Source organism: Pezoporus wallicus, unplaced genomic scaffold, assembly GCF_028554395.1.
Source record: "Pezoporus wallicus isolate ANWC-B61680 ecotype Strahan unplaced genomic scaffold, APGP_CSIRO_Pwel_v1 contig_4589, whole genome shotgun sequence".
Classification (NCBI taxonomy): domain Eukaryota; kingdom Metazoa; phylum Chordata; class Aves; order Psittaciformes; family Psittacidae; genus Pezoporus; species Pezoporus wallicus.
This window is the reverse complement of record NW_026641249.1, coordinates 1-70,281: the sequence shown is the minus strand read 5'-3', so window position 1 is coordinate 70,281 and position 70,281 is coordinate 1. Positions and strand designations below refer to the sequence as shown.

General features: G+C 52.3%; 2 protein-coding genes across 2 annotated transcripts; one reads left to right on the top strand and one right to left on the bottom strand.

Moving 5' to 3' along the window:
• Positions 1-50,111: 50,111 nt before the first annotated feature.
• Positions 50,112-52,887, bottom strand: LOC130606423 (acrosin-like). Its single transcript, XM_057422740.1, has 5 exons — positions 52,858-52,887; positions 52,542-52,762; positions 51,779-52,044; positions 51,242-51,387; positions 50,112-50,471 (listed from the first exon to the last, which is right to left on the bottom strand). The coding sequence occupies exons 1-5, from the start codon at positions 52,885-52,887 to the stop codon at positions 50,112-50,114; spliced, it is 1,023 nt and encodes a 340-aa protein (XP_057278723.1).
• A 3,456-nt stretch (positions 52,888-56,343) lies between these two features.
• On the top strand, positions 56,344-64,617 carry LOC130606422 (heat shock factor protein 5-like). Its single transcript, XM_057422739.1, is given in 9 exon segments — positions 56,344-56,437; positions 57,273-57,461; positions 57,544-57,624; positions 58,009-58,451; positions 58,453-58,813; positions 59,762-60,133; positions 61,366-61,463; positions 63,140-63,652; positions 63,955-64,617. Coding segments are annotated over 9 exon segments (2,814 nt in total).
• Positions 64,618-70,281: the final 5,664 nt, after the last annotated feature.

Genomic DNA, 70,281 nt, shown 5'->3' with positions numbered 1-70,281 from the left:
AGCAGAGAGCAGGCTCTGGACTGATTCCATTCAAATGCTTTTCCTGTATGAAAGTGAGCAGTGAAAGCAACGATGGAGGCACCAATGTAAAGGTGATTGTGTGCTGAACAGGTCCAGCACCAGCTTTCAATCCTGGCTCTTCTGCTGTGGGAGCAGAGGCCAAACGTTCGTGCTGTACTCACTGTGCTGCTGGGCAGCTGAGAGAGACCACCTGAGAATTTGGATTCAAATGGACTTTTAGGTATGAAACCGAGGAGAGACTGCAATGATGGTGACACCGTTGCAAAGCTGCTTGTGTGCTGAAGAGGCCCAGCACTAGCTTTCCTGCTGGTCCTTCTGCCGTGTGAGCAGATGCCACTGTTCATTCTGTGCTGACTGTGTTGCTGCGCAGCAGAGAGCAGGCTCTGGACTGATTCCATTCAAATGCTTTTCCTGTATGAAAGTGAGCAGTGAAAGCAACGATGGAGGCACCAATGTAAAGGTGATTGTGTGCTGAACAGGTCCAGCACCAGCTTTCAATCCTGGCTCTTCTGCTGTGGGAGCAGAGGCCAAACGTTCGTGCTGTACTCACTGTGCTGCTGGGCAGCTGAGAGACACCACCTGAGAATTTGGATTCAAATGGACTTTTAGGTATGAAACCGAGGAGAGACTGCAATGATGGTGACACCGTTGCAAAGCTGCTTGTGTGCTGAAGAGGCCCAGCACTAGCTTTCCCTGCTGGTCCTTCTGCCGTGTGAGCAGATGCCACTGTTCATTCTGTGCTGACTGTGTTGCTGCGCAGCAGAGAGCAGGCTCTGGACTGATTCCATTCAAATGCTTTTCCTGTATGAAAGTGAGCAGTGAAAGCAACGATGGAGGCACCAATGTAAAGGTGATTGTGTGCTGAACAGGTCCAGCACCAGCTTTCAATCCTGGCTCTTCTGCTGTGGGAGCAGAGGCCAAACGTTCGTGCTGTACTCACTGTGCTGCTGGGCAGCTGAGAGAGACCACCTGAGAATTTGGATTCAAATGGACTTTTAGGTATGAAACCGAGGAGAGACTGCAATGATGGTGACAGCGTTGCAAAGCTGCTTGTGTGCTGAAGAGCCCAGCACTAGCTTTCCCTGCTGGTCCTTCTGCTGTGTGAGCAGATGCCACTGTTCATTCTGTGCTGACTGTGTTGCTGCGCAGCAGAGAGCAGGCTCTGGACTGATTCCATTCAAATGCTTTTCCTGTATGAAAGTGAGCAGTGAAAGCAACGATGGAGGCACCAATGTAAAGGTGATTGTGTGCTGAACAGGTCCAGCACCAGCTTTCAATCCTGGCTCTTCTGCTGTGGGAGCAGAGGCCAAACGTTCGTGCTGTACTCACTGTGCTGCTGGGCAGCTGAGAGACACCACCTGAGAATTTGGATTCAAATGGACTTTTAGGTATGAAACCGAGGAGAGACTGCAATGATGGTGACCCCGTTGCAAAGCTGCTTGTGTGCTGAAGAGACAGAGCACTAGCTTTCCCTGCTGGTCCTTCTGCCGTGTGAGCAGATGCCACTGTTCATTCTGTGCTGACTGTGTTGCTGCGCAGCAGAGAGCAGGCTCTGGACTGATTCCATTCAAATGCTTTTCCTGTATGAAAGTGAGCAGTGAAAGCAACGATGGAGGCACCAATGTAAAGGTGATTGTGTGCTGAACAGGTCCAGCACCAGCTTTCAATCCTGGCTCTTCTGCTGTGGGAGCAGAGGCCAAACGTTCGTGCTGTACTCACTGTGCTGCTGGGCAGCTGAGAGAGACCACCTGAGAATTTGGATTCAAATGGACTTTTAGGTATGAAACCGAGGAGAGACTGCAATGATGGTGACCCCGTTGCAAAGCTGCTTGTGTGCTGAAGAGGCAGAGCACTAGCTTTCCCTGCTGGTCCTTCTGCCGTGTGAGCAGATGCCACTGTTCATTCTGTGCTGACTGTGTTGCTGCGCAGCAGAGAGCAGGCTCTGGACTGATTCCATTCAAATGCTTTTCCTGTATGAAAGTGAGCAGTGAAAGCAACGATGGAGGCACCAATGTAAAGGTGATTGTGTGCTGAACAGGTCCAGCACCAGCTTTCAATCCTGGCTCTTCTGCTGTGGGAGCAGAGGCCAAACGTTCGTGCTGTACTCACTGTGCTGCTGGGCAGCTGAGAGACACCACCTGAGAATTTGGATTCAAATGGACTTTTAGGTATGAAACCGAGGAGAGACTGCAATGATGGTGACACCGTTGCAAAGCTGACTGTGTGCTGAAGAGGCCCAGCACTAGCTTTCCCTGCTGGTCCTTCTGCCGTGGGAGCAGATGCCACTGTTCATTCTGTGCTGACTGTGTTGCTGCGCAGCAGAGAGCAGGCTCTGGACTGATTCCATTCAAATGCTTTTCCTGTATGAAAGTGAGCAGTGAAAGCAACGATGGAGGCACCAATGTAAAGGTGATTGTGTGCTGAACAGGTCCAGCACCAGCTTTCAATCCTGGCTCTTCTGCTGTGGGAGCAGAGGCCAAACGTTCGTGCTGTACTCACTGTGCTGCTGGGCAGCTGAGAGACACCACCTGAGAATTTGGATTCAAATGGACTTTTAGGTATGAAACCGAGGAGAGACTGCAATGATGGTGACCCCGTTGCAAAGCTGCTTGTGTGCTGAAGAGGCCCAGCACTAGCTTTCCCTGCTGGTCCTTCTGCCGTGTGAGCAGATGCCACTGTTCATTCTGTGCTGACTGTGTTGCTGCGCAGCAGAGAGCAGGCTCTGGACTGATTCCATTCAAATGCTTTTCCTGTATGAAAGTGAGCAGTGAAAGCAACGATGGAGGCACCAATGTAAAGGTGATTGTGTGCTGAACAGGTCCAGCACCAGCTTTCAATCCTGGCTCTTCTGCTGTGGGAGCAGAGGCCAAACGTTCGTGCTGTACTCACTGTGCTGCTGGGCAGCTGAGAGACACCACCTGAGAATTTGGATTCAAATGGACTTTTAGGTATGAAACCGAGGAGAGACTGCAATGATGGTGACCCCGTTGCAAAGCTGCTTGTGTGCTGAATGACACAGCTCAAGCTTTCCCTGCTGGTCCTTCTGCCGTGTGAGCAGATGCCACTGTTCATTCTGTGCTGACTGTGTTGCTGCGCAGCAGAGAGCAGGCTCTGGACTGATTCCATTCAAATGCTTTTCCTGTATGAAAGTGAGCAGTGAAAGCAACGATGGAGGCACCAATGTAAAGGTGATTGTGTGCTGAACAGGTCCAGCACCAGCTTTCAATCCTGGCTCTTCTGCTGTGGGAGCAGAGGCCAAACGTTCGTGCTGTACTCACTGTGCTGCTGGGCAGCTGAGAGACACCACCTGAGAATTTGGATTCAAATGGACTTTTAGGTATGAAACCGAGGAGAGACTGCAATGATGGTGACCCCGTTGCAAAGCTGCTTGTGTGCTGAAGAGGCAGAGCACTAGCTTTCCCTGCTGGTCCTTCTGCCGTGTGAGCAGATGCCACTGTTCATTCTGTGCTGACTGTGTTGCTGCGCAGCAGAGAGCAGGCTCTGGACTGATTCCATTCAAATGCTTTTCCTGTATGAAAGTGAGCAGTGAAAGCAACGATGGAGGCACCAATGTAAAGGTGATTGTGTGCTGAACAGGTCCAGCACCAGCTTTCAATCCTGGCTCTTCTGCTGTGGGAGCAGAGGCCAAACGTTCGTGCTGTACTCACTGTGCTGCTGGGCAGCTGAGAGACACCACCTGAGAATTTGGATTCAAATGGACTTTTAGGTATGAAACCGAGGAGAGACTGCAATGATGGTGACCCCGTTGCAAAGCTGCTGTGTGCTGAAGAAGCAGAGCACTAGCTTTCCCTGCTGGTCCTTCTGCCGTGTGAGCAGATGCCACTGTTCATTCTGTGCTGACTGTGTTGCTGCGCAGCAGAGAGCAGGCTCTGGACTGATTCCATTCAAATGCTTTTCCTGTATGAAAGTGAGCAGTGAAAGCAACGATGGAGGCACCAATGTAAAGGTGATTGTGTGCTGAACAGGTCCAGCACCAGCTTTCAATCCTGGCTCTTCTGCTGTGGGAGCAGAGGCCAAACGTTCGTGCTGTACTCACTGTGCTGCTGGGCAGCTGAGAGACACCACCTGAGAATTTGGATTCAAATGGACTTTTAGGTATGAAACCGAGGAGAGACTGCAATGATGGTGACCCCGTTGCAAAGCTGCTTGTGTGCTGAAGAGGCCCAGCACTAGCTTTCCCTGCTGGTCCTTCTGCCGTGTGAGCAGATGCCACTGTTCATTCTGTGCTGACTGTGTTGCTGCGCAGCAGAGAGCAGGCTCTGGACTGATTCCATTCAAATGCTTTTCCTGTATGAAAGTGAGCAGTGAAAGCAACGATGGAGGCACCAATGTAAAGGTGATTGTGTGCTGAACAGGTCCAGCACCAGCTTTCAATCCTGGCTCTTCTGCTGTGGGAGCAGAGGCCAAACGTTCGTGCTGTACTCACTGTGCTGCTGGGCAGCTGAGAGACACCACCTGAGAATTTGGATTCAAATGGACTTTTAGGTATGAAACCGAGGAGAGACTGCAATGATGGTGACCCCGTTGCAAAGCTGCTTGTGTGCTGAAGAGGCAGAGCACTAGCTTTCCCTGCTGGTCCTTCTGCCGTGTGAGCAGATGCCACTGTTCATTCTGTGCTGACTGTGTTGCTGCGCAGCAGAGAGCAGGCTCTGGACTGATTCCATTCAAATGCTTTTCCTGTATGAAAGTGAGCAGTGAAAGCAACGATGGAGGCACCAATGTAAAGGTGATTGTGTGCTGAACAGGTCCAGCACCAGCTTTCAATCCTGGCTCTTCTGCTGTGGGAGCAGAGGCCAAACGTTCGTGCTGTACTCACTGTGCTGCTGGGCAGCTGAGAGACACCACCTGAGAATTTGGATTCAAATGGACTTTTAGGTATGAAACCGAGGAGAGACTGCAATGATGGTGACCCCGTTGCAAAGCTGCTTGTGTGCTGAAGAGGCCCAGCACTAGCTTTCCCTGCTGGTCCTTCTGCCGTGGGAGCAGATGCCACTGTTCATTCTGTGCTGACTGTGTTGCTGCGCAGCAGACAGCAGGCTCTGGACTGATTCCATTCAAATGCTTTTCCTGTATGAAAGTGAGCAGTGAAAGCAACGATGGAGGCACCAATGTAAAGGTGATTGTGTGCTGAACAGGCCCAGCACCAGCTTTCAAGCCTTGCTCTTCTGCTGTGGGAGCAGAGGCCAAACGTTCGTGCTGTACTCACTGTGCTGCTGGGCAGCTGAGTGACACCACCTGAGATTTTGGATTCAAATGGACTTTTAGGTATGAAACCGAGGAGAGACTGCAATGATGGTGACAGCGTTGCAAAGCTGACTGCGTGCTGAAGAGGCCCAGCACTAGCTTTCCCTGCTGGTCCTTCTGCTGTGCGAGCAGATGCCACTGTTCATTCTGTGCTGACTGTGTTGCTGCGCAGCAGAGAGCAGGCTCTGGACTGATTCCATTCAAATGCTTTTCCTGTATGAAAGTGAGCAGTGAAAGCAACGATGGAGGCACCAATGTAAAGGTGATTGTGTGCTGAACAGGTCCAGCACCAGCTTTCAATCCTGGCTCTTCTGCTGTGGGAGCAGAGGCCAAACGTTCGTTCTGTAGCTGCTGGGCAGCTGAGAGACACCACCTGAGAATTTGGATTCAAATGGACTTTTAGGCATGAAACCGAGGAGAGACTGCAATGATGGTGACACCGTTGCAAAGCTGCTTGTGTGCTGAAGAGGCCCAGCACTAGCTTTCCCTGCTGGTCCTTCTGCTGTGGGAGCAGATGCCACTGTTCATTCTGTGCTGTGTTGCTGCGCAGCAGAGAGCAGGCTCTGGACTGATTCCATTCAAATGCTTTTCCTGTATGAAAGTGAGCAGTGAAAGCAACGATGGAGGCACCAATGTAAAGGTGATTGTGTGCTGAACAGGTCCAGCACCAGCTTTCAATCCTGGCTCTTCTGCTGTGGGAGCAGAGGCCAAACGTTCGTGCTGTACTCACTGTGCTGCTGGGCAGCTGAGAGAGACCACCTGAGAATTTGGATTCAAATGGACTTTTAGGTATGAAACCGAGGAGAGACTGCAATGATGGTGACACCGTTGCAAAGCTGCTTGTGTGCTGAAGAGGCCCAGCACTAGCTTTCCCTGCTGGTCCTTCTGCCGTGTGAGCAGATGCCACTGTTCATTCTGTGCTGTGTTGCTGCGCAGCAGAGAGCAGGCTCTGGACTGATTCCATTCAAATGCTTTTCCTGTATGAAAGTGAGCAGTGAAAGCAACGATGGAGGCACCAATGTAAAGGTGATTGTGTGCTGAACAGGTCCAGCACCAGCTTTCAATCCTGGCTCTTCTGCTGTGGGAGCAGAGGCCAAACATTCGTGCTGTACTCACTGTGCTGCTGGGCAGCTGAGAGACACCACCTGAGAATTTGGATTCAAATGGACTTTTAGGCATGAAACCGAGGAGAGACTGCAATGATGGTGACACCGTTGCAAAGCTGCTTGTGTGCTGAAGAGGCCCAGCACTAGCTTTCCCTGCTGGTCCTTCTGCTGTGGAGCAGATGCCACTGTTCATTCTGTGCTGACTGTGTTGCTGCGCAGCAGAGAGCAGGCTCTGGACTGATTCCATTCAAATGCTTTTCCTGTATGAAAGTGAGCAGTGAAAGCAACGATGGAGGCACCAATGTAAGGTGATTGTGTGCTGAACAGGTCCAGCACCAGCTTTCAAACCTGGCTCTTCTGAGGTGGGAGCAGAGGCCAAACAGTCCGTGCTGTACTATCACTGTAAAACTGCTGGGCAGCTGAGAGACACCACCTGAGAATTTGGATTCAAATGGACTTTTAGGTATGAAACCGAGGAGAGACTGCAATGATGGTGACCCTTGCAAAGCTGCTTGTGTGCTGAAGAGCAGAGCACTAGCTTTCCCTGCTGCTCCTTCTGCCTGGCAGAGCATGAGCCTCACAGAGTCCTTGGTCAGGAGTGAGCAGATGCCACTGTTCATTCTGTGCTGACTGTGTTGCTGCGCTGCCAGCAGAGAGCAGGCTCTGGACTGATTCCATTCAAATGCTTTTCCTGTATGAAAGTGAGCAGTGAAAGCAACGATGGAGGCACCAATGTAAAGGTGATTGTGTGCTGAACAGGTCCAGCACCAGCTTTCAATCCTGGCTCTTCTGCTGTGGGAGCAGAGGCCAAACGTTCGTGCTGTACTCACTGTGCTGCTGGGCAGCTGAGAGACACCACCTGAGAATTTGGATTCAAATGGACTTTTAGGTATGAAACCGAGGAGAGACTGCAATGATGGTGACCCCATTGCAAAGCTGCTTGTGTGCTGAAGAGGCAGAGCACTAGCTTTCCCTGCTGGTCCTTCTGCCGTGTGAGCAGATGCCACTGTTCATTCTGTGCTGACTGTGTTGCTGCGCAGCAGAGAGCAGGCTCTGGACTGATTCCATTCAAATGCTTTTCCTGTATGAAAGTGAGCAGTGAAAGCAACGATGGAGGCACCAATGTAAAGGTGATTGTGTGCTGAACAGGTCCAGCACCAGCTTTCAATCCTGGCTCTTCTGCTGTGGGAGCAGAGGCCAAACGTTCGTGCTGTACTCACTGTGCTGCTGGGCAGCTGAGAGACACCACCTGAGAATTTGGATTCAAATGGACTTTTAGGTATGAAACCGAGGAGAGACTGCAATGATGGTGACACCGTTGCAAAGCTGCTTGTGTGCTGAAGAGGCCCAGCACTAGCTTTCCCTGCTGGTCCTTCTGCCGTGTGAGCAGATGCCACTGTTCATTCTGTGCTGACTGTGTTGCTGCGCAGCAGAGAGCAGGCTCTGGACTGATTCCATTCAAATGCTTTTCCTGTATGAAAGTGAGCAGTGAAAGCAACGATGGAGGCACCAATGTAAAGGTGATTGTGTGCTGAACAGGTCCAGCACCAGCTTTCAATCCTGGCTCTTCTGCTGTGGGAGCAGAGGCCAAACGTTCGTGCTGTACTCACTGTGCTGCTGGGCAGCTGAGAGAGACCACCTGAGAATTTGGATTCAAATGGACTTTTAGGTATGAAACCGAGGAGAGACTGCAATGATGGTGACCCCGTTGCAAAGCTGCTTGTGTGCTGAAGAAGCAGAGCACCAGCTTTCCCTGCTGGTCCTTCTGCCGTGTGAGCAGATGCCACTGTTCATTCTGTGCTGACTGTGTTGCTGCGCAGCAGAGAGCAGGCTCTGGACTGATTCCATTCAAATGCTTTTCCTGTATGAAAGTGAGCAGTGAAAGCAACGATGGAGGCACCAATGTAAAGGTGATTGTGTGCTGAACAGGTCCAGCACCAGCTTTCAATCCTGGCTCTTCTGCTGTGGGAGCAGAGGCCAAACGTTCGTGCTGTACTCACTGTGCTGCTGGGCAGCTGAGAGACACCACCTGAGAATTTGGATTCAAATGGACTTTTAGGTATGAAACCGAGGAGAGACTGCAATGATGGTGACCCCGTTGCAAAGCTGCTTGTGTGCTGAAGAGACACAGCCCTAGCTTTCCCTGCTGGTCCTTCTGCCGTGTGAGCAGATGCCACTGTTCATTCTGTGCTGACTGTGTTGCTGCGCAGCAGAGAGCAGGCTCTGGACTGATTCCATTCAAATGCTTTTCCTGTATGAAAGTGAGCAGTGAAAGCAACGATGGAGGCACCAATGTAAAGGTGATTGTGTGCTGAACAGGTCCAGCACCAGCTTTCAATCCTGGCTCTTCTGCTGTGGGAGCAGAGGCCAAACGTTCGTGCTGTACTCACTGTGCTGCTGGGCAGCTGAGAGACACCACCTGAGAATTTGGATTCAAATGGACTTTTAGGTATGAAACCGAGGAGAGACTGCAATGATGGTGACCCCGTTGCAAAGCTGCTTGTGTGCTGAAGAGGCAGAGCACTAGCTTTCCCTGCTGGTCCTTCTGCCGTGTGAGCAGATGCCACTGTTCATTCTGTGCTGACTGTGTTGCTGCGCAGCAGAGAGCAGGCTCTGGACTGATTCCATTCAAATGCTTTTCCTGTATGAAAGTGAGCAGTGAAAGCAACGATGGAGGCACCAATGTAAAGGTGATTGTGTGCTGAACAGGTCCAGCACCAGCTTTCAATCCTGGCTCTTCTGCTGTGGGAGCAGAGGCCAAACGTTCGTGCTGTACTCACTGTGCTGCTGGGCAGCTGAGAGACACCACCTGAGAATTTGGATTCAAATGGACTTTTAGGTATGAAACCGAGGAGAGACTGCAATGATGGTGACCCCGTTGCAAAGCTGCTTGTGTGCTGAAGAAGCAGAGCACTAGCTTTCCCTGCTGGTCCTTCTGCCGTGTGAGCAGATGCCACTGTTCATTCTGTGCTGACTGTGTTGCTGCGCAGCAGAGAGCAGGCTCTGGACTGATTCCATTCAAATGCTTTTCCTGTATGAAAGTGAGCAGTGAAAGCAACGATGGAGGCACCAATGTAAAGGTGATTGTGTGCTGAACAGGTCCAGCACCAGCTTTCAATCCTGGCTCTTCTGCTGTGGGAGCAGAGGCCAAACGTTCGTGCTGTACTCACTGTGCTGCTGGGCAGCTGAGAGACACCACCTGAGAATTTGGATTCAAATGGACTTTTAGGTATGAAACCGAGGAGAGACTGCAATGATGGTGACCCCGTTGCAAAGCTGCTTGTGTGCTGAAGAGGCAGAGCACTAGCTTTCCCTGCTGGTCCTTCTGCCGTGTGAGCAGATGCCACTGTTCATTCTGTGCTGACTGTGTTGCTGCGCAGCAGAGAGCAGGCTCTGGACTGATTCCATTCAAATGCTTTTCCTGTATGAAAGTGAGCAGTGAAAGCAACGATGGAGGCACCAATGTAAAGGTGATTGTGTGCTGAACAGGTCCAGCACCAGCTTTCAATCCTGGCTCTTCTGCTGTGGGAGCAGAGGCCAAACGTTCGTGCTGTACTCACTGTGCTGCTGGGCAGCTGAGAGACACCACCTGAGAATTTGGATTCAAATGGACTTTTAGGTATGAAACCGAGGAGAGACTGCAATGATGGTGACCCCGTTGCAAAGCTGCTTGTGTGCTGAAGAGGCAGAGCACTAGCTTTCCCTGCTGGTCCTTCTGCCGTGTGAGCAGATGCCACTGTTCATTCTGTGCTGACTGTGTTGCTGCGCAGCAGAGAGCAGGCTCTGGACTGATTCCATTCAAATGCTTTTCCTGTATGAAAGTGAGCAGTGAAAGCAACGATGGAGGCACCAATGTAAAGGTGATTGTGTGCTGAACAGGTCCAGCACCAGCTTTCAATCCTGGCTCTTCTGCTGTGGGAGCAGAGGCCAAACGTTCGTGCTGTACTCACTGTGCTGCTGGGCAGCTGAGAGACACCACCTGAGAATTTGGATTCAAATGGACTTTTAGGTATGAAACCGAGGAGAGACTGCAATGATGGTGACCCCGTTGCAAAGCTGCTTGTGTGCTGAAGAAGCAGAGCACTAGCTTTCCCTGCTGGTCCTTCTGCCGTGTGAGCAGATGCCACTGTTCATTCTGTGCTGACTGTGTTGCTGCGCAGCAGAGAGCAGGCTCTGGACTGATTCCATTCAAATGCTTTTCCTGTATGAAAGTGAGCAGTGAAAGCAACGATGGAGGCACCAATGTAAAGGTGATTGTGTGCTGAACAGGTCCAGCACCAGCTTTCAATCCTGGCTCTTCTGCTGTGGGAGCAGAGGCCAAACGTTCGTGCTGTACTCACTGTGCTGCTGGGCAGCTGAGAGACACCACCTGAGAATTTGGATTCAAATGGACTTTTAGGTATGAAACCGAGGAGAGACTGCAATGATGGTGACCCCGTTGCAAAGCTGCTTGTGTGCTGAAGAAGCAGAGCACTAGCTTTCCCTGCTGGTCCTTCTGCCGTGTGAGCAGATGCCACTGTTCATTCTGTGCTGACTGTGTTGCTGCGCAGCAGAGAGCAGGCTCTGGACTGATTCCATTCAAATGCTTTTCCTGTATGAAAGTGAGCAGTGAAAGCAACGATGGAGGCACCAATGTAAAGGTGATTGTGTGCTGAACAGGTCCAGCACCAGCTTTCAATCCTGGCTCTTCTGCTGTGGGAGCAGAGGCCAAACGTTCGTGCTGTACTCACTGTGCTGCTGGGCAGCTGAGAGAGACCACCTGAGAATTTGGATTCAAATGGACTTTTAGGTATGAAACCGAGGAGAGACTGCAATGATGGTGACCCCGTTGCAAAGCTGCTTGTGTGCTGAAGAGGCAGAGCACTAGCTTTCCCTGCTGGTCCTTCTGCCGTGTGAGCAGATGCCACTGTTCATTCTGTGCTGACTGTGTTGCTGCGCAGCAGAGAGCAGGCTCTGGACTGATTCCATTCAAATGCTTTTCCTGTATGAAAGTGAGCAGTGAAAGCAACGATGGAGGCACCAATGTAAAGGTGATTGTGTGCTGAACAGGTCCAGCACCAGCTTTCAATCCTGGCTCTTCTGCTGTGGGAGCAGAGGCCAAACGTTCGTGCTGTACTCACTGTGCTGCTGGGCAGCTGAGAGACACCACCTGAGAATTTGGATTCAAATGGACTTTTAGGTATGAAACCGAGGAGAGACTGCAATGATGGTGACCCCGTTGCAAAGCTGCTTGTGTGCTGAAGAGACACAGCACTAGCTTTCCCTGCTGGTCCTTCTGCCGTGTGAGCAGATGCCACTGTTCATTCTGTGCTGACTGTGTTGCTGCGCAGCAGAGAGCAGGCTCTGGACTGATTCCATTCAAATGCTTTTTCCTGTATGAAAGTGAGCAGTGAAAGCAACGATGGAGGCACCAATGTAAAGGGGATTGTGTGCTGAACAGGTCCAGCACCAGCTTTCAATCCTGGCTCTTCTGCTGTGGGAGCAGAGGCCAAACGTTCGTGCTGTACTCACTGTGCTGCTGGGCAGCTGAGAGACACCACCTGAGAATTTGGATTCAAATGGACTTTTAGGTATGAAACCGAGGAGAGACTGCAATGATGGTGACCCCGTTGCAAAGCTGCTTGTGTGCTGAAGCGCAGCACTAGCTTTCCCTGCTGGTCCTTCTGCCGTGTGAGCAGATGCCACTGTTCATTCTGTGCTGACTGTGTTGCTGCGCAGCAGAGAGCAGGCTCTGGACTGATTCCATTCAAATGCTTTTCCTGTATGAAAGTGAGCAGTGAAAGCAACGATGGAGGCACCAATGTAAAGGTGATTGTGTGCTGAACAGGTCCAGCACCAGCTTTCAATCCTGGCTCTTCTGCTGTGGGAGCAGAGGCCAAACGTTCGTGCTGTACTCACTGTGCTGCTGGGCAGCTGAGAGACACCACCTGAGAATTTGGATTCAAATGGACTTTTAGGTATGAAACCGAGGAGAGACTGCAATGATGGTGACACCGTTGCAAAGCTGCTTGTGTGCTGAAGAGGCCCAGCACTAGCTTTCCCTGCTGGTCCTTCTGCCGTGTGAGCAGATGCCACTGTTCATTCTGTGCTGACTGTGTTGCTGCGCAGCAGAGAGCAGGCTCTGGACTGATTCCATTCAAATGCTTTTCCTGTATGAAAGTGAGCAGTGAAAGCAACGATGGAGGCACCAATGTAAAGGTGATTGTGTGCTGAACAGGTCCAGCACCAGCTTTCAATCCTGGCTCTTCTGCTGTGGGAGCAGAGGCCAAACGTTCGTGCTGTACTCACTGTGCTGCTGGGCAGCTGAGAGACACCACCTGAGAATTTGGATTCAAATGGACTTTTAGGTATGAAACCGAGGAGAGACTGCAATGATGGTGACACCGTTGCAAAGCTGCTTGTGTGCTGAAGAGGCCCAGCACTAGCTTTCCCTGCTGGTCCTTCTGCTGTGGGAGCAGATGCCACTGTTCATTCTGTGCTGACTGTGTTGCTGTGCAGCAGAGAGCAGGCTCTGGACTGATTCCATTCAAATGCTTTTCCTGTATGAAAGTGAGCAGTGAAAGCAACGATGGAGGCACCAATGTAAAGGTGATTGTGTGCTGAACAGGTCCAGCACCAGCTTTCAATCCTGGCTCTTCTGCTGTGGGAGCAGAGGCCAAACGTTCGTGCTGTACTCACTGTGCTGCTGGGCAGCTGAGAGAGACCACCTGAGAATTTGGATTCAAATGGACTTTTAGGTATGAAACCGAGGAGAGACTGCAATGATGGTGACACCGTTGCAAAGCTGCTTGTGTGCTGAAGAGGCCCAGCACTAGCTTTCCCTGCTGGTCCTTCTGCTGTGGGAGCAGATGCCACTGTTCATTCTGTGCTGACTGTGTTGCTGCGCAGCAGAGAGCAGGCTCTGGACTGATTCCATTCAAATGCTTTTCCTGTATGAAAGTGAGCAGTGAAAGCAACGATGGAGGCACCAATGTAAAGGTGATTGTGTGCTGAACAGGTCCAGCACCAGCTTTCAATCCTGGCTCTTCTGCTGTGGGAGCAGAGGCCAAACGTTCGTGCTGTACTCACTGTGCTGCTGGGCAGCTGAGAGAGACCACCTGAGAATTTGGATTCAAATGGACTTTTAGGTATGAAACCGGGGAGAGACTGCAATGATGGTGTCACCGTTGCAAAGCTGACTGTGTGCTGAAGAGGCCCAGCACCAGCTTTCCCTGCTGGCCCTTCTGCTGTGGGAGCAGATGCCACTGTTCATTCTGTGCTGTGTTGCTGCGCAGCAGAGAGCAGATTCTGGACTGATTCCATTCAAATGCTTTTCCTGTATGAAAGTGAGCAGTGAAAGCAATGATGGAGGCACCGATGCAAAGGTGATTGTGTGCTGAACAGGCCCAGCACCAGCTTTCAATCCTGGCTCTTCTGCTGTGGGAGCTGAGGCCAAACGTTCGTCAGGAACGGCACGGCGACCAACCCCAGGCTGCTCGGGCCATCAGCTCACAGACACCAGTTTGGTGGACGGCAAATGGCGTTTATTACTTAGCAACACAGCATTATGTACTCTGGGTTTACAGCGTCACATCCATCTGCTTACCTCACAAGCTACATGCTATTGGCTATTAAACAGGGGGGGCTCTATCTTTCCGTACAACGCGGTATCTTCCGGCGGCCAGGCCCTAACTACCTACATTTCCCCTCTCCCTATGCTTAATTAAGCTAACTGGGTGTAACAACAGTATATGGTTGATGCTTTCACCCAACATTGAGAACAGTTTCTGCAAACGGAATGTATGCTTGAAATAGGGATGCAGAGCTCATCGGGCAAGGCACGTGAAACAGGTGATAGCAGAGAATGACAAGGTATAATTGGGGATAGACCAAAAATTCTGAACAAGAACATTCCTAAAGCAACTGTTGGCATTCTATGAGCATGATGTTAACCTTTCCCAAACAACTTTTGACGAATGACATCAGCTTATTCAATATACAAGGGTCCAAAAATCAATGCAATCAGGATTGTTGTAACCAGCCCTAGCAGGGTAGATATCACAGGGGTAAGCCACGGTGAATTGGTGAACCAGGATGTGAACCAATTCTGTTCCGCCTCCTGTTCCCTTTTTCGTTTTTCTAGTCTCTCCCGTAGTTTGGCCATAGTATCTCTCACTATGCCAGTGTGATCGGCGTACAGACAACATTCTTCCTTCAGAGCTGCACATACTCCCCCTTGTCGTAGGAACACTAGGTCTAACCCTCTTCGATTCTGTAGCACGATCTCAGATAACGATCTAAGCGAACTCTCGAATGCACTGATAGATTGTTCTAGTCTAGCTAGGTCTTCATCCACTGCCATGCTTAGGGTGGTAAATTCTTTGTGTTGGCGCACTAGGGATGCCACCCCTGTGCCTACTCCCGCACCCACCATGATCAGGAGAGCGGCTATTGTCAATGCTGTAAAGGGTTCCCGTTTTGACTGGTGGTGTTCTGGAGTGGTTTGTGACTCATAGAAACATTGTTCGGAATGGTAGAAGATCTTTGGAACTATAGTTACTTGGACACAATATTCTGAGGATTCATCAAATTTGTCTAACGACAGACAGGGTGTAACTCCCATAATGGAGCAAACCCATTTGGCATTATTGGCCGGTACTAGCCACTGTGCAGGGGTTTTGGACTGTGTCACATTAGCACATAGTTGTTTTTTGTGTTTAGGGACTGTACCTATATATATACCACTTCTTGTCACATGTGCTAATGTAATCCCTTGTTTTTCTGTGTCCCAAGCGCACTGGGCCGGATTCGTACCATTTACTCGTAAGGGTGCGTCGTCTATTCCTATAGCCTCATAGTAGGGTGGTGTTATGCTGTAGCATAGCCAACAATGCTCCGTAAGATTTGGGTTATTCTTGTTCAGCAGTTGGTAGCTAGCTTGCATCATTTTCAAAAGGGGATTAATTTCAGGGGTTTCGTTAGGGGTTGGGTTATTCCGAAGGGTTTCATCAGGAGTTTGGGTGACTCGAGTAGTCTTCATTTCAGGAGTTATCGCTATATTGTCTATTTTAGTAATTCTTGTTGTACTATCCATTGTTCCTTTAGCCAAATCATCAGCTAGTATCTGGTTAGGGCCTACTGGCAGCGGATCATTTGGGACCACTTCCTTTTTTATGAGAATTAAACCACCCTTATCTGTCCCTGGTTCCGTATACCTCACTCCCCACACTCTTCCAATTATCCATCCTACGTCTTCAGGGCTGGTGACATTTAAGAAGAGGTATTTGCATTTTCCACGTCCTCCCCACCCTTGTGGTGGTTTGCACCCATATGGACCCCATTGCACCTTTAGGTACCTGTCTATACCACTACCCGGTATCCAACCAGGGGCTATAGTTTCACAACCCCAATAGCTGCAGTAATATTGATTAGGGTGGTTACAATATCCCTTTCCAGGATTCGAACTAGGGCACATATAGAATCCCAGGTATTCCCAGCATCGGGATCTCAGGACAAGGTGACATAAGGTAGCATTAAAGCTTGGTGCTCCCGGTGTTATTTGGGTTGCGATAACCTGTTGGCCCTCAAATCGGAGTAAGGTCCACTTGAAAGGCTGATGGGGGTAGGGTTCTGGTACCACTTGTGTGGTAGCGACGAGCTGTAAGGCGAAGAGCACACAAAGATGTCGCCATCCTTGTCTGCGGGGATCATGTTGCCGTTGCCCGGATTTCATCTGCTCAAGATTTTCGGGTATGGAAGGGATATCTGCGGACTTGTCATCTTCTCTCAGTATTGGAGCGTAGGAGTTGCGAGGACGTCCGATGATGTGATCCTGTGGAGAGAAAGACTCAAAGTTTTGTTAGTTTTGTTTCTGAAGGTCTGGTTTAATGGACTTAAGTGGGCACCACTTAACGATTCCGTCCTTTTTGACCGCGGCATACCCTCTCCCAGTAAGAACTAATCTCCACCCTTGTTCCCACTCTCCTAGCTCATTCCTGACTATGATTAACGGACCTTCATCCATTGCTCGAGTGGCCCAGTGTTTTTGAGTGGGGCTATTCACCTCTTCCCCCCTGGGAAATTGGTTTAGCGCTAATAGGGCAGTGGCTAGCAAGCGTGCTTGATCTCCCGGGGGAACGGTGCTAGAGAAGCCTTCTGTTTTTGCCAGCACTTCTATTTTAGATTTCAACGTCTGATTTGCTCGTTCAACTATGGCTTGTCCTGTGCTATTATATGGGATACCTTGTATTAGGGTAATACCCCATTTTTGTGCGAATGCCCGGGATGACGCGGAGACAAAGTTTGGACCGTTGTCCGTTTTGATTTGCTTGGGAATACCAAGCCATGCCATAGCTGTTAACTAATGTTGGATTGTTGCTTTAGAGTTGGTTTTGAGATGCTGTGAGGCTATAATCACTCCGCTGTATGTATCTACTGTTACTGCTAACCATGCTCGGGGTTTTAATAATTGACAAAGGGTAAAATCTGTCTGCCACAGTTCGGAGGCTTTTAGACCTCTGGGATTGATTCCGCTGGACCATAGCGGTAGTTTCTGACAGTGGGGACATGTGGCCACTATGTGTTTTGCATCAGTGACTGAGATTTCACATTTCTTCGCCAGCGCTTTAGCTCCGATGTGGAGAGACTCGTGCAGTTGACGAGCATCTTTTAGCGTCCACAGTCCTTTTGCTGCAGCATCGGCTTTGTCATTGCCAGTCTGAAAAAAACCCTTGATTGGGTCGTGGCTGTTGACATGGATGACGGATACGGTACCTTTGCGAGACAGAAGTGCTTCTTCCAGCATTAAAGCTATTGTGGTCGTTGATACACCTGGCCCTGACATGGCCAGGCAAAGCTTGGCTACGAACATTGAATATGTTTGGAAAGGCAGGTATATTCTGGCGGGCTCAATGCCTAGATGTCTTAGGGCGAGCTTTCTGCCTCTCATGATGAGATCGCCAAGGCACTTGAGTCCTGGAGAGAACGCGCATGATGGTTTTCCTAGGACTATCCATTGTATTGGCTGGGCTTTTTCAGGGGTTCCCTGGGCAAGTGCCCCTACTCCCCCTCCTTTTGTAAAATGCACATATAGGTCAAGCGGGACACCTGGGTTCCATCTGGCGAGTGTGCTCGATGAGGCTTGTTGTTCAATGAAATCAAGAGAGTTCATCGCCTCTGGCGTCAATGTTTTTTGTTCCCAGGGTTTTTTCCCTTTGAGAAGATCGTAGAGGGGGGTCATAATTTCGGGAGGGATCAGGACAACATTACGGAGCCATTGCAGGGATCCCACTAATTGCTGCATGTTGTGGAGTGTTTCGATGTTCTGACGGATTTTTATTTTGGGGGGGGGGGTTACATAAGAGCCTGTGATCCCCATCCCCAAAAAGGTTACACACGATCCTCTTTTGACTTTTGCATCTGCAATTTCAAATCCATTCGTTTTTAAAGTTGTGGAAACTGCTGTCACTAGGTGGTCCACCTGGTCTTCTGACGGCGCAGCGATTAAGATGTCATCCATGTACTGAATGATAGTTGCAGTCGAATTATTGCGCCGAAAGGGTGCCAGCGCCCGATCCACTACGATTTGGCAGATAGTAGGGGAATTAATCATTCCTTGAGGCAGTACTTTCCACTGGAAGCGTAGGTTGGGACATGAACTATTCGGAAAAACTACCGAAAAGGCAAATCGCTCTCTGTCTTCCTCATGCAATGGTATCGAAAAGAAACAGTCTTTAATGTCGAGGACAACACACGGTTGGCCCTCTGGTATCATAGAATTCATGGGCAGTAATGTTTGGATGGGGCCCATTGGTTGAATCTTCTTATTTACTTCACGCAGGTCACGGAGGAGGCGAAAGCCTTCACTAGTTCGTTTGGGTATTACAAAAACAAGAGTATTCCAAGGACTAGTGGACGGCTCTATATGACCTCTCTGCAATTCGCAGTCAGCCAGCTCGAGTAGAGCATTCATTCGAGGCTTTGACAGGGGCCACTGCTCGACCCACACCGGGTCCGACGATTTCCACGCCAATTTGATAGGTGGAAGTGGGTATGCGGCAGTGGCCCTTACAATAAATTTGTCACCCGGGCTTTCAGAAGGGCCAAAGCATCCCTTCCTAACAGGGGTGGGACCCCTGACATAATATATGGGAAGAGAGTGATGGTTTTCTCCGGCCCTTGTTCGGTATGAAGTGTGATTGCCACTAATTGAGCACTTTTTTGAGCCCGGATTAATCCGCCGACTCCACCCACCGTGGGGGCGCCTTCCAATTTCCAATTTTGGGGCCAACTTGTTTCTGGAATGACTGTTACATCTTCTCCGGTGTCAATCAGAAAAGGGACAGTAATGGTAGCGTCATCTGTGGTATTATAAAGGGAACAAATTCCCCACACTACTGGTGGGCTGTCGCATTTTACTGCCAGGGCCACCCTCGGGTCTTGTTCCCAAGAAATGGTTGTTGTTGTTCTTGGGGTGTGGATTGATTTGAATGGATCATCGGCTGGGCCACAAAATTGGTCGTTTCTCGTGGGGGCAACAGGTTCGGGAGTGCTTCGCCCCATCCGGGGTTGGCATAATTGGGCCGCCATATGTCCCAGCTGGGAGAGGACTGTGCGCGGCCCAATTGCCCTCTCCCCTTCCTGTTTCCCTGACTTTTTGATCTACAATCTCTAGCAAAATGTCCTTTCTTTCCACTTTGGCGTGAAGGGGGTACCACGGATGAGTCCCCAAATCGGGGACAATTCGCTCCCACATGGCCCGCCTGGCTGCATTTAAAACATGTCATGACCTCAGCCACCGCAGTGCGGACAGCAACTTGAATCGGGGCTAAATGCTCTTCCCTTGTAACATGTTTGATCATGTCTGCTAGACTTGCTCCCGCTGGCAGGGACCGTAAAATCTCTTTGTTTGTAGAATTACATTGCTGTTGTAAACAATCTGCAATGACCGGGCCTTTTGCTACCGCAGGCAGGATTGAAGAATCAACCGCTGCCTGAAGGCGATCTACAAATTGAGTAAAACTCTCACCTTCATTTTGTTTAATCGTAGACCAAGGTGTTGGCGCGGCAATGACCCTAGAGGCAGCATGAATAGCTTCTCTAGCCGCATGAGTGGTTATCATAACTTCATGGGGCCACAGGCCTTGGGCCTGTGCTTGGGGGGTGATCGTTGTTGGATCTGAGCCCATCAATCGCTGGATGTTGGAGCCATGCAGTGGGTGATCTGGCCCGGTCACTTTAGCTAATTGTTTCACACAGTTATTTTCCCATTCTTCCTTAAAAAAATCATCCCTGCCCCATCAAAGATCATTCTACAAGTTTGCTTTATATCAGATGGGAGCATATCACCTCCCCCAAAGACACTATCTAAGAGGGTGGACACCATGGTAGAGTTAAGTCCTTTATCCGCGATCGCCTTAACAATCGCATGTATATCTTTAGGGTTTACTGGCGAATAAATTCTCTGCCCCCCATTCGTTACTTGGACTGGGTATGCTAGCGTGGTTGAGGAAACACAACCAGCACACTCAGCTTTTATTTCTTCCCAGTTGGTGAATGGGGCGTTTACTTCTTGTGTTTTCGCTTCATTTTGGGTAGAAGTGTTTTGACTTTTTATTGTATCGACTCTCCTTGCCTCCTCCTCCGAGCTTGAATCAGTTGTGGACCACTCATCCCAGCTGGTATCGGACCCAGAGTCAGAGCTCGACTGGCTAGTTACTTCTGGTTTGCGGTGTCTTTTTGTCGGGCTTCGGCCCCGCCCGCTTCTCCTGTGGGCGGGTTTGTTCCGCCCTCTGCGTTTGTCCCTCCTATCTTGTTCACCCCGCCCACCCCGCCCACTACTCGGCGGGGTGTGTGCCCAGCAAGGGCATTTTCCCGGACGGCCGCTTTGATTGGCCCTCTACGTTCCACTCTCTTTTTCCTTCTCTTTTTGGCCGTCCCCTCCTTTGTCCTTCTTCTCGTTCCCCTCCCCCTTGCACACCGCCAGCACCTCCTCACTTTTCCCGCCATAGACACCTTCGTCCTGCCCTTCCCCGTTTCCGTTCGGCGCCATCTTGAGCGCATAGGGCGGTGGTCTAACGCAAGGTTCTCTAGACTCTACCTTTTCCTCAACTCCTCTGGCCTCCTCGACTAACCCTCCCCAGAAAGATTTAGCTCGTTCTTGTGCCTCCACAAGCGAGTTGGAGTTCGGGGACTGGGGAGGCATGCCGCCCTCTTGCAGATCTTTAGGGTCAGCAGAATCGCCGAGGGCTGGGAGGTGCAAAGTTTGTGTGGCCGCCCCGACTCCCAATTTGGGGATGGCCAATAGACAGCTCTCTGCCACCTTCCAGGTCTCCTGCGCTTGTATTGCCTTCTGCAGGGCCCGTTCGACTTTTCCCCATGACTTAAGGTTTTTCCCACAACCCGAGGACTTCGTCTCCTCAGCTAGCGCTTTAGTACATTTATCCCACACTTCAGGGTGGAGTATATCCACCGGCTGGTCAATGACCCCGATTTGCAAGAGTCTTGCAACAGCGAGAGAAAAATCTTTAGACTTGCAATCAATACCCTGATACAGAGGGTTGACCATTGTACAGGGGGGGTTGTACAGGGGGGTTGTACAAGGGGGTTGTACAGGGGGGTTGTACAGGGGGGTTAGAGGAATTTGTTTAAACAAAAGGACTATCTGTTGTAAATGCCTGCTAAGCAGAACAGAGACCTTCGGTCCTGTTAATAAGCAGACGCCTGAATCAACTGATAAAGGGGAGAAGCAGAGGATTTACGGCTGGGACACTGATCAAACTCTACTGATAAAGGGGAGAAGTAGAGGATTTACGGCTGGGACGCTGACCAAACTCTAATGCCACACATAAAGACTAAAAAGGTGAAAAGTGCAAGAAGAGGAAGACTCATTTACTTCATCTTGAAGACCCCTACCCAGAGGAGGAAGAGTCATTTACTTCATCTTGAGACCCCTGCCCATGACCAGAGGGGGCACTGCGCAGGCACAGAGGACCTTCTGGCTCATTATAATACGAAGCGGGGATAGGACATGAATATGTATAGATGTATTGTGCAACCTTATGAATATATATAACTTTAGAGAATAAATGTACAGGGAAACAACACTGAGGTACGCATGACTTTGAGGAATTATCCCCGTGCGTCTCAGCGCTGAATAAAAAGCATACCTACTTTACAACTTTAACGAGTTGTGGAGTCAATCCGCACATCAACCCCACTGTTTACGTAATTGTGATACAACCTTCACAAGGGCTTCCATCCTACTTGTTGGTCCGGGAGCGTCCTCCCCGCCGGGCTGGTCCTGCCGCTCCGGCTGCCGTTCACCCGTCCAGGCAAGTTTCCTGGGTTTCGGCACCACTTGTTGCCTTTGCAAGGTGTGGCGACCTGGTTCAGGAACGGCACAGCGACCAACCCCAGGCCGCTCGGGCCATCAGCTCACAGACACCAGTGTGGTGGATGGCAAATGGCGTTTATTACTTCGCAACACAGCGTTATATACTCTGGGTTTACAGCGTCACATCCGTCTGCTTACCTCACAAGCTACATACTGTTGCCTATTAAACAGGGGGGGCTCTATCTTTCCATACAAAGCGATATCTTCAAGCCGCCAGGCCCTAACTACCTACACTGGCCCTTCTGCTGTGGGAGCAGATGCCAAACGTTCATTCTGTGCTGACTGTGTTGCTGTGCAGCAGAGAGCAGGCTCCGGAGAGATTGCATTCAAATGCTTTTCATGTATGACAGTGAGCAGTGAAAGCAATGATGGAGGCACCAATGCAAAGGTGATTGTGTGCTGAACAGGCCCAGCACCAGCTTTCCCTCCTGGCTCTTCTGCTGTGGGACCAGAGTCCAAACGTTCGTGCTATACTCACTGTGCTGCCTGGAACCTGAGGGCGACCACCCGAGAATTTGGACTCAAATGAACTTTTAGGTATTAACCGAGGAGAGACTGCAATGAGGGTGACACTGTTGCAAAGCTGACTGTGTGCTGAAGAGGCCCAGCACCAGCTTTCCCTGCTGGCCCTTCTGCTGTGGGAGCAGATGCCAAACGTTCATTCTCTGCTGACTGTGTTGCTGCGCAGCAGAGAGCAGGTTCTGGACTGAGAGCATTAAAATCATTTTCATGTATGAAAGTGAGCAGTGAAAGTAATGATGGAGGAACCAATGCAAAGGTGATTGTGTGCTGAACAGGCCCAGCACCAGCTTTCTATCCTGGCTCTTCTGCTGTGGGAGCAGAGGCCAAACGTTCGTGCTATACTCACTGTGCTGCCTGGCAGCTGAGGGCGACCACCCGAGAATTTGTATTCAAATGGACTTTTAGGTATGAAACCGAGGAGAGACTGCAATGATGGTGACACCATTGCAAAGCTGACTGTGTGCTGAAGAGGCCCAGCACCAGCTTTCCCTGCTGGCCCTTCTGCTGTGGGAGCAGATGCCAAACGTTCATTCTGTGCTGTGTTGCTGCGCAGCAGAGAGCAGGTTCTGGACTGATTCCATTCAAATGCTTTTCCTGTATGAAAGTGAGCAGTGAAAGCAATGATGGAGGTACCGATGCAAAGGTGATTGTGTGCTGAACAGGCCCAGCACCAGCTTTCCCTCCTGGCTCTTCGGCTGTGGGAGCAGAGGCCAAACGTTCGTGCTCTACTCACAGTGCTGCTGCGCAGCTGAGAGCGACCACCTGAGAATTTCTATTCAAATGGACTTTTAGGTATGAAACCGAGGAGAGACTGCAATGATGGTGACACCGTTGCAAAGCTGACTGTGTGCTGAAGAGGCGGAGCACCGGTTTGCCTGCTGGCTCTTCTTCTGTGGGAGCAGAGGCCAAACGTTCATTCTGTGCTGACTGTGTTGCTGTGCAGCAGAGAGCAGGCTCCGCAGAGATTGCATTCAAATGCTTTCCATGTATGACAGTGAGCAGTGAAAGCAATGATGGAGGCACCGTTGCAAAGCTGACTGTGTGCTGAAGAGGCCCAGCACCAGCTTTCCCTGCTGGCCCTTCTGCTGTGGGAGCAGATGCCAAACGTTCAGTCTGTGCTGACTGTGTTGCTGCGCAGCAGAGAGCAGGCTCTGGATTGATTATATTCAAATGTTTTTCATGTATGAAAGTGAGCATTGAAAGTAATGATGAAGGCACCGATGCAAAGCTGATTGTGTGCTGAACAGGCCCAGCACCAGCTTTCCCTCCTGACTCTACAGCTCTGGGAGCAGAGGCCAAACGTTCGTGCTCTACTCACAGTGCTGCTGGGCAGCTGAGAGCGACCCCATGAGAATTTGTATTCAAATGGACTTTTAGGTATGAAACCGAGGAGAGACTGCAATGAGGGTGACACCGTTGCAAAGCTGCCTGTGTGCTGAAGAGGCCCAGCACCAGATTTCCCTGCCGGCCCTTCTGCTGTGGGAGCAGATGCCAAACGTTCATTCTGTGCTGACTGTGTTGCTGCGCAGCAGAGAGCAGGCTCCGCAGAGATTGCATTCAAATGCTTTCCATGTATGACAATGAGCAGTGAAAGCAATGATGGAGCCTCCGATGCAAAGGTGATTGTGTGCTGAACAGGCCCAGCACCAGCTTTCCCTCCTGGCTCTTCTGCTGTGGGAGCAGAGGCCAAACGTTCGTGCTATACTCACTGTGCTGCTGGGCAGCTGAGAGCGACCACCCGAGAATTTGTATTCAAATGGACTTTTAGGTATGAAACCGAGGAGAGACTGCAATGATGGTGACCCCGTTGCAAAGCTGCTTGTGTGCTGAAGAGGCCCAGCACAAGCTTTCCCTGCTGGTCCTTCTGCTGTGGGAGCAGATGCCCCTGTTCATTCTGTGCTGTGTTGCTGCGCAGCAGAGAGCAGGTTCTGGACTGATTCCATTCAAATGCTTTTCCTGTATGAAAGTGAGCAGTGAAAGCAATGATGGAGGCACCGATGCAAAGGTGATTGTGTGCTGAACAGGCCCAGCACCAGCTTTCAACCCTGGCTCTTCTGCTGTGGGAGCGCAGGCCAAACGTTCGTGCTATACTCACTGTGCTGCCTGGCAGATGAGGGCCACCACCCGAGAATTTGTATTCAAATGGACTTTTAGGTATGAAACCGAGGAGAGACTGCAATGATGGTGACACCATTGCAAAGCTGACTGTGTGCTGAAGAGGCCCAGCAACAGCTTTCCCTCCTGGCCCTTCTGCTGTGGGAGCAGATGCCAATTGTTCATTCTCTGCTGTCTGTGTTGCTGGGCAGCAGAGAGCAGGTTCTGGATTGATTCCATTCAAATGCTTTTCATGTATGAAACTGAGCAGTGTAAGCAATTATAGAGGCACCGATGCAAAGGTGATTGTGTGCTGAACAGGCCCAGCACCAGCTTTCCCTCCTGGCTCTTCGGCTCTGGGAGTAGAGGCCAACCTTTCGTGCTCTACTCACTGTAGTGCCTGCCAGCTGAGGGCGACCACCCGAGAATTTGGATTCAAATGGACTTTAAGGTATGAAACGGAGGAGAGACTGCAATGAGGGTGGCACTGTAGCAAAGCTGCCTGTGTGCTGAAGAGGCCCAGCAGCAGCTTTCCCTTCTGGCCCTTCTGCTGTGGCAGCAGAGGCCAAACGTTCATTCTGCGCTGACAGTGTTGCTGCGCAGAAGAGAGCAGGCTCTGGACTGAGAGCATTCGAATGCTTTTCCTGGATGAAAGTGAGCAGGGAAAGCAATGATGTAGGCATCTTTGCTAAGCTGAGTGTGCTGAGGATCACTAGCACAAGTTTCCCTCCTGGCTCTTCGGCTGTGTGAGCAGAGGCCAAGCGATCATGCTCTGCTCACTTTTGCTTCCGGGCAGCAGAGAACAAGCTCTGGATAGCTTGCATTCACATGGACTTTTAGGTATGAAACCGAGGAGTGACACCAATAATGGTGACAGCACTGCAAAGCTGACTGTGTGCTGAAGATTCCCAGCACCAGCTTTCCCTGTTGGGTCTTCTGCTGTGGGAGTAAAGAACAAACTTTCATGCTCTACTCTCTGTGCTGCTGGGTAAGCGAGAGCAAGCTCCGCAGATGTTGCATTCAAATGCACTCTCAGATATGAAAGTGAGCAGTGAGAGCAATGATGGAGGCACCGTTGCAAAGCTGACTGTGTGCTGAAGATCGCTCGCACCAGCTTTCCCTCCTGCCTCTTCAGCTGTGGAAGCAGAGGGCAAACGTTCGTGCTCTCTTCGCTTTGCTGCCGGGCCCCCTAGAGCAAGCTCCGGAGAAGTACCATTCAAATGGACTTTTACGTATGAAAGTGAGCAGTGTCAGGAATGATAGTGACACCGTTGTAAAGCTGCCTGTGTGCTGAAGAATCCCAGAACCAGATTTCCCTTCTGGCTCTTCTGCTGTGGGAGTAAAGAACGAACGCTCATGCTCTACTCACTGTGCTGCTGGGCAGCAGAGTGCAGGTTTCAGAGAGGTTGTATTCAAATGCTCTTTCAGGTATGAAAGTGAACGGTGACAGCAATGATGGTGACACACTTGAAAGCTGACTGTGAGCTGAAGAATCCCCGCACCAGCTTTCCCTCGAGGATCTTCTGCTGTGGAAGCAGAGGCCAAACATTCATGCTCGACTCAGTGTGTTGCTTGGAAGCAGAGTGCAGGCTCCTGAGAAGTTGCCTTCAAATGCACTTTCATGTATGACAGTGAGCAGGGAAAGCAATGATGGAGGCACCGATGCAAAGGTGATTGTGTGCTGAACAGGCCCAGCACTAGCTTTCCCTCCTGGCACTTCTGCTGTGGGAGTAGAGGCCAAACGTTCGTTCTATACTCACTGTGCTGCTGGGCAGCTGAGAGCGACCACCTGAGAATTTGCATTCAAATGGACTTCTAGGTGTGCAACTCAGGAGAGACTGCAATGAGGGTGACACCGTTGCAAAGCTGACTGTGTGCTGAAGAGGCCCAGCACCAGCTTTCCCTGCTGGCCCTTCTGCTGTGGGAGCAGATGCCAAACGTTCATTCTGCGCTGACAGTGTCGCTGCGCACGAGAGAGCAGGTTCTGGACTGAGAGCATTCGAATGCTTTTCCTGTATGAAAGTGAGCAGTGAAAGCAATGATGGAGGCACCGATGCAAAGGTGATCGTGTGCTGAACAGGCCGATGAGCAGTGAAAGCAATGATGTAGGCATCTTTGCAAAGCTGACTGTTTGCTGAAGATCACTAGCACAGGTTTCCCTCCTGGCTCTTCTGCTGTGTGAGCAGAGGCCAAGCGATCATGCTCTGCTCACTTTTACTTCCAGGCAGCAGAGTACAAGCTCTGTATAGGTTGCATTCAAATGGACCTTTAGATATGCAACCGAGGAGCGACCGGATTGATGTTGAAAGAGTTGCAAAGCTGACTGCGTGCTGATGATTCCCAGTACCAGCTTTCCCTGCTAGCTCTTCTGTTGTGGGAGTAAAGAACAAACGTTCATGCTCTACTTCCTATGCTGCTGGGCAGCAGAGTGCAGGCTTCAGAGAGGTTGTATTCAAATGCTCTTTCAAGTATGAAAGTGAACGGTGACAGCAATGATAGTGACACACTTGAAAGCTTACTATGAGCTGAAGAATCCCCGCACCAACTTTCCCTCGTGGCTCTTCTGCTGTGGGAGCAGAGGCCAAACATTCATGCTCTACTCAGTGTGTTGCTGGGAAGCAGAGTACAGGCTCCGGAGAAGTTGCCTTCAAATGCACTTTCATGTATGACAGTGAGCAGGGAAAGCAATGACGGAGGCACCGTTGCAAAGCTGCCTGTGTGCTGAACAGGCCCACCACTAGCTTTCCCTCCTGGCTCTTCTGCTGTGGGAGCAGATGCCAAACGTTCATTCTGTGCTGACAGTGTTGCTGCGCAGCAGAGAGCAGGTTCTGGACTGATTCCATTCAAATGCTTTTCCTGTATGAAAGTGAGCAGTGAAAGCAATGATGGAGGCACCGATGTAAAGGTGATTGTGTGCTGAACAGGCCCAGCACCAGCTTTCAATCCTGGCTCTTCTGCTGTGGGAGCAGAGGCCAAATGTTCGTGTTCTACTCACAGAGCTCCTGGGCAGCTGACAGCGACCACCCGAGAATTTTTATTCAAATGGACTTTTAGGTATGAAACCGAGGAGAGATTGCAATGATGGTGACACCGTTGCAAAGCTGACTGTTTGCTGAAGATGCCCAGCACCAGATTTGCCTCCTGGCACTTCTGCTGTGGGAGCAGATGCCAAACATTCATTCTGTGCTGACTGTGTTGCTGCGCAGCAGAGAGCAGTTTCTGGACTGATTCCATTCAAATGCTTTTCCTGTATGAAAGTGAGCAATGAAAGCAATGATGGAGGCACTGATGCAAAGGTGAGTGTGTGCTGAAGAGGCCCAGCACCAGCTTTCCCTCCTGGCCCTTCTGCTGTGGGAGCAGAGGCCAAATGTTCGTGCTATACTCACTATGCTGCCTGCCAGCTGAGGGCGACCACTTGAGAATTTGTATTCAAATGGACTTTTAGGTATGAAACCGAGACTGCAATGATGGTGACAGCGTTGCAAAGCTGACTGTGTGCTGAAGAGGCCAACCACAGATTTGCCTCCTGGCTCTTCTGCTCAGGGAGCAGAGGACAAACGTTCATTCTGTGCTGACGGTGTTGCTGCGCAGCAGATAGCAGCCTCCGGAGAGATTGCTTTCAAATGCTTTTCATGTATGACAGTGAGCAGTGAAAGCAATGGTGGAGGCACCTTTGCAAATCTGACTGTGTGCTGAGGATCACTAGCACAATTTTCCCTCCTGGCTCTTCTTCTGTGGGAGCAGAGGCCAAACGTTCGTGCTATGCTCACTGTGTTTCCTGGCAGATGAGGGTGACCACCCAAGAATTTGTGTTCAAATGGACTTTTAGGTATGAAACGGAGGAGAGACTGCAATGATGGTGACACCGTTGCAAAGCTGACTGTGTGCTGAAGACGCCCAGAACCAGCTTTTCCTCCTTGCTCTTCTGCTGTGGCAGCAGAGGCCAAACGTTCATTCTGCGCTGACAGTGTTGCTGCGCAGCAGAGAGCAGGCTCTGGACTGATTGCGTTCAAATGCTTTTCATGTATAAAAGTGAGCAGTGAAAGGAATGATGAAGGCACCGATTCAAAGCTGAGGGTGTGCTGAACAGGCCCAGCACCAGCTTTCCCTCCTGGCTCTTCTGCTGTGGGAGCAGGGGCCAAATGTTCATTCTGTGATCACTTTGTTGCTGCGAAGCAGAGACCAGGCTCCGGAGAGATTGCATTCAAATGCTTTTCATGTAGGAAAATGGGCACTGACACCAATAATGGAGACACCTTTGCAAAGCTGGCTGTGTGCTGAATATCACTAGCACAAGCTTTCACTCCTTGATCTTCGGCCCTGTGAGCAGAGGCCAAATGATCATGCTCTGCTCACTTTTACTTCCGGGCAGCAGAGAACAAGCTCTGGATAGGTTGCATTCAAATGGACTTTTAGGTATGAAACCGAGGAGCGACAGGATTGATGTTGAAAGAGTTGCAAAGCTGACTGAGAGCTGAAGATTCCCAGCACCAGCTTTCCCTGCTGGCTCTTCTGCTGTGGGAGTAAAGAACAAACATTCATGCTCTACTCACTGTGCTGCTGGGTAGGCGAGAGCAAGCTCCGCAGATGTTGCATTCAAATGCACTCTCAGATAGGAAATTGAGCAGTGAGAGCAACGATGGAGGCACCGTTGCAAAGCAGTGTGCTGAACATCCCTCGCACCAGCTTTCCCTCCTGCCTCTTCAGCTGTGGAAGCAGAGGGCAAACTTGCCCTCCCCCTTGTGCTTCTGGGCCCCCTAGAGCAAGCTCCGGAGAGGTACAATTCAAGTTGACTTTTACATATGAAAGTGAGCAGTGTCAGGAATGATGGTGACACCGTTGTAAATCTGACTAGGTGCTGAAGAATGCCAGCACCAGCTTTCCCTCCTGGCTCTTCTGCTGTGCGAGTAAAGAACAAATGCTCATGCTCTACTCACTGTGCTGCTGGGCAGCAGAGGGCAGGTTTCAGAGAGCTTGTATTCAAATGCTCTTTCAGGTAGGAAAGTGAACAGTGACAGCAATGATGGTGACACTGTTGCAAAGCTGACTGTGAGCTGAAGAATCCCAGCGCCAGCTTTCCCTCCTGGCTCTTGTGTTGTGGGAGTGTCTTTGTTTAAACCCAGTCAGGTAACTTGTTCACTCACTCCCAGTAAGTGGTGCCGAGCTGACAACTATTGAGGTCCGTCCCCCCCCCCCGCATCGGGGCTCTCCCGTTTCCCGCTCCCAGAGGAACGGGGAGCAGGTTCGAAAGAGTGCAACTCCTACGGGTTGAGACAAGAACAGTCCAGCAACCAATGTACAACACAAATCACCACCTCTACTATCAACTACAACAATGATAAGGGAAAATAACAAGGGAAGAGAATACGATACCACCGGCCAAGAAAACGAGTCCCACCCGGAAGCCCGTGTCCTTCCGGGTAACTCCCAGTTACACCCCACCCCGGCCATGACGTGCTGTGGTATGGAATACCTCCCTGGCTAGCCCGGGTCAGGCACCCCATCTCTGCTTCCTCACAGCTTCCCCTCCTCCCTGGCAGATTATGAGCCTCACAAAGTCCTTGGTCAGGGTGAACATCACTTAGCAACAACCAAAAACATCGGCTTCACCAACACAGTTCCCAGGCTGGAAGTCAAAACACAGCACTGCACCAGCTAACACAAAGGAAAAACATGACTGCTACTGCTGAACCCAGGACATTATCCACCCCTTATTCCATACCATTCACGTCGTGCTCAGATCCCACATTTTCAATACACCATCGCTCTCCCATATATATACATCCATATACATACAGACCAAGAGGAAAAGATCATTTTCTTAGTGCATGGACCAATCCCTATAATGCTGCCGAGTCCATTCGGTCCATGATGTTCAAAGTTCATTCTCTGTTGGGATGATGGCTGGAGGGAAGTCAGGGCCAGTCGCTGGTGACCTGGAGACATCTAGTTGATGGGCTATAAAAGTATTACACAGCAGGCAACGGCATACAATTGAGTTCACTGGCTGTTTTCCCCTAAAATCAAACCCCCTTGAGGTATACATCGGACTTCCCCATCTTCCCGCATTACCCACCAAGTATATCCAGGTCCCTGAGCAAAAGCAATCCCACGAGTGAGTTTGCCTTTACCTGAAGCAGGAATAACCCAGACTGTCTTCCCCAGCAAATTCTTCATATTCACCACGGGAACTTTGTCCCCCTCTACAATATGTAAAAGTTCTGACTGGGCTGGGCCAGCCCTGTTGGCAGATCCTCTGGTGTTGACCAACCAGGTGGCCTTTGGTAAATGTGTATCCCAATGCTTGAAAGTTCCCCCACCCATTGCTCTCAGTGTAGTTTTTAACAGCCCATTGTACCGTCCGATTTTCCCAGAGGCTGGTGCATGGTAGGGGATGTGATATACCCACTCAATGCCATGCTCTTTGGCCCAAATATCTATAAGGTTATTTCGGAAAAGAGTCCCATTGTCTGACTCAATTCTCTCTGGGGTGCCGTGTCGCCACAAAATCTGTTTCTCAAGGCCCAGGATAGTGTTCCGGGCAGTGGCATGGGGCACAGCGTATGTTTCCAGCCACCCGGTGGTTGCTTCCACCATGGTAAGCACATGGCGCTTGCCTTGGCGGGTTGGTGGCAGTGTGATATAGTCAATCTGCCAGGCCTCCCCATATTTATACTTCAACCATCGTCCTCCATACCAAAGAGGCTTTAACCACTTGGCTTGTTTAATTGCAGCACATGTTTCACACTCATGAATAACCTGGGCAATAGTGTCCATTGTTAAGTCCACCCCTCGATCACGGGCACATCTGTATGTTGCATCTCTGCCCTGATGGCCTGAAGTGTCATGGGCCCACCGGGCCAAAAATAATTCACCTTTATGTTGCCAATCTAAGTCCATCTGAGCAACTTCAATCTTAGCCGCTTTATCCACTTGTTGGTTGTTCTGGTGTTCCTCAATGGCCCTACTCTTGGGTACATGGGCATCTACATGATGTACCTTCACCACCAGGTTCTGCACCCGGGCAGCAATATCTTTCCACAGTGCAGCAGCCCAGATGGGTTTACCTCTGCGTTGCCAGTTGCTCTGCTTCCATTGCTTCAACCACCCCCACAGGGCATTTGCCACCATCCATGAGTCAGTATAGAGATAAAGTACTGGCCACTTTTCTCGTTCAGCAATGTCCAGGGCCAGCTGGATGGCTTTCACCTCGGCAAACTGACTTGATTCACCCTCTCCGTCAGCAGTTTCTGCAACTTGTCGTCCAGGACTCCATACAGCTGCCTTCCATCTCTGATGCTTTCCCACAATACGGCAAGAGCCATCAGTAAACAAGGCATACTGCTTTTCACTTTCTGACAGTTTATTATATGGTGGGGCCTCTTCCTTTGGTGACATTCCAAAATCTTTGCCCTCTGGCCAGTCCATGATGACTTCTAGAATGCCTGGAAGACTGAGATTTCCTATTCGAGTTCGTTGTGTAATTAGTGCAGCCCATTTACTCCATGTAGCATCAGTTGCATGATGTGTAGAGGAGACCCTGCCTTTGAACATCCAGCCCAGCACGGGCAACCAGGGTGCCAGGAGGAGCTGTGCTTCTGTGCCAATCACTTCTGAAGCAGCTCGAACCTCTTCATAGGCTGCCAGTATCTCTTTCTCAGTTGGGGTATAGCTGGCCTCAGATCCTTTATATCCCCGACTCCAAAAGCCGAGAGGTCGACCTCGAGTCTCCCCTGGAGCTTTCTGCCAGAGGCTCCAGGTAGGACCATTCTCCCCAGCTGCAGTGTACAGCACATTTTTTACATCTGGCCCCGTCCGGACTGGTCCAAGTGCTACTGCATGAACTATCTCGCGTTTAATTTGCTCAAAGGCTTGTTGCTGCTCAGGGCCCCATTTAAAATCATTCTTCTTCCGGGTCACATGATAGAGAGGGCTCTACAATCGAACTGTAATTCGAGATGGGCAATCTCCAGAACCCCACTGCACCCAAGAAAGCTTGCGTTTCTTTCTTATTAGTTGGTGGAGACATTGCTGTTATCTTGTTGATCACATCTGTGGGGATCTGTCTACGTCCATCTTGCCATTTTATTCCCAAAAATTGAATCTCCTGTGCAGGTCCCTTGACCTTACTCCGTTTTATGGCAAAACCGGCTTTCAGCAGGATTTGGATTATTTTCCTCCCTTTCTCAAAGACTTCTTCCGCTGTATCGCCCCACACAATAATGTCATCAATGTATTGCAGGTGTTCTGGAGCTTGCCCCTGTTCCAGTGCAGTCTGGATCAGTCCATGGCAAATGGTAGGGCTGTGTTTCCACCCCTGGGGCAGTCGGTTCCAAGTGAACTGGACACCCCTCCAAGTAAAAGCAAACTGTGGCCTGCACTCTGCTGCCAAAGGAATTGAGAAAAATGCATTGGCAATATCAATCGTGGCATACCACTTGGCTGCCTTTGACTCTAGTTCATACTGAAGTTCTAGCATGTCCAGTACGGCAGCACTCAATGGTGGTGTGACTTCATTCAGGCCACGATAGTCTACTGTTAGTCTCCATTCTCCATTAGACTTTCGCACTGGCCATATGGGGCTATTAAAGGGTGAGCGGGTCCTGCTGATCACCCCCTGACTCTCCAGTCTACGGATCAGCTGATGGATGGGAATCAGGGAGTCTCGGTTGGTGCGATATTGCCGCCGGTGCACTGTTGTGGTCGCAATTGGCACTTGTTGTTCTTCAACTTTCAGCAACCCCACAGCAGAGGGATCTTCTGAGAGACCAGGCAAGGTGGACAGCTGCTCAATTTCCTCAGTCTCCAAAGCAGCAATACCAAAAGCCCACCAGTACCCTTTTGGGTCTTTGAAGTACCCTCTCTTGAGGTAGTCTATGCCGAGGATGCATGGAGCCTCTGGACCAGTCACAATAGGGTGCTTTTGCCATTCCCTCCCAGTCAGGCTGATTTCAGCCTCCAGCACAGTCAACTCTTGGGATCCTCCTGTTACTCCAAAAATACAGATGGGTTCCACCCCTTGACAGCTTGATGGCATCAGGGTACACTGTGCACCGGTATCTACTAGAGCCTTATACTTCTGTGGGACTGATGTGCCAGGCCATCTGATCCACACAGTCCAGTAAATCCGATTGTCCCCTACCTCCACCTGGCTGGAGGCAGGGCCCCTCTAATGGTCGTCACAGCTTTGGACACTTAAGTCGTGGTGAAAGGGATTATTCTTCGTTATCACAGGAGCTGGAGTAAAATCAGCTCTTCCATTCCATCTGGGAAACTGCTCACCGGAGACTGAGGCCGTAGCTCTCATGGGACGATCAGTCTTGGCCCTTGCTCCCCTCTTCAGTTCACTCACCCGTTCCTCCAAAGCTGAAGTAGGTTTTCCATCCCACTTTGTCATGTCTTCTCCGTGATCCAGCAGGTAAAACCATAGGGTACCCCGTGGCTTATACCTCCTGTATCTCCTCTCTTGAACAATAGGACGCTTTTTGTTAATAGCTGAGACGTGTGTTGGTACACGTGAGGAGCTGGATAAATCAGATAGATCGTCCCTCAATTGTTCGAGGTCCTGGGACAGTTTTTTCACAGCTGAGATGATGGAAGGGGTGAGGTTGTCTTCGAACTCTCGGAGTTTATGAACCATTTCATCCACTGTTAGTGGTACTATGTCATTCCAGGTTACTGTTGCCAATGAATAGGCATATGATGACGGTGAATTCCGTGTAAGTTTTCGCCACATGGGTCGTGTACATTCAACTTCATCTGGATCTATAGGTGTATCCCCGTTATTCGGCTTGATGTGATGGATCATCTCTACAATGGCTGATTCCCTCAGAGACTGGATGCCTTTGTCTATAGTAGTCCACTTGGCCGAACGACTCGTAACATCGTCCTTGTACGGAAACCTTTCTTTCACAGCTGCCAAGAGCCTCCTCCAAAGGCTGAGGGACTTTTTCTCTCTTGCAATTGCTTTGTCAATTCCCCCTTCTCTAGCAAGTGATCCCAGCTGCTTGGCTTCTGTACCTTCTAGTTCGTGACCATCGGCCCCATTGTCCCAGCATCGGAGTAACCAGGTGATGATGTGCTCCCCTGGTTGACGGGTAAAATCTTTTCGCATATTCCGCAGCTCGGTTGAGGTCCAAGGTCGAGAAGTTACCTCTTCTTCTTCTTCTTCTTCTTCGTCATGTGATGATGACTCCTGATCAGATTCTGGACCGGGTGGTGAATTCATTGGTTCTTCATCTCGCTTCACCCTTTTTGCCTCCTTTTTACTTGTTCTCTTGCTTACAGGGGCAACCGATATTGGTACAAAGTGGTCCTCTGGTTTGGCTGCAGTGATTACCACTGTGGTTTGAGTAGCAACTGTACTTGTTGCTGGGGGTGGTGTAGCTGCTGTGCTTGGAGCTGGGGTAACCGCGCTGTCTGTTGCAGTTGAAGTTTGAGCAGCTGCTGTACTTGCTGCTGGGGTAGCTGTGCTGTTCATTGCAGCCAATGTTTGAGTAGCGACTGTTGCTTTGCCCTCAGATCCGCCGACATTCTTTTCCTTTTGAAGGAGCTGGATAGTGTTGAACAAGGCCCTGTAAGCATAGGCCAAGCCCCAGCACGTTGCCGTGATTTGTCCATCTCTGATATGGCCAGAATGACCACACACCTCATTTAAGTGTTTTACAAATTCTTCTGGATTTTGCAGTTGTTCGGTAGTGAAATTCCAAAGTACTGGAGGGGCCCACTGACCTAGATACTTGCCCATACTATCCCACACACCCTGCCGCTCATGGCTGTCCAGCCTCAGGGAAAATCTCTTGGTCCTCCTACATCGTCGTTTGACCCCAGACAGCAGCACTGTGAGTAGAGCACGAATGTTTGGCCTCTGCTCCCACAGCAGAAGAGCCAAGAGGGAAAGCTGGTGCTGGGATTCTTCAGCTCACAGTCAGCTTTCAAGTGTGTCAACATCATTGCTGTCACTGTTCACTTTCATACCTGAAAGAGCATTTGAATGAAACTTCTCCGGAGCCTGCACTCTGCTGCCCAGCAACACACTGAGTAGGGCATGAATGTTTGGCCTCTACTCCCACAACAGAAGAGCCAGGAAGGAAAGCTGGTGCTGGGATTCTTCAGCTCAAAGTCAGCTTTGCAACTGTGTCACCATCATTGCTGTCACTGTTCACTTTCCTACCTGAAAGAGCATTTGAATACAAGCTCTCTGAAACCTGCACTCTGCTGCCCAGCAGCACAGTGAGTAGAGCATGAGCGGTCGTTCTTTACTCCCACAGCAGAAGAGCCAGGAGGGAAAGCTGGTGCTGGCATTCTTCAGCACACAGGCAGCTTTACAACGGTGTCACCATCATTCTTGACACTGCTCACTTTCATATGTAAAAGTCCATGTGAATTGTTCCTCTCCGGAGCTTGCTGTAGTGGGCCCAGCAGCACAGCGAGGAGGGCACGAACGTTTGCCCTCTGCTTCCACAGCTGAAGAGCCAGGAGGGAAAGCTGGTGCGAGGGATGTTCAGCACACTGCTTTGCAACGGTGCGACCATCATTGCTCTCACTGCTCACTTTCATATCTGAGAGTGCATTTGAATGCAACATCTGCAGAGCTTGCTCTCGCCTACCCAGTTGCACAGTGAGTAGAGCATGAATGTTTGTTCTTTACTCCCACAGCAGAAGAGCCAGCAGGGAAAGCTGGTGCTGGGAATCTTCAGTACTCAGTCAGCTGTGCAACTCTTTAACATCAATCCTGTCCCTCCTCGGTTTCATACCTAAAAGTCCATTTGAATGCAACCTATCCAGAGCTTGTTCTCTGCTGCCCGGAAGTAAAAGTGAGCAGAGCATGATAATTTGGCCTCTGCTCACAGGGCCGAAGATGCAGGAGTGAAAGCTTGTGCTAGTGATATTCATCAAACAGTCAGCTTTGCAAAGGTGTCTCCATTATTGGTGTCACTGCCCACTTTCCTACATGAAAAGCATTTGAATGCAATCTCTCCAGAGCCTGCTCTCTGCAACGCAGGAACACAGTCAGCACAGAATGAACGTTTGGCCTCTGCTGCCACAGCAGAAGAGCCAGTAGGGAAAGCTGGTGCTGGGCGTCTTCAGCACACAGTCAGCTTTGCAACGGTGTCACCATCATTGCAGTCTCTCCTCGGTTTCCTACCTAAAAGTCCATTTGAATACAAATTCTCAGGTGGTGTCTCTCAGCTGCCCAGCAGCACAGTGAGTACAGCACGAACGTTTGGCCTCTGCTGCCACAGCAGAAGAGCCAGGAGGGAAAGCTGCTGCTGGGCCTGTTCAGCACACAATCACCTTTGCATCGGTGCCGCCATCATTGCTTTCACTGCTCACTTTCATGCATGAAAAGCATTTGCATGCTGTCAGTCCAGAATCTGCTCTCTGCTGCGCAGCAACACAGCACAGAATGAACGTTTGGCATCTGCTCCCACAGCAGAAGGGCCAGCAGGGAAAGCTGGTGCTGGGCCTCTTCAGCACACAGTCAGCTTTGCAACGGTGTCACCATCACTGCAGTCTTTCCTCGGTTTCATACCTAAAAGTCCATTTGAATACAAACTCTCGGGTGGTCGCTCTCAGCTGCCCAGCAGCACTGTGAGTAGGGCAGGAATGTTTGGCCTCTGCTCCCACAGCTGAAGAGCCAGGAGGGAAAGCTAGTGCTGGGCCTGTTCAGCACACAGGCAGCTTTGCATCGGTGCCTCCATCATTGCTTTCACTGCTCACTGTCATACATGAAAAGCAGTTGAATGCAACCTCTCCGGAGCCTGCTCTCTGCTGCCCAGCAACAGACTGAGTAGAGCATGAATGTTTGGCCTCTGCTGCCACAGCAGAAGAGCCAGTAGGGAAAGCTGGTGCTGGGTGTCTTCAGCACACAGTCAGCTTTGCAACAGTGTCACCATCATTGCAGTCTCTCCTCAGTTTCATACCTAAAAGTCTATTTGAATACAAACTCTCGGGTGGTCGCTCTCAGCTGCCCAGCAGCACTGTGAGTAGGGCACGAATGTTTGGCCTCTGTTCTCACAGCCGATGAGCCAGGAGGAAAAGCGGGTGCTGGGCCTCTTCAACACACAGTCAGCTTTGCAACGGTGTCTCCATCATTGCTTTCACTGCTCACTGTCATACATGAAAGTGCATTTGAATGCAACCTCTCCGGATACTGCACTCAGCTGCCCAGCAGCACAGTGACTAGAGCAGGACCGTTTGGCCTCTGCTCCCACAGCAGAAGAGCCAGGAGGGAAAGCTGGTGCTGGGCCTCTTCAGCACACAGTCAGCTTTGCAATGGTCTCACCATCATTGCAGTCTCTCCTCGGTTTCATACCTAAAAGTCCATTTGCATACAAATTCTCTGGTGGTTGCTCTCAGCTGCCCAGCAGCACAGTGACTAGAGAACAAACGTTTGCCCTCGGCTCCCCCAGCACAAGAGTCAGCACGGAAATGTGGTGATGGGCCTCTTCAGCACACAGGCAGCTTTGCAACGGTGCCTCCATCATTGCTTTCACTGCTCACTTTCATACATGAAAGTGCATTTGAATGCAACCTCTGCGGAGCCTGCACTGTACTGCCCAGCAACACAGTAAGCAGAGCATGAACGTTTGGCCTCGGCTCCCACAGCCGAAGAGCCAGGAGAGAAAGCTGGCGCTAGTGATCTTCAGCACACAGCTTTGCAAAGGTGCTTCCATTATTTGTGTCACTGCTCACTTTCATACATGAAAAGGTTGGAATGCAATCTCTCCAGAGCCTGCTCTCTGCTGCACAGCAACACAGTGAGCAGAGCATGAACGTTTGGCCTCTGCTCCCACACCCGAAGAGCTAGGCGGGAAAGCTGGGACTGGGCCTCTTCAGCACACAGTCAGCTTGACAACGGTGTCACTATCAGCGCTGTCTCTCCAAGCTTTCAAACCTAAAAGTGCATTTGAATTCAAAATCTCCAGAGCTTGCTCTTGGCTTCCCAGCAGCACAGTGAGTTGAGCATGAACCTTTCGGTTCTGCTCCCACAGCAGAAGAGCCAGGAGGGAAAGCTGGTGCTGGCATTCTTCAGCACACAGTCAGCTTTGCAACGGTGTCACCATCATTCCTGTCACTGCTCACTTTCATCCGCAGAAGTCCATTGGAATTGTACCTCTCCGGAGCTTGCTCTAGGGGGCCCAGCAGCACAGCGAGCAGGGCACAAACGTTTGCCCTTTGCTTCCCCAGCCGAAGAGCCAGGAAGGAAAGCTGCTGCGAGTGACCTTCAGCACACAGCTTTGCAACGGTGCCTCCATCATTGCTGTCACTGCTCACTTTCATACATGAAAGTGCATTTGAATACAACCTCTCCGGATCCTGCTCTCTGCTGCCCAGCACCACAGTGAGCAGAGCATGTGCGTTTGGCATCTGCTCCCACAGTAGAAGAGCCAGGAGGGAAAGCTGGTGCTGGGGCTCTTCAGCACACAGTCAGCTTTGCAACGGTGTCACCATCATTGCTGTTAGGGCTCACTTTCATACATGAGAGTGCATTTGAAAGCCACCTCTCCGGAGCTTACTGTCTGCTACCCAGCAGCAGAGTGAGTAGAGCATGAACGTTTGGCCTCTGTTCTCATAGCCAAAGAGCCAGGAGGGAAAGCTCGTGCTCAGATTCTTCAACACACAGTCAGCTTTGCAACGGTGTCACCATCATTGCAGTCTCTCCTCGGTTTCATACCTAAAAGTCCATTTGAATCCAAATTCTCAGGTGGTGTCTCTCAGCTGCCCAGCAGCACAGTGACTACAGCACGACCGTTTGGCCTCTGCTCCCACAGCCGAAGAGCAAGCAAAGAAAGCTGGTGCTGGGCCTCTTCAGCACAGAGTCCGCTTTGCATCGGTGCCTCCATTATGGCTTTCACTGCTCACTTTCATACATGAAAGTGCATTTGAATGCAACCTCTCCGGATCCTGCACTCTGCTGCCCAGCAACACAGTGAGCAGGGAACGAACATTTGGCCTCTGCTCCCACAGTAGAAGAGCCAGGACGGAAAGCTGGTACTGGGCCTCTTCAGCACACAGTCAGCTTTGCAAAAGTACCTCAATCATTGCTGTCACTGCTTACTTTCATACGTGAGAGTGCATTTGAATACAACGTCTTCAGAGCTTGCTGTCTGCTGCCCAGTAGAACAATGAGTGGAGCATGAAGATTTGGCCTCTGCTCCCACAGCAGAAGATCCAGGAGGGAAAGCTGGTGCTGGGCCTGTTCAGGACACAATCAGCTTTGCAACGGTGCCTCCATCATTGCTTTCACTGCTCACTTTCATACAGGAAAGTGGATTTGAATGCAACCTCTCCGGATCCCGCACGCTGCTGCCCAGCAACACAGTGAGCAGAGCATGAATGTTTGGCCTCTGCTCCCACAGCCAAAGAGCCAGGAGGGAAAGCGGGGGCTGGGAATCTTCAGCACACAGTCAGCTTTGCAACGGTGCCACCATCATTGCAGTCTCTCCTTGGTTTCATTCCTAAAAGTCCATTTGAGTACAAAATCTCTGGTGGTCGCTCTCAGCTGCCCAGCAGCACAGTGAGTACAGCACGAACGTTTGGCCTCTGCTCCCACAGCAGAATAGCCCAGAGGGAAACTTGGTGCTAGTGATCTTCAGCACATAGTCAGCTTTGCAACGGTACCAGCATCAGTCTCTCCCTGGTTTCAGTCCTAAAAGTCCATTTGAATACCAATTCTCGGGTGGTCGCTCTCAGCTGCCCACCAGCACAGTGAGCAGAGCATGAATGTTTGGCCTCTGCTCCCACAGCAGAAGAGCCAGGAGGGAAAGCTGGGACTGGGGCTCTTCAGCACACAGCTCTGGAATGGTTTCACCATCAGTTCTGTCGCTCCTAGCTTTCAAACCTAAAAGTGCATTTGAATGCAAACACTCCAGAGCTTGCTCTCGGCTTCCCACCAGCACAGTGAGCAGAGCATGAACCTTTCGGTTCTTCTCCCACAGTAGAAGAGCCAGGAGCAATTGCTGCTGCTGGGCCTCTTCAGCAGACAGTCAGCTTCGCAACAGTGTCACCATCATTGCACTCTCTCCTCCGTTTCGTACCTAAAAGTCCATTTGAATACAAATTCTCAGGTGGTCGCTCTCATCTGCCCAGCAGCACAGTGACTAGAGCATGAACGTTTAGCCTCTGCTCCCATAGCCTAAGAGCCAGGATGGAAAGCTTGTGCTAGTGATCTTCAGCACACAGTCAGATTTGCAAAGGTGCTTCCATTATTGGTGTCAGTGCTCACTTTCATACGTGAGAGTGCATTTGAATGCAACCTCCAAAGAGCCTGCTCTCTGCTGCGCAGCACCACAGTGTGTAGAGCACGAACGTTTGGCCTCTGTTCTCACAGCCAAAGAGCCAGGAGGGAAAGCTTGTGCTAGTGATCTTCAGCACACAGTCAGCTTTGCAATGGTCTCACCATCATTGCAGTCTCTCCTCGGTTTCATACCTAAAAGTCCATTTGAATACAAATTCTCGGGTGGTCGCTCTCAGCTGCCCAGCAGCTCAGTGAGTAGAGCACAAACGTTTTGGCCTCTGCTCCCCCAGCACAAGACCCAGCACGGAAAGGTGGTGATGGGCCTCTTCAGCACACAGGCAGCATTGCAACGGTGCCTCCATCATTGCTTTCACTGCTCACTTTCATACATGAAAGTGCATTTGAATGCAACCTCTGCGGAGCCTGCATTGTACTGCCCAGCAACACAGTAAGCAGAGCATGAACATTTGCCCTCTGCTCCCACAGCAGAAGAGCCAGGAGGGAAAGCTGCTGCAAGTGATCTTCAGCACACACTCAGCTTTGCAACGGTAACTCCATCATTGCTCTCAGTGCTCACTATCATGAGGGCGAGTGCATTTGAATGCAACGTCTCCGGAGCTTGCTGTCTGCTGCCCAGCAGCACAGTGAGTACAGCAAGAACGTTTGGCCTCTGCTCTCACAGCAGAAGAGCCAGGAGGGAAAGCGGGTGCTGGGAATCTTCAGCACACGGTCAGCTTTGCAACGGTGTCACCATCAGTGCTGTCTCTCCTAGCTTTCAAACCTAAAAGTGCATTTGAATGCAACCTCTAGAGAGCCTGCTCTCGGCTGTCCAGCAGCAGAGTAAGTAGGCATGAACGTTTGGGTTCTGCTCCCACAGTATAAGAGCCAGGAGGGAAAGCTGGTGCTGGCATTCTTCAGCACACAGTCAGCTTTACAACCGTGTCACCATCATTCCTGTCACTGCTCACTTTCATGCGTACAAGTCTATTTGAATTGTACCTCTCCGGAGCTTGCTCTAGGGCACCCAGCAGCACAGCGGGGAGGGCATGAACATTTGCCCACTGCTTCCACAGCCGAAGAGCCAGGAGGGAAAGCTGCTGCAAGTGATCTTCAGCACATATTCAGCTTTGCAACGGTGCCTCCATCATTGCTCTCACTGCTCACTTTCATATCTGATTGTGCATTTCAATGCAACATCTGCGGAGCTTGCTCTCGCCTACCCAGCAGTCCAGTGAGTAGCACACGAACGTTTGCCCTCTGCTCCCACAGCAGAAGAGCCAGGAGGGAAAGCTGGTGCTGGGCCTCTTCAGCACACAGTCAGCTTTGCAACAGTGCCTCCCTCATTGCTTTCACTGCTCATTTTCATCCATGAAATTGCATTTGAATGCAAATTCCATGGTGGTCGCTCTCAGCTGCCCAGCAGCACAGTGAGTACAGCACGAACGTTTGGCCTCTGCTCCCACAGCAGAAGATCCAGGAGGGAAAGCTGGGCTGGGCCTCTTCAGCACACATTCAGCTTTGCAGCGGTGCCTCCATCCTTGCTTTCACTCCTCACTTTCATACCTGAAAGTCGATTAATGCAACCTCTCCGGAGCTTGCTGTCTGCTTCCCAGCATCACAGTCATTAGAGCACGAACGTTTGGCCTCTGGTCCCACAGCCAAAGAGCCAGGAGGGAAAGCTGGTGCTGGAAATCGTCAGCATACAGTCACCTTTGAAACCGCGCCATCATCAGTGTTGTCACTCTTCGGTTTCATACCTAAAAGTCCATTTGAATCGTACCTCGCCGGAGCCGGCTCACGGCTGCCAAGCAGCCCAGTGATTAGAGCACGAACATTTGCCCTCTACTCCCACAGCCGAAGAGCCAGGAGGGAAAGTTGTTGTTGGGCAACTTCAGCAGACAGCCAGTTTTTCAGGAGTACCTCCATCATTGCTTTCACTGCTCACTTTCATACCTAAAAGTGCATTAGAATGCAACCCCTTCGCAGCTTGCTGTCTTCTGCCCAGCAGCACAGTGAGTAGAGTACGAATGTTTGGCCTCTGCTCCCAAAGCTGAAGAGCCAGGAGGGAAAGCTGGTGCTGGGCAACTTCAGCAGACAGACAGCTTTTCAACAGTGCCTCCATCATTTCTGCTGATCCTCCATTTCATACCGAAAATTGCATTTGAATGCAACCTCTTCGCATCTTGCTCTCTGCTGCCCAGCAGCACAGTGAGTAGATCACGAATGTTTGGCCTCTGCTCTCAGCAGACGAGCCAGGAGGGAAAGCTGGTGCTGGGCATCTTCAGCCCAGGGTCAGCTTTGCAACATTTTCACCATCCGTTCTGTCTCTCCTCACCGTAATGCCTAAAAGTGCATTTGAATGCTACCTCTCTAGAGCTTGCTCTCAGCTGCCCAGCAGCACAGTGAGTAGAGCATGAGCGGTCGTTCTTTACTCCCACAGCAGAAGAGCCACGAGGGAAAGCTGGTGCTGGGATTCTTCAGCACACAGGCTGCTTTACAACGGTGTCACCATCATTCCTGACACTGATCACTTTCATAGGTAAAAGTCCATTTGAATTGTACCTCTCCGGAGCCTGCTCTAGAGGGCCCAGCAGCCCAGTGATTAGAGAACGAACATTTGGCCTTTGCACCAACAGCCAAAGAGCCTGGAGGGAAAGCTGGTGTTGGGAATCTTCAGCACACAGTCAGCTTTAAATCGTGCCACCATCATTCCTGTCGCTCCTCAGTTTCATCCCGAAAAGGCCATTTGAATCGTACCTCTCCAGAGCTTGCTCTAATGGGCCCAGCAGTATAGTGAGTGAACAAGAACTTTTGGCATCTGCTCCCACAGCCAAAGAGAAAGAGGGAAATCTGGTGGTGTGCAACTGGTGGTGCGCTACTGCTGAACCGCGGACACCCAATCACACTCCAAGTGTCCATGGATGGCTGTCTGGAAAAAATGATGATAAATCTTCATACTTTCAAATTGTTTAAAACTGAATGGATGCCACTGCCAGGTAAGAGCCAGCTCCTCGTGGTCTTGCCACAGAACACTTTTCAGACTGGAGTTGTGATTTCATGTGAATGCTTATATTCTGCTAAGATGTGTGTAAGAACACACAAGGCCTGCTTGGAATGATCATCAAAGGACAACCTTCATCACGTAGAGCTTGAGCAACAGACGGAAAAGGGGAAAACCAGGAATGCTGAATACATAGCAGAATTAAGTACGTGGGTTTTGTTTCCCACCCACTCTAAGAAAATGCTCCAAACTGGACTCTGTAGCCTCCTCCCCAGACTTGACTGCTGGAGCTGCAAGACACATTCATGATGTGAGAATCCAGCCTCTCAACGTGATTTGGGAAAAGACTATTCTTTACTTTTCCAGTGACAAAAAAGGAAAGACCTCTTCACTTTGGATTGGCAGGTAAGGCAGCAATGACTGGGCAATCGCTCCTTGCCTCCCCCTTACTTTTCTCCTAAAGAAGAGTAAGAATTTAACACAACTAACACAGCTTTAGTGCAAGGCGGTTTAGAGATGGGAGAAATAACACAGTACATTTGAGTCCAAAATCAGTTCCATGAAAGACAGACTTCTTTGCCTAGCTAAATTACTGAGGAGCTCTACATAACAGGAGCCTTAAGAACTGGTTTGAGACACTCTGCTCGACTGCTGCAGGGTACTTAAGTACTAAAGGATACTTCTCACAGTACTGCAACCACATGGGTAGCTGCAGATACTCTTTAAGGAAACAGTAATCACTTAAAGAGTTAGGGATCTGATGTGCATACAAGACCTTCATCCCTGACCAAATTACTGTCAAAGCGTATGTATGGAACAACTCCTTATACGGTGAAATCAGAATAATTCAAAGCTTTGCTGTAGCTCAGTAAAATCATGCGTATTACACATTGCGTGAAGAAAAAAAAAGTATTCCATCTCCTCCTGATACACACAGACCTTGTGAGAACTCTTAAAACCAGGTCTGCAGAACTGCTTCAAGTAATTCCACTGATCGGGTTTGTAGCTGTAGAAGCCTGATCATCAATGTAGGTCACAAACCTGCCTGGGCACTGTGCGACCCAAGCTGTAACAAAAGAAGACACACTGGGGGTAGAGAAGGGTAAGGAAAATCAGTGCAATCAAAAAGCAACAAAAAAGGCCACTTGTAAAAGTTCCCCATTTTATGGAATTGCCTTCAGTGATGCTTACTGCAGCATTTGGAAAGGGACGCAATGCACTTGTGATTTCCTAGGTGAGTACTTCTCAAACTCTTTGGTAAATACCTTCCAAGTCTCTCCCCTTCCCTGGCACATCGAGCACCGCCTGTATCCCTGTCAGCTCCACACATCCCGGTGGATCTGCAGAGCTCCCAGGCTGCTGGGGAAAAACAAACCTCACTTTTTTTTTAACAGCAGTAAAAACCATCTGCTCGGTCCTCCTCTGCTCCCTCAGCAGCTGTGTCCTGAGTGAGGCGGTGCAGTCGCTGCTCTCACAGTGCACACCTCATGTCCTTCTAGCACATTTGTAAGGAAAACTTTATTTGGAAAAAGTCTCGTGCAGCTGAAGTTCTTCAACCTTTCTACGCAGTCTCTTCAGTCAAACACAGCTCCACGGTTTTGTGTCAATCACTCAGAAGTGACTTTACTACTGACTAATGATGAATGTTCCCTGGTTACAAAGCAGGAAGGGTGCACATGCCAGCAATGAAGTTCTGAGCACTTCAAGTACAGCCATTATAAACCAGATCTATGTGAGAAATCAGGCAAGGACTGGGGTTTGGCGGAAGCATCCACTCAGAAGTTAGGATTCATGGAATGGAGAAGCAGCTGTCCCATTGGCCCCGAAGGCTCTGCTGGGCTCTGGAACCATGCAAGTGTACAGCCGGTCTGACTCCCTAGTGCTCCTGAACACTCCCACGTAGTCTGAAGTCCATCTGTTTAGCAAGTTTCAGCCTTTTCCAGAAGGCTGTTCACTGTTTTCAGAGCTGTGCTAACCAAACACGCTTTGCAAAGCTCTGCTATCCAAGCACCAGAGGACATCATGCACGAAGCTGTGGTTCACCTCGAGGGATTCCATCATACATGATTCACCTGAGGGACTTTTGCCAAAAGATCTTGTACTAATCCTCAGAACAGGGCAGATGCTGCAAGAGGTCATTCTACATGGGTGTTACAGTCCGGCTCACTACCCACAGGCCAAGGAACAAAGAAGTTTTGTCTTGCTGGGACAAGAGGTAACTAACAAGTATATACTTTACTCTGACCTTGGCTTCCCACCTGTGAAACAGGCAATGAAACACGCTGTCTATGGATGCAGTGAACTGTAATAACAGTTTGCAAATCCAGTGTCTTACTCAAGAACTGAAGCCCTTCCCACACCAGCTCTTGTTTTTTTCCCTCCTCCTGTTTGATAGGAACGGGACAGGAATGAAAGACCTTGTTTGCAGCTCAAAAGAGGAATTATCAAAAGAGCTTTTCACAAGAGACCAGAGAATTAACCATCTGCAGGAGCAAACAGCCAAAACCATTCTGTGCTTTGGAGATGTTGTACATTTGGAAACAAACAAAATAACTGCTCTGCTGCCCCAAACTCTCCTTCAAAAAGTATTTCACCTTACTTGATTCGTGACCACTGCCAACTTGCCCACAGCCCCAGTCACATCGCACACAATGACCTCAGGATTTCTGAACAGGCTGGACTGTTCCAGTAACAGAGTCTAAAGACTGCAGGGTAACGGTGTCAGTGTTTGCATGCGAGCAGACAGGGATTCCTGGAACAAACCTGTTGCTGACAGAGACAGTTTCCATTCCAACAGCAGCTGGTCATTGTTAAGAGGGTTCTTGCTCTTCCCTGCTGGAGATTTCCATCTCTTCAGCTGTGTCAAATAGTCCATATGGTCACACTAACTGATAGGCCAGAAACATCTATCAAGGCCAGGGATCAGGAGTAAGGACAAGCTGGAATGGGAAGCATTTTTAAATGACAGTCAAATAAAGACAATTAACATTTGGAATCAGAAAATTGGTGACCATGTAACAACCCTCATCCAGATTAATACCGGACCTCACTGAATATTATCAACATGGCCAAGACCATACTTGGTCACCTGCAGTTTAGTTACACAGTACAATTACTCTGGCAGCAAAGTTGGATCAGAGCAGCCCTTCACCAAAGTCCTCTGACCTCTCCATGTCATAGGTTGTTGCCTCAGAAGATGGAACAGATGAGTATAACTGTGCAATTGTTCAACAAAGCAGGTCAGTGAAATGGTCTCATGGAAAAACATCAGCAGGATGATGTTAACCCACACATACTCAGTGACTGGGTTTATTTCACAGCTACATGGGATGCTGCAGCACAGCCAAAGGACTGCGAATTGTGGAACATGGCAAGAACAAGCCTTCGAGATCTTCACTTGCAAAGTGCCGCAGGCAGTAATCATACCCAAATACTCCTGTCACTGGGGGTATGCACATCTTCTTGAACACGTCTACTTTGGAAAGCCCTAGATGTTGATCAGAAGTATTTTCTGCATGCACTGATTACTACTCAACATCTGCTTGTGATGAACTCATAAGTTACAAATTGCTGCATTCAGCTAAACAGACTGTTTTGGGTTTTTTTTGTCAGCTCTTATCCAAAACACTCAATCTTGTGCATTTCTGTGTATTTCTTCTGACCACCACAGGCTACAGGTGGTCTATAAACCAGCCATGTTACCTTTTGACGGATATGAATTTTTAAATCAAACAAAAGTTATGTCTATTTCTTAAGCACCATGACTAAGATGCAGGGAGAATGCATTATCTCGGTACTTCACTCACCTGCGTTGTAGGGCACTGTACGTTTATTAACACTACAGGGCTGGCACATTTCAGAATGTTGAAGTGAAACAGAGTGATCTTGTTCCTATGGAAGTGGATATAAGACAAGTAACATCAGGGTTATGGGTGCTTGTACATCCTACCTTTCAAAACCTGACAGCACATATTGATATTTAAATTCTACTATTGTGATTGGTGACACTGCAAGCACAAAACAAAACAAAACAAGAAAACCAACCAAACAAATCCCAAGCAGATCCTGGGTGTTTCATGCCAAGACATCTCCAAAACCAGAAGATTTGGTCTAAAGAAGTATGTGAGCTAAAGAATGCTAACTTTTGAGAAGGTGTTTTCACAGCACGGTTTTAAGCTGAAACAACCCAGGCACTGTTACAGGCATCTGTAGTCCTGCTTCCGAGAAGTGAGGTCTGTAAAATGCCCCTGCAAAAACTGTGGCTCCTCTGCTCGCACTGAACACACTGTGTGTGCACTGCGTGCAAAATCATTATCGGCAAACGCTACACTGTGAAAGCTGCCTGTTTCTAGCTGGTCAGAAGGAGGCACCAAAATCAACCAAAAGCTTTTTACGGCTGAAACCCGAAAGCAACTGGTCAGGAAACAGAATGATAATAATAGCATCTGCTCCTACCCCTGACAAACCTCCTGTGATGTAAAGAAGGGACAGTCTGAGGAGTTTGCACCCCAGATCCTCACACTTGACAGCTTCTGGAATTTCACTGCACATACAAGTTCCCTTTAAAACTGGGGTTAGCTCAACTGCCTCACATTTTACAAGGTTAAATTGTTTTCACCAAGGTCTGTTCTACGGTGCACTGGTAACAAACCACACATCCTGGCAAAACCAGTTTCACTAACATTCGCTGTGATTTCTTCAAATCCACAGAGTAAACTTTTGGACTGAAATGTCATCGCTCTTCAACAGCTTCTTGACAGTGCTCATGACTACTCCTCAGTGACACTGCTGCAAATGCTTCCTCCAAGCACAAGACTCAAAACACAGAGACTGCGATCACTTTTCAAGGGAAACTTGTCAGACTAAAGCCTTAGAGACTCAGGAAAACCATAGTCCTGGGTTAGCCTTTCACAGTGCTTACTTTGAGGACATCAGAAAACCCTGACAATGGCAGCAGTGAAGGCATCATGAGCACATCCCACACCTCTGCTTTCAGGGACCAGAGGGACTTGTTCAGAGGGGCCTCCTGGCCTACTGCCACCAACACTCCTGCTTTCCCAGTGGGTTGTGTTATGTCTCTTTTGGCTTATATTTTTCTGAGAAACTCCTCAACATAGCCAGGAAGTACCAAAATGCAGTCTCAGCAGCTGTACTATACTCCAGCAATCGTATAGACGGAGGGACATTTTTGGATAGGAACTGGAAATCACATTGTAAAAAACAACCAAAGGGAAGACTTGATTAACAAAGAGAAAGAAGGAATGGGAGTGTAACAACGCAGAAGAAGGAACGGGAGTGGATGGTAACAGAGACGCACATCTGGCCTCCCCCATAGCACCCATGGGTGCTAGGAACCCCCATGGGACCAATCTATGGAACCACCCCCGTGGAACCCCTCAATGGGTGCTGGTTTCCCCCATGGGACACCCTCCATGGAACCCCCCCAAAGGGTGCTGACACCCACCCCCATGAGGCTCCCACATAAGACCTCCCATAATGGCTGCTGGGACTCCTTTCATGGGATCCCCCCCATGAGACCCCCCGATGAGTGCTGGGAACCCCACAGTGGGTGCTGGGACCCCCTCATGAGCCCCCCTCTAATGGGTGCTGGGACCGGCCCATGGAACCTCCCTATTGGACCCCCACCAATGTGCGCTGGGACCCCCCCATGTGACCCCCCCAATGGGTGTTGGGACCCCTCCCAATGGGTGCTGTGACCCCCTCCCATGGTCTCTCCCATAGGACCCCCCCCAGTGGGTACTGGGCCCCCCCCATGGGACCCCTCTATGGGACCTCCCATTATGGGTGCTTGGACCTCCCCCATGGGACCTCCCTTAATGGATGCTGGGACCCCCCTCATGGAATCCACTCCATGGGTGCTGGGACTCCTACATGAGGCCCCCCCATAAGACCTTCCCTAATGGATGCTGGAACAGCTCTAATGGACCCCATCCCCCCATGAGAACCCCCGCAATGGGTGCTGGGACTGCTCATTAGACACACCCAATAGTTGTAGGGACACCCCCCCCCATGAGATCCCCCCATGGGACTTCCCCTAATTGGTGTTGGCATCCCCCATGGGCCCCCAATGGAATGCCCCCCCATGGGACACTTCTATAAGACCCCCCCCAATGGGTGCTTGGACCCCTCCATAGCACCCTCTCCATGGAATGCCCCCCAGTGGATGCTGGCATTCCCCCCATTGAACCCCTTTGGTACCCCCATCTCCCCACTGTCATCCCTGTATCCCTGCAGCCATGCTTTAATGGTGGGGCAATGATTGGACTTGATGCTCCTGAAAGTCTTTCACAAACTGGTTGATTCCCTGATTCCCAGCTCCCGCTTCCCACTGTTCCCTGCCCTCCATCCCTCATCCCCATCCCTGCGCACGGACCAGAAGAAGAGGTGGGCACGCAAAGCATCCTCTCTATGGGAAAATAAGGCAACTGTATTGAAGCTGAAGCCAACTTCAAGCGACGCCGCTCCTCAAGGCTTCTTCCCCCTTAGAGCCTGCAGCAGCTCCTGCACCCGACTGACAAATTCCACGAGCACCCGGTATGGGAAGGAGCAGATGTCACTGGTGCTCGAGGCCGTCGGAGCCGGCATCGTCTGCTGGATGGGCGCATGCGAGCCGTGCTGGTGGCTCCATGTCGGGGGCGTCGCGGAGGCTCCCGCGGAGTGGAACGTCCCCAGCTGGTGGAGGATCCACTCATGGAAGTGCCTTGTTGAGGTGTAGACCCCCGGTTGCTTGGCCCTGGCGCAGCCGCGGCCCCAGCTCGTCAGCCCCACAACCCAGAAAAAGTTGGCATGGTTGTCCCGGCACATGAGGGGACCGCCACTGTCACCCTATGGAGGAGAAACAGAGAGGGGATGAGGATGGGGATGGGTGGCCATGGCAACGCCTGAGGGGACCACTGCTGCTACCCTTTGGAGGAGAACGGGAGAGGATGGGGAGGGGTGGCCATGGCAACGCAGAGGGGACAACTGCTGCCACCCTATGGAGGAGAACGGGAGAGGATGAGGATGGGGATAGGTCGCCATGGCAAAGCAGAGGGGACGACTGCTGCCACCCTATGGAGGAGAACGGGAGAGGATGAGGATGGGGATGGGTCGCTATGGCAATGCCGGAGGGGACCACTGCTGTTACCCTATGTGGATGGAAGGGTTCTCCTTCATCATTTGGGTGTGGAGAGGGACCTTCAGCATGGATTGGAGCCATAGGACGAGGGGTGATGGGTTCCCACTGGAACGAGGGACTATGGGTTGGAGATAAGGAGAAATTGTTCCCTATGAGGGCGGTGGGACACTGGGATGGGTTGGATGGAGAAGGATGGATGGGGCTTGGAGCAACCTGGTCTAATGGAAGGCATCCTTGCCCCTTGCTTAGAACTGGATGCTTTAAGCTCCTTCCCAACCTAACCCATTCCATGAATCCATGCTCACGACATGGTTTAGTGGTGGAATCTCAATGCTCTTAAAGCTCCAACCTCTATGGTCCCTGCGCAGGGATGATGGAGCAGGAGCTGGATGCGCTTCCAAAGCTGGGATAAAGGGGGATGCAGAGCAAGGCCCTGCAGATGGGAGAGGAGAAGGGAGCCCCAGTGGCACATCCTTACCTGGCAGGTGTCGATGCCACCCTGCGGGTACCCAGCACACAGGTTGTGGCTCTTGATGGCCCCTCGGTACCATAGGCTGCTGTTGCAGAGCTTGGCATCGATGAGGCGGACCTTGGCCTCCTGCAGGGCAGATGGGGACGATGCCCCTGCTGTGGGGACACAAAGGGGGTCAGGACTGGGGGGAGAAGGAACGGATATGGGGGTATTTGGGGCTGAAAAGATCAATGGGAGCCATCAACACCGCCCCATGGCATGGGCTGCATCCCCTTTGTTCTGCATCCTCAACATAAGGAGGACATGGAGGGACCTTCAGCGATGGGACAAGGGGTGATGGGTTCCAACTGAACCAGGGATGCTCAAGTTGGAGAGAAGGAAGTGGTGGGAGACTGGGATGGGTTGCATGGAGAAGGTCGGGATGCTCCATCCCCAGTCGGAGCAACATCCAATAGACCTGGATGAGCTTTACCCTCCCTTCCATCCCATTCCATGAATCCATGACCCGGCATCCCAAGGCCAACGGGGCCGTCGGGCACTCACTTCTGGCCTCCCTCGCGCCCCATCCGCTGATGAAGCACTCGGAGAGCTGGGACACGCTGAGCGTCGCATCGGGCAGGCAGGCGAGCTGCACGTGGTACCCGCACTGCACCGGCTGGTCCAGCTCCACCAAGGCAATGTCGAAGCCGCCGGAGACGTTAGTGTAATATTCATGGACCACGACCCTCTGGATCCAACGTTTCTGGGTCTCGGAATTGGCCCAAGCCAGGTCTGTGATTCCGACCATCACGTACCAATCCGTGGTGAAGCTGGGAGGGAGTGGAAGAGCAGGGATTGGAGCCATAGGACAAGGGGTGATGGGTTCTGACTGGGAATTGCAGGTTGGAGATAAGGAAGGGATTCCCTATGAGGGCACTGGGATGGGATGGATGGAGAAGGTTTGGATGCTCCATCCCTGGTAGTGCTCAAGGCCAGCTTGGAGCAAGCTGCTCTATGGAAGGCATCCCTGCCCATGGCAAGGGCTTGGAACTGGATGATCCCAAGCTCCTTTCCCACCCAACCCATTCCATGATCCATTCCATTCCATCCCATCCCATCCCATTCTATGGAGGGGTGGGAAGGAGCCACATTCCTGCTGCTGCCCAAAGGAAAGCACTGCCCCAGCTCGCCTTAGGCTCAAGGGCTGTCAAGCTGGAAGCAGCCTTCTCCTGAGCGCTCCTCCAAGTGCATCCAGGATGGGGAAGGGGACAGGATGGGAGCTGCTCCTTGGCTATTCCCTATGGCTGGAATCCCTTCTCCCCCTTACTTTTGCCCGACGAAGCAGTGAGCGGCCGTGAGGACCCATTGTGGGGTGATGAGGGACCCCCCACAGATGTGCGAGAAGCCGGTGGCCGTGGGGAACTGGATGCTGACCATCCATGGCCAGGCGCCCTGGTGCGCATCCACGCCTCCGACGATGCGCGACACCCCATAGGAATCAGCCATGGGACGGGTACCGCAGGTCCCTCTGGAAGCAGAAGCCCAACACTGGATGGTTAGGGATGAAGGGCGAAACAGGCGGCAAAATCCGTTTTTACAGCTCTCTCTGACTCGCCTTCACAACAGCAGGGCTCGGCACCTACATTAGATTCAGCACCCGGTGCTACAGCCATGGTAGTGTCGTCTGTTTTGAGCATAAGATATTCTGGTCAAAAACCAGCGCGCAGTACGGTACGAATGTTTGAGGACCCTGTGCCTTTCCCCTATCCTGTGTCGAGAATGCCTTTACCAGCGGTAGTTCCAGCTGATACTCGGGAGCCAGTAGCGGCTACTGAGCAACCAAAACAAACTGATGTTAACCCTTTTCATGCTGCTACTGCCCCTAAACTTAATCTCCAAGAATTTTTGCCAGGGTGGGAGTCTCCTGAGGAAGAGAGTGTAACTCCGAATAAATACCCACCTCCGCCACATGCATCACTGCTTGCATCGCTCCCACTGGAGCTGCAAAATGAGTGGAACTGGGGGCAATGGACCAAATCCTTAGATAAGCAATTGCAGGACTTGCGGAACCATCTGGACAAATTGGGGGAGGAGAGGGAGCAAACCCCAGAAAAAACGGAAAAAAAAGATCAGTCCGTGTGATGTGCCGTTACCACCGACTCCTACATCTAATAAAGCTAATCCGAGTGCCATGAGATGGCGAGGCTGCATTTAGGATGCAATTATAGACGGTACTATTTTACCGATAGATGTTCCCGCTGCATTCCCTGTTATTATAAATTCTCAGGGACAGTCTGTCTGGACTCCTATGGACTGGAAAGCCATGAAAGAAATTAAGGGAGCAATTACTCAGTATGGGTTGTCTTCCTCATATACACAGAAAATGTTATCTGCTTTCTTTTCTAGTAATGTTCTAACTCCAAATGATTGTCTCAGAGTGGCTGCAATTTTATTAACTCCTTCACAGCTCCTACATTTTAAAAGTGGGTTTGAGGAGCTTGCTGCAAGGGGTGCAGATGAGAATTCAGAGTGTAATCCTCATCACCCTTTGCACGGTGTTTCATCTGAAATGTTATTGGGAAAGGGACAATTTCACCCTGATGGAGTACAAGCTCATATGAAAATTGAAGTTTTACAGCAAGCACAGCAATTGGCTTTAGCTGCTCTGAAAGCTGTGACGGAAGCAGGAAAGCCTAAACCTTCATACACATCAGTAAAGCAGGGACCTACTGAGCCCTATATGCAATTTATTGACAGATTGACAGAGGCTATTGAAAAGAATATTGATCTGGCGTCTAATGCTAAAGATGCTTATGTCTCTGGCTATGGAAAATGCTAATCCAGCTTGTAAGCGTATTTTGCAGGTTTTGCAAAAATCTGCTGGTCTTCAAGAAATGATGGATGCATGTTCTAAAGTGGGCACAGCAGAGGAAAAGGCTCGATACATGGCTACTGCCTTCACCGCTGCTGTTAAACCCCTTCTACAACAAGGTCAGGGTGATCGTGGGGGTACTAAAGGTATGAGATATTATAACTGTGGACGGATGGGGCATTTTAAAAAGCAGCGTACTGTAAAGAAAATCAGGTCAGCAACCCGCCCCCCTCAGTGTGGTGTTACTGATTTTGCAGACAAATGTATTGAATGTGACAAATTTGGCCACAAGACAATTGAATGTCGTTCAAAGTTTAAAAAAGACAGAACCCCGTTGGGAAATTTGAATGTGAGTGCGATGCGACACAAAATCAGGGTGTCTGGACTGCATCCCCTCCGCCACCATAGGGAGTGCCGGAGTGGACGTGGCAACAGCAATAGATTTTACCATAACTGATACTTCTGTTCACTGTATTCCATCTCAATTAAATGGACTTCTTGGTCATGGGTTACGGTGCTTTGCTACTGGGACGATCATCAACATCAAGGAAAGGAATCTTTGTATTACCCGGTGTAATTGATGCTGACTACACTGGAAACATTGGGATCACGGTGCAAACACATGCTCCTCCGGTCAACATCCCTGAAAATAGCTCAAATCTCAAATGATGATCTGACCGATCTCAATGCCCCTTTTAAAGGGTGAGTCAAAGGCAGAACAAAAAAGAGTTCTATCAAAAGCTCAGTATGAGGCCTTAGATCACATCATGACAAAAATCACTAATCTTGTCACGATTGTCAAGGCCAAGCAGTAGGTAGAGGCCTTGAAGTCAACCCTTGAGGCCTCCAGCCTCTTCAGCTTTGGCAAATGGATGTGACTCATGTACCCTCTTTTGGGAAACTGAAATATGTTACTACTGACACTATTCTCCTGGAGGACAAGCTATTATTGAACGAACACATCAAACTTTGAAACAACTATTGGAAAAACAAAAAACGGGGGAAGAAGGACTTACACCGGTAGCAAGGACACAGAAAGCTGTATCTGTTATGAATTTTTTGCGATTGACAGGAGACTTTAATGATCCCCCTGCCATAATACATGGTCAGGCACTAGGTTCAGGCTCCACCCTCTCTGTGTGCCCCAGGTAGGAGAGCGCGGCCGCTGCCCCACCCGGCTGAGAAGCGGCCTCCGCGGAGCCCGCAGCGCGGAGCCCACAGTCCGGCCCCCGCCTCTGATCTCAGCGCTCTGGCTGGATCCCAGCGGGGATTTTGTGCCAAATGTGGAACCTCTGAAGGCAACAGAAAACGTCGGTGTAGCCGCCCGCGGGATTGCCAGGGAGAAACTGCTGCGGGGTTGGGCGTGTGCGCCATCCCCGGCGGGAATAGAAGGGGCCCCAAAATGCTGGAGAGGTGGCGATAAAGTGGTGGAGCGGATACAGCGGTTTCGCAGTCAGCGGAAAGGTAAAACGGGAAAGGTAAAGGAATAGTGCAGTGCTAGGGTCGTTTCTCTTGCACGCAAAAGGCAATCAGATAGTCCCTGCCCCCGAAACAACTGTCGATGGAGAATCTCTTGCCTTGGAATCGGGAAACCAAGTGTTGAAAACTTGGCTGACTCCTGACTTCAGAAGAAAACGGAGGAAACTTGAGGGCACGAGCTGGTGACCTCAGGAGTGAAACAACAACCTGAGAATGCTGCAACCCGAGCCAGGTTTTCAGCAGGAACAATTGGATGTGGGGAGCCAAGTGCTGCGGTCGGGTTCAGCGGAACAGATCCGGCAATGAATCGGTTGTGCGGAGCCCGCAATATGGGCTGGAGATACCCGGCACCGTGATGGTAATGAGGAACTGGATGAAGGTTTTGGTTGTGATCTTGCCCCAGAACCCGTACCTATGCGGCCCTGGATTAAACCTGAAACCACAAAGGAGGAGGCGATGATGCCCGTACTGCTGCACGCGCCATCCCAGGGGCTCCTGCTGAAGCGTCAAATTTGCAGGACAAATATTGCAGATGGCGAGTGGAATCCAAGTCGGAGTGTGCGTGGCAAGTGTCCCTCCCAGGAGGAGACCAAATGTTCCCGAGGGGAGCAGAAGCGGGAGATTATTGGCGTCCCAGAGCATTTTGAACCACCCCAGCGGGCGACCACAACTCTCCATTGACCACACGAGCCGCTTCCTGGGGCAGTAGTACAGACCCGCAGGAGTGAGGGGACCCTCTTGGGATTAACCTGCAGAGTTCGGGGATCTCGCTGTATCCATGGGAATGGCAGCCAGCAGGCAGCAATGGAGGAGAGAGCACCAGTGCTCGCCGCGATCGATCCGGCCAGAGGAGCTCCGGCGGCTACGAAAACGTCAGATCCACACACGTCCCCCACGCGCCCAAAAGAAAGCAAATCGTTCATTCTAAATCCGTGCCCTCGGCCCCAGAACGGGCTTTATTTGACTTCGCTAATACCGCGACCAAAAAGGGGCACCCCCGGGGCGGGCAGTGAGCCGCCCTGCCCGGCAGGGTGCGCAATGCAACGGCTCTTTGCTAAACATCAGGAGCCCGTGATCTCCATGCCGACAGGACCCAGGAGATCGTCTGCAGACTTCCTAAATGACGCAGGGGCGTAGACGTCGGGAATTACTAATCGACGACCAAACGATCTAGATAGAAAGCCAGTTCACCGTAAAAGGAACGTTCGGGGAACTGAGGGAACGATCCAAGAGTGTCCCACTGCAGAAGTTGCCTTATGGCTCCCGGGGAGCAGAAACTAACTGGTGTTCAAGTACCGGTTGTGCTGCTCATAGGAGCACCCTGGGGTTTGATCTGCTCTACGGCAGGACGTGGGAACTCCCCCGTGGAACACTTTGTTTTGCTGGACGAGGCGATGGAGAATGGCCCTTATCGATGCTGACTGCAATTGTAGAGTGGACTCGGGAATCGGGACCAAACCCAATTCCATTACCAGAAGTGTCCATCCTTGTGCCACGCTCGCAGGTCACTAACGCAGGACAATTCCCCTCGGCGGCTGCCGCACAACAGGGAACTGACAGGGGGGTGATGGATCTGGGGAAGAGGCGTTATCACCCGTGCCCGTTCTCCCGGCAATTGACCTGTCTGGCCGCTGAAAACACCGACGGCGCCGCGGCGGCTTACAATTGAGTGCGGGTGATGAAACGCCGAGGCCGCACCTTTACTAGGGGTAGCCCAGCGAGGTGGCACGGACAGACCCACCGAGCACAGCCGGGAACGGGTGGAATCGCGGGAGCAACCCTTACGAGCCCAGACAGACACGAAGGCGACCGCCCCTTTGGCACCTTGTCGGGAGGAACTGGAGCGGTTAAAACCCCAGGAGCCGCCTTTGGGGCGCGGGCCGCCTGCTCCGCCGGGTGAGCACAGACCTAGGAACCAGTGTGGTGCCGGCGGAATGGCCAGACCAGCATTTCTTTTCCCATTCTCGGTCCCAGACAGCCCAGAGGACGGCTGCCTACACCGGCTCCCGCCTCGGCAGCCGCTCCCGTGGCACGGGACACCTGCTGGTGTTTTACACCAGTGCGGAGCTGGAATAACTCCCTTTCAGTTTGACGGTCTCTGTCATGAGAAGCTATTTACTGGTTTAGAAGGCTGCGCTGAGCAAAGCGCTGAAGAGAGGAGCAGAGAAAATTCACGTTGCCGGCGGAGTTGGTTTTCGTGGCGCGAGAGCGCTGGAGGCGGTGGCCGCTCTGCGCGTCCTGCCCTGGTTTGTGCCGTTGGCAGCAGCAGGGTCTGCCCTTCCCGGTTTCCCGGGGCAGAGGGATGGAGCTCACGGGGCTTGAGCAGTGTGACGCTGGAGCCTCCGTAACGAACGGCGTTGAGGCGACGTCGGGGCTGGGGGCACGGGAAGCGGCTGAAGGGACGGCAGCGCTCAGGGGCCGTCGGGACCTGGGCCCGCTGAAGGCACCGGCGGAGCTGAGGGAAGCGGGGAGCCGCCGAGGCAGCGGCCGGGACTGGCGCCGGCGGGCTGTGGCGGCGCTGCGGGTGCGGCTGTGCCGAGGGGCTCGAGAGGCCGGGCCGGCCTCGGCGGGCAGCGCAGGCTGAAGCCGCTCCCGTGCCCGGCGGCGCGCGGGCCGGTGCCGCTCCCCCAGCGCGGGCCGTTGGGGCCGGCCCTCGCGCGGCGGCCGGTGCAGGGCGAGTGGCCCGAGCGTCCGTTGGCGGGGAGAGCCATGGAGGGGCAGCGGCTGCCCGGCGCTGTCGACCCCAAGCGCTTCCCGGGCAAGCTGTGGCAGCTGGTGAACAGCCCGCGCTGCGGCTCCGGGCGCTGCGATGCCCGTGGCGAGGGGCTGCTCATCGACCGGCGGCTCTTCGAGCGGGAGCTGCCGGGCGCAGGGCCGGCCGGCGAGGGGGGGGGCGCTGGCCGCCGCCTTCTTCAAGACCAGGAACTTCCCCAGCTTCATCCGGCAGCTCAACCTGTACGGCTTCCGCAAGCTGGGGCCGGGGCCCCCGCAGGGCCTGCCGGGGGGCGATGCCGGCAGCTCGGCCGGGCCCCTGCTCCACTTCCACAGCCCCCATTTCAGCCGCGACCGCCCCGACCTCCTCGTCCACCTGAAGCGCCTGACGAGAGCCAAAGAGAAGCTGGCAGCCGGCCTGCAGGTGCCCAGCCGCCCGCACCAGCCCTCTCAGCGCCTGCTCGGCACGGCGCTGCACGGGGACCCGCTGCTGCCGCCCCCGAGGCTCGGCGAGGTGCCAGGCCCGGTGAGCTGGGGTGGGCCCCAGCGTGGTGGTGAGAAGCGCTGGGGACCGTGGGGTTTGTAAATCGGCACCCTGCAGGTGAGGGGAACCCGAAGAACGTTCCTCCTCCGTGCACGGCAGTAGCAGTGGAGATGCTGCCTCAGCAGTCATTCAATGGGCGTGAAGCGGTGGCCCATGTGCAGTGCCAAGCAGAGCATCCCGTCAGCTCTGTGCAAAGGAGAAGAGACGCGGCACCGAGATTTCTGTCAGGTGTCCCCCTGGGCTAATGGGTTATTATAACCCAAAACCTAACGGGAACCCCTAACCCATAGCCCTGCAGTAACCCTTACCCTAAACCTAACCCATAACACTAACCCTAATCTTGACGCTAACATTAATCCCTAAACCTAACCCTAATATCCTCTAATGCTAAACGTAACCCTAAACCATAACCCTCACGCTAACACCTTACCCAAACCTTACCCCTAAACGTAACTCTGATGGCCTCAAACGCTATCCCTAATGGCTCATAACCCTAATCTTATCCCTAACCTTAAAGTGTCAGGGTTATTATCATAAATGTTAGTAGTATTAGTAGCAAAGCTGGAGTTTGGTAAAGCAGTGCTTTGTGATTCCCCTTTTATTGCAATGTACTGTCTGCTGTAGTTCACGGCACTTTCTGAAATCCTCATGCTTGGTTCAGTCAGGTGCCACCCGTTTCAATTTCTAGCACATTTCTAACTCCTGATCACTTGGTACTGGAGACTTCAGGAGACTGAATGGTCACAGGCGAGCGTGTGTTGGCACAGCAGTGTTATGTTACTGTATGTTCAGGTGTAAGAATAAAGTCTGTTTGTGGATGAAGAACATTGGAGCAAAGGTAGTCTTCCCAAAGAACATTGTGGAGCCTTGGCTCCTCATCCTGCCTTGCAGCGCCAGTGAAAACTGCTTTCCTTAGCCCTTGTTTCCCTTTGTTTTGCAGGACTGGTGACTGGAGGACAGGCTCCTCAACCTGGTGGTCCAGAGAGCTTCTTTGGTTACTCGGACAAAGCGGCCTTGTGCCAGAACCCCGGTGCTTTCGTGCCAGAGCCTTTCCAGCAGACTCCGATCCCTTCCAGAACATGGCAGGGCTCTTTTGGGCTGCTGCCAGGGCACCGGGCTTCCCCAGCTATTCCAGGCCCAGGGGCTCCCTTTCCGGTCCTGCACAAGTGTTCCACAGAGGTCACGTACACTCTGCAGACTGTGTTCTGGCTTCTGCCGCTTCAGCAAGGGGCTCCAGCTGGGGCCGCTTCCCTCCCGCAAGACAGCAGCTGCGCGTCTCCAGGGCAGTGCTCGCAAGCCCCCGATCCAACGGGTATGGCCAAAGTTCTGCACTTGCTGCTCAAGCAGTTATTGACAAGTGATGCTGGAAATGTTTTTCTCCAGTGTCTGTCCCCATGTGTGTATCTCAGGTGGAAATTAGACAGCAAGCGTAAAGTCTAGAAAAGGAAGAGAGACCACGAAAGGCCAGAGATGTTCTGGTTTGTGTTCTTGTCCTTGGTCCAGCTTTTGAGGGTCCCCTGGTGACTTTCCAGAGATCCTCTCCTTGGAGGCTCCAGGGCGAGGAGGAAACCAATTGGCCACAGCCAGTCAGCGTTAGGCTAACTTGCATGGGGTTTTTTTCACCTCCCCCATGTTGTGTCCTGCAGAGGGGGTGAAGTTTCCCATCCGTAGCTTGTACAGGCAGAAGTGTGTCTCTTTCTTGGCAAACCCCAAATCTCCATTGAGGCAGATCCATCTTATTTGATGGGAGGGGCTGCATCTTTTGTTTGTTCAGTAAATGAGGATTTCATAAGCTTCCATTCATGCCCCTCTCGTTAGCGTTCAAATGAGACCCTGTTCTCTGTCTTTTACTTGATAACAGCTGGTGACAGAATGTGCTTTAGCTGCTCATTTCTTCTGGCTCTGGTGAGATTAACTATAGCAGAGATAGAAGAGCTTAGAAATATCTTCTCTGCAATTCACAGGGTAGGACAGAAGTGTGTGAATGCAGCAGGTGTGTGGAATCTTGATTCAATTGGTAGACGTATTCAAAAGAAATTGACACCTTTGCCTTTGCTAACACTGCCCATCAGTAAAGATTATCTGTCCTGCAAAGAAAGCCTTTACTCTGAAGATATCTTTGCAAGTCACCAAAAAATAATACCTGCAGAATACAGCTTCAACTACAAGGCTGCTTTTTGGAATAAGATCAGTGTTTAATTGTGAGTGTGAACATGCAGGCCCTTCCTGTGTGAATCCACTTTCTGTGGTATGTTGCGATGAGGCAGTCAGGCGGCCAAATCAAAAAGGTGATCTTAAGCTCTAGAAGATCGTGACCATGAAGTTTCTCTGAGTGTGTATATATATTTGTAATCTGCATGCACATGTGTCAGAACCAATACGTTTTAGGGTGAAGAAATCAGTCTTCCAACCACTGGGGAGGTCCTAACCCATTTCAGGCAGTTTACTCTGTGGTCAGTGCAGTGTTTAATCCAAGTAAGCAGTAGCACTGTGCACACTGAACACCAGTTCTGGCAGTCTGATCTCTGTGTCTGAATTCTCCAGCAGCGCTGCAGTGTCCTTCACCCCCTGCCCAGGGAGAGCCTCTCGCTGTCAGCGCCAGCGCTGCAGCTGCGGCGTGCACCCACTGCGGCTTTGTGCAGGTGAGTGCAGCGCAGGAAGAGCAGGGGGAAGCAGAGGAGCCCCTGCACGTGGACTGCAGGGTTCTGGGCTTGTGGCAAGAGGGAGTGAATTTTGGGAATGGATCTGCTGGAGAAAGGGCAAGTCACGAGGTTTCCCAATGCCCATTTAAGAACAGCACTGAACGTGGCAGGGGCAGAGGCTGCCATGCAGGTGAGGTGTCAGGGCAGCAGCATCGTGGGTGTCATCGCTGGAGAGGTTTTTCCTGTCAAAGTGATATGTGTGGCTGCACCAGAATTTGCTTTAGTTCATGAGTCTCCGTTTATCTGAAGAATGTCCTTGCCTGCACAAAGGTGATTCTTTAATGTTACGGAAATCCTGGAACCAGCTCCACTTTTCCATCCCAGAGAGCTTGCGGCAGTTCTGAGTTTCACTGGGTGAATGAGAAAAACTAAGGTGACTTTTGGAATTGGGCTCACCTCAGAGAAAACTCCAGTACTTCCTTTCTGGAATTCTGGGGGCAATTGCTCCCGATTGGGTGGCCTGGCTTATCAAATAGCAAAAGAACCTCAGTACAAATGCCAGGGCTTCCTTTTGCATTGCAGCAGCACGCATATGCTTTTGGTTGTTTTCCTTCCAGAGGGCAAGCAAAACAAGTTCTGATGTGTGTGTTGCAAAAGGGCTGACCTATGCAAGCCTGATCATCCAGTGTCTTGTCTTACAAATATCAACCTTTTGTCTTCATTGCATGTTTTCCTTTTCTCATCTGAGCTTACCCAAGCTGGGCAGGTTGTGGCCAGGATAACACGTTGCTGTAAGGCTAGAAGTAGCCAACAGCCAGGCCTGCCGCTGATAGGCTGGTGTTTCTTTCTCAGGCAGTGCGTCTTTGTCCTCCCACTTCCACTGTGAGCTGCTTTTCCCTCCAGGACATGAGGATCGGTCTGAGTGTCGGGAAGTCGCAATCACATAACTGCTCATCTCAGAAGGCTGAGATCAGTGTCTGGGATAGCAAATGGTGCCCAAGGAGCTGTCGGGGTGGTGGTGTGGCTAGACTGAAAGGTGATAGAAATACAGTGCCCACAGGGTCTGGTAAAACTCAGGTGCTTGATGAAAAGCGAGTCCATGGGGTCAGAAGAGATGTACTGGTTCCTGAAGCAGTAAGTGTCCTGGTAACTTGCTGGTTAACCACTTGCTCCTTAGTGGTTGCTTGGGTTATGCAGGCACAGGCAGGGAAGTGCCAGTCAAAAGCTGCTGGTGCATGTGAGCAGAGATTGCTGGAAGGTCCCCTCTGGGTGAGCAGCCCAGAGGCACCCAGGGAGCAGGACAACACGAGTATTGTGCAGAATGGCTCAGAAGGACTTGATGTTTCCAAGTGTTAGGGTAGCCTGGATCATTCCTCCAGGGTGGGGAGCAGGGTGGCAGGGGCTGTGCAGGTGGTACAGAATACGGTGCTTTGCCTGTGGATCTCACTGAGCTCTGGCCAGTAATCAGTTTACCTTGTGTGTGCTCAGGGGCAGGCACTTCCCCAGGTTCTGTTGGGGGATGCAGACGGCTCCAGCATTGCTCATCCTGCCCTGCTTGTGTATTGATAATCAGAAACCACCTGCACAGTCCTTAGAAACAGTAATACCATCAGCCCTGACTGATCAATCACTGTGTGGTTTTGGTATGAACGTTCCCTGTCTTCTGTTTCTCCCAGAGTCCACCAGCGCAGCCACCTTGTGCAGCTGAATGCCTGCCCTGTGGCGGGGCTTCTGGTGAAGAGAAGATGATGGAGGAATTAAGTTTTGAAGCCATACTTGAGGTTCTGGATAAGATGCTTTCACCACCCAACGCTGAAATAGTGCCAGTGGAACCTGTGGAGAGTGAGATGTCAACCCCTCAGTCTCTCAGAAGTCAGCCGCTCCTGGTTAGTAGTGGGAAGAGCGACACCCCTTCTGCCGCTGAGGAAAGTGAACTGGCACCTCTGACTCCTGCGGCAGCAGACACCTCATTTCTGATGGAAGCAGCTCAAGCATTAACTGCTGCAGAAGGCTGTGATGGAGAACTTCTTGCTCCCTATGACACTGCATGCGTAGAACGTACCGCTGCTGCTGAAATGGCACTGGAAGCTGTGGCCACACAGGAAGCCCCCAAAGAAGGGAGAGAACCACTGTATCAGTGCCCAGCTCCCCCTTGAATTGTTCTGGAAGGACTGTTCAGAGGAGAGCAGGTAAGGGCTAAAGGGAGGTAAACGTGCCCAGGAATGGAGAGGTTTAGCTCATCGCCCAGTAAACCATCTAGGCAGCGCTCAGCGCTCGTCAGGTGTCCATTGGGAGTGGGGAACGGTTCGCTTTGTCCCTGCAGCCATAACAAGAGAACATTGAGGGATCTTTGGTTTCATTTCTTTGTCTCTTTGTTTGGTGTTTTTTGAAAGGAGAATACTCCTGTCTGGTGGGACGCAGTGACAGAAGAGAGACAGCTGCTCTGAAACTTCCAGAAAGGGGAGATCAGACGAGTTGTTATTGTCTGCAGGGGGCCAGGGGAATCACCCAGGGGAGGATGATGAGGCTTGGTGAGGCAACCCAAGGCATGCCTGGAAATGTCAATGTACCCGTGACGGCTTCTGAGACGTACGAGAAGGCACCGCCTGACTACAGGAACCTCTTGCCAACTGTGATATTTATTTGGGGGAGTCAAGCTCTGGAACGGGCTCTTCAGAGGGGACGCGGAGGCTCCATCTTTGGACATCACCGAATCCCGACGGGATGCAGCCGGCTCCAAGCAGTGGCTTTTGAGCTCACACGGTCCCGCGCAGGTCCTGCCGGGACCACCTCCGGTTCCTGGAGGGGCCTCTCCGCTGCCGACGCTCTCCTCTCCTGGGGGGACCGGAGCGTCGAGCGAGGTCTGCGGAGCCTGCTGCTCGCACCGGTCCCTCCTCCTCTGCCACCGGGCCTGGCTCCTGTGCCTGCCGAGCCTGCGCCTCGCCCCAGGTTGCCGCCGGCTTCTCCTCCTCCAGTCGCCAAGGACGGCGCGCTCGGGGGCCGACCACGTCCCGCGTTGCGGTCAATGCCCCAGGCCGTGCTCCGGAACCGCCTCCCGTTCCGCAGCGATCTCCAGCCCCGCCGCGACCGTCGGCGGTTGCTGCGGTGCCACCTCCGGGACCTGCTCCTGCTCCTGGCTGAGCCCCGGCCGTGAGCACGGGCACGGGCTCGTCTGGAAGAGCCGACATTCCAGCGGCCGGAGGGGCACGGCCGCCTCCCGTCCGACCGGCGGCGCAAGGGTCTCCCCCTGCCCTCTTCATGGCCCTCATGGATGCGGCCGTCCCGCATAGGGAAGATGTGGTTAACGGAGCCCTGGCACCTCGGGCACACGGCTCTCCTGCGGGCCCACTCCTGGATGCAGGGCAAGCAGAAGCAGTGCCTGCAGGAGCCCAGGCAGACTCCGCTGTTGGGGGGTTCCTGGCCCCTCGGCTCCTCAGACGCCTCCATCGGCTCCGCCCGGGACCCCCGCCTGCTGTTGGCAGGGAAGAGCCGCCCCTGTCCAAGCGCTCCCCGTCCGCCACCTCCCTGCAACCCAAAGCCATGCAGAGCTCAGCCCTGCCCTGCGGGCACCACCGGCCCGAGGCAGGGAAGCCCCAGGAGGTGCCCGCGCTGCCGGGAGCGAGCCAGGGCCCATCCCGGGGCAGGCGAGCGGCACCGGGGGCATCTCCGAGCGCTCCCGCTGCCGGGACTGACCTCTCTGGCAGCAAAGCGGCTCCCGGCCTGGCCGCGAGGGCAGCGCAGGGGCCGGGCTCCTTCGTCCCCCCGCAGCCGCTGTCCCCATGCACAGGACAGCGCTGGGGCCCCCGGCGCTGCCGCGCGCGGCTCCCAAGGGGCGATGTCAGAAGCGTCACAGTGACCCCAGGGACATCACGGGGCTCTGGGCTCCAAAAGCAGAGGCAGGCTCCAGGGCAGAAGGCTCATTTGGCCGAGCGTCCTGAGCTGGGCTCCACTCCGCTGGGAGAGATGCGGACTTGGCAGAGGGAGAGGATTGGACCCGCGGCACAGAGCCAGGATGCCGATGGCGCTGAGCGGAGCTGCTGCTCCCTGTCAGTAAAGGCTGGGAGGCTGCACAGGGGCGCGAAACCTGGCACAGGTTTCCTCTGGTCTCCTTATGGCCAGGCTGATGGGGAAGGGGAAAGAGAAAGGGAAGGGGGAGAGGAGGAGAAAAGGGAGAGCCCCAGAACTGTAGAGCAGCTCCATTGGGAGGGGCTTGCAGCAATCCCCTTGTCCAACACCCGACCACGTCAGGGCTTGTCCAAAAGTGAAAGCAAATTCCGTTGCAGCTCTTTCTCCTGTATGTGACGCTCCTGATCAAACCTTTGCTGTTCCCAGGGCAGGACGGAGCCTGATCCCTCCGAAACAGGCAGGCAGGAACTGGGAGCAGGGAAGCAGCGTCCCTGAAATGCACACACTGTGCTGCGCCGTGCCGTGCGACTCTGTCAGGCCCTGCACGATGACTGACCCCAACTGGCTCCTCGGCCTCAGCATCCTGATCCTGGCTGTGGGGACCATCCTGTTCATCACCACCCGACGGCCAAAGGTAGGGGCTGCTCAGAGCCAGGGGTCACTCGGGGTGGGTGCTGATGAGGTCCTCCCCAGCAGGTCCCTGTGCTCTGCTCTGTTCCCACAGGGTGACAAACGGAGCCGGCGATGCTGGGCAGGGTGGCAGCAAGCGGCAGCACTGGAGAGCCCAAAGAGCCCCGTGGGTCCTCCCTGTGACCCAGGGGGTACCTGGGTCTGTCCCCAGGGCAGGAGAGGGCAGAGCAGGGCCCCTTGGAGCAGCCTGGCCCCAGTGCAGGCAGGCAGCCCCTTGAGGCCCTGGTGTCCCCAGCCCCATGGCTCAGGCCCTCCTCCCTCTTTCGCCCGTGGCAAACGTGGGATGTGCCCCAACTGTGTGCACTGCACCTGGGCTGCCCAGGAGCTGCAGCAAGTGACGCTGTCACCGCCGCTGGGGATGGGCTCAGTGCCTGCACAGGACCACGGCACCAGGCAGGGAGCAGGGGGGGACCTGCGGGCGCTGTGGAAGCGGGGCTGCCTCTCCTGCCACAGCCTCAGCTCCTCCAGCTTCTCCACGAGGCTCGGCAGCCCTGAGAGCCTGACGGATGCCTGCGTGAGCCTGGACCCAGAGACCCCGGTGCGGCTGGGCTCTGCCTCCTCCCTGGGGTCCTTGCGTGCTGGGGGAGCCTGGTCAGCACTGAAGATGCACGTGGCCAGGAAAAGGTTGGAAGTGCAGCTGGGGGCCCTGCCCATGCTGGTGCAACTCTCCCAGGAGCAGGCAGTGCAGCAGCAGGGCCGCCGTGTCCTGCCAAAGCTCATCCAGCCCGGGCAGAGCCAGCCCTTGCCACGCTGCAGGATGCGCCCCTGGATGCAGGCCAAGGCAGACACCATCGCGGACACCATCAAAGAGAAAGAAGTCCGGAGGCTGTGGGGGGACCCCAACCCCACCGAGGAGTCCCTGAATCTGCTGGTGCCGTGCCCTCCACCACTGCTCATGCCTCCGGCCCTGAAGCTCCTTTGGAAACACAGCACAAGGGGAGCCCAGGCCCTGGCTCAGGCCAGAGCCATGGGGCAGCCCATGGAGGGCCGGCAGGAGCTGCCCAGCCAGCACAGCTCAAAGGCGCTCCTGCACGCTGCGGGTGGTGCCATCTGCTTCACCAGCCCAGTCCCACCCCCAGGGACCAGCATCAGTGAGAGCCTCGTTCACCCGCATGGGCAGCTACTGAAGCAGGAGCCGTTCCCGTGCCCTCTTGGCTCATCCTCAGCCCAGCCAGCCCTTCCCAAGCCAGACCACAAGGCAGAGGAACCGGCAAAAGGACCAGCATCATCTTCAGTCCCGCAGAAGAGAGATGTCGGCCTCCAGACCAACCTCACCATTCCCCGGAGCAGGCGGGAGGCCAGCCCTGCGGACATGAGCCAGCCTCATGCTTCGGTGCCTGCTCTCATCTCCAGGCTGGAACTGAGCCAGGAGGTGCACAGCAAACTCGAGGCACACATTGCAAGGAAACGCCTGGAGATGGAGCAGCTCAGGCCCCTGGCAGCTGTGCCATGCAGCTCCATGGCCATGCAGCGGTCCCTGGCCAAACACCTTCGGAACAGGACTCATGGCGCCGGCCCCTGCCTCAAAGCACAGTGCCAGACAGCCCGGGTCGCACCCCAGGAGCACCAGGCACCCCTCACCTCCCGCCCGGTGCCCAGGGCCAGCCCTGAGGCCAGGTCAGTGCCCCTGCACCCGCACCCCATGCCCAGGAAGGAGCCAGGTGGGGCAGGGCTGCAGGCCAGCAGCAGGCCCCTCGTACCCATCGCAGCCACCCCAGCACCCAGCACCTCCCTGAGCCCTGGCAGAAGCCCACCGAGCTGGAGCAGGAGGAACATCCAGCCCAAGCCGTGTCTGGGCTTGAAGGAGAGCTCCAGGAGCTGGAGCAAGAAGGGAGATGGGAGAGAGAAGAGAGCTTAGATCCTGGACAAGGATCCTGCCGTGACCAACGTGCCCAGGGCCACAGGAGGCCCTCAAGGTGGCTTCAGTGCGGATGATGAGGGGCAGGTGGACGCTGCAGTGGGACAGCCCCAGCCAGGGCTGACTCTGGTGTGGCAGCAAACAGCATCGAGCCAGTTCCGCTGCTCCAGCTGAATCCACAGCAGAAAGCCCCCAGGAGGGACCTCAAAGTGGCCCTGGGAGGGACAAGGGTGAGAAGATGAAGGGCAGGGACCACGGTTACACAATCACAGTCCAAATAAATCCTTGTTCTAGCCTGAATGTGGGAGTTGCTTTCTGTGACCTCTGAGCGGGATGTGACTGTGGGCTGGAGAGGGGGGGAGAGGAAGGGGCTCTCTCAGCTCTTCCTTGTAGGAGAGATGCTTCAGCCCCTTTATCTTCCTTCGCTTCCTGTGACCTGAGGCACATTCGTGTCTCCAGGCACGTGTCTGGACAAGCACACAAGTGTGGGGACAAGCACTGAAGAGACCCATCTCCAAAGGCTTCATTCGGAACCACCGCATGGAAACTGGCCCGTGTTAGGAACCACCCCTTGATCTTGTCTCAGCAGGCGGCTCAGCAAGGGCCAGCGACCAAGGCCTTGCAAAGAGTCCGAGGTCAGGATGTGCCTGGGGATAAGAGACTCGAGGCCCTGCTCCTTGTCTCCAGGACAAGGCTCCTTTCCTGTGATGCTGAACCCTCTGCTCACGTTTATTCCTCTGCTTTGGAGACAGAAGCGTGTCCTGAGCTCGTCTCCTTGCCCAGCCTGAAGGAAGTGCTGCTGGTGCCCTTATGGTGCGGCCTCTGCCCTGCGCTGGGCTCTGTTGAGGAAGGGCTTTGCGGAGGAGTCTCCCTCGCACTCCTCCCGTCACACGAAGCCAGAGGTCTCAGCAGCCCAGCACGAGAGCACAGAGACTCAGCTCCCACTCCTGCCTCTCCCCATTGCCCACCCTGGCCCCAAGGTCCATGGAGCCCTGTGATGTCACCAGAGTCTCTGTGACTCACGTGATGTCACCCATGATGTCACCAGAGTCCCTGTGACATCTGTGATATCACCCATGATGTCACCAGAGTCCCTGTGCCACCCATGACCTCTCTCACTGAGGCACATGGCAGCCCCGCAGAGCCCCAGCGCTATCCTTGGGGACAGGGGCAGGGGCCTGCCCCCCCCCCCCCCCGCACTGCCCTCATGGCCAGGCCGGAGCCGCTTTCCTGCCCCCCTGCTGCCGCGGGCCCGTGCCGGAGGCGTCGGTCCCAGCCCTGCACCCGCAGCACCCAGGGATGCCCCCGTGCCCCCTGCGTGCTCCGGGACGGGCTCCGGCTCCCCTGCGGCAGCGCAGGCACCTCCTGGGGCTGCCCTGCCCCGCTCTGCTGCCTCGGGCCCGTTGGGTCTCCAGGGCAGGGGCTGAGCTCCGTGGGCCTTTGGTTTGCAGGGGGAGATGGCGCTGGAGGAGCACTCAGCAGAGCAGGGCACCTCCGCCCCTGCCGCCAGCCCCAGCCGGGAACCCGTGGCAGCGCCGACGGACGCTTCTGAGGAGCCGATGTGCACCTGGACACCCTCTGCCACGGAGCCCGCATGAGCTCCTGCAGGCCACACACAAGCAGATGCCAAAAGCCGCGCCATGCCACAGCTCTGGCTAGCGGCAAGTGGCAGCTGCTTTTGTTTTCCAGGCTGCTCCTACACTGCCACGAGGATTTGCTTCTCTGAGGAAGGTGGAAAGCAAAAAGCCATGCATGCCCCAGGGCTGTCTCTCTGCTCTAGCTACTCCCTTAATGGGCAATCAAGTCACTTACCTTCTTTCCCCCTTGCAGGGAGGAGAGCCCATGTCTCCCAAAGCCAGCCCTGCGAGTTCAACAGCACCCGAATGCTCCTGCTCGCCCGGGGCTGCAGAGGGTCCAACCCCAAACCTGCCTAATTGCTGCCTGGGGCCCTTCTTACCACCCACCTCAGATCAGGGACAGCACCGGCAGCCGCCCCTCTTAGAGACCTTTGCCTGGCATGTACCGCCCTGGCCGGCTGTTCCCTGCTGGCTTTAACGCCCCTGAGCGGCTCCCACGGAAACCCTGGGGTTACTCGCACGCCGAAAATCCAGCATCAGCTTAAATGTTTGTTGAAACCGCACCTTCGTATAGTTTAGTTTGTAACCGTATGGTTTAGGGGAATTGTCCGTCGTGTCAGCGTTAATCGCATACAGCTCTGCTTTGAAATTCTGACTCACTAGTTCATAGTTTTCCCAAACTGCTTAAAAGATTAATAAAGTAATCAATTTAGCAGAGGGGGGAAAAAACCCACAGTCTGTTCCTCTAAGGAAATCGCTTTTTTGCCCGTACGTGTGAATGAGCTGT

What these genes read in the sequence shown, in the direction of transcription:
- LOC130606423 (XM_057422740.1), bottom strand. Translation starts at nt 52,887, where the DNA reads ATGGCTGTAGCACCGGGTGCTGAATCTAAT. An exon ending in CACCGGGTGCTGAATCTAAT is followed by an intron (nt 52,763 to 52,857) that starts GTAGGTGCCGAG and finishes CTAACCATCCAG; the next exon opens with TGTTGGGCTTCTGCTTCCAG. An exon ending in CACTGCTTCGTCGGGCAAAA is followed by an intron (nt 52,045 to 52,541) that starts GTAAGGGGGAGA and finishes ACTCCCTCCCAG; the next exon opens with CTTCACCACGGATTGGTACG.